This window comes from Diospyros lotus, chromosome 1 (genome assembly GCF_014633365.1).
Source record: "Diospyros lotus cultivar Yz01 chromosome 1, ASM1463336v1, whole genome shotgun sequence".
Taxonomy (NCBI): Eukaryota; Viridiplantae; Streptophyta; class Magnoliopsida; order Ericales; family Ebenaceae; genus Diospyros; species Diospyros lotus.
The window spans coordinates 50712680-50776544 of record NC_068338.1 but is presented as its reverse complement, the minus strand read 5'-3'; the positions used below and the strand labels follow the sequence as shown (position 1 = coordinate 50776544).

General features: G+C 37.6%; 4 protein-coding genes across 14 annotated transcripts; 2 read left to right on the top strand and 2 right to left on the bottom strand.

The window, feature by feature from the left end:
* The first annotated feature begins 4932 nt into the window (after nt 1-4932).
* Nucleotides 4933-6307, top strand: LOC127804401 (protein EXORDIUM-like 3). Its single transcript, XM_052341263.1, has one exon. The coding sequence runs from the start codon at nt 5059-5061 to the stop codon at nt 6088-6090; it is 1032 nt and encodes a 343-aa protein (XP_052197223.1). The 5' UTR covers nt 4933-5058; the 3' UTR covers nt 6091-6307.
* A 6181-nt stretch (nt 6308-12488) lies between these two features.
* Nucleotides 12489-27879, bottom strand: LOC127804407 (protein LPA2). 6 transcript variants are annotated; one of them, XR_008023682.1, is made up of 3 exons: nt 27299-27878; nt 25867-26341; nt 20977-21021 (listed from the first exon to the last, which is right to left on the bottom strand). XR_008023682.1 is itself a non-coding variant. In XM_052341284.1 (2 exons), exons 1-2 carry the CDS (start codon nt 27741-27743, stop codon nt 13251-13253), a joined length of 459 nt encoding a protein of 152 aa, XP_052197244.1. In that variant the 5' UTR covers nt 27744-27877; the 3' UTR covers nt 12489-13250. The 6 variants fall into 6 exon arrangements, 5 of the variants coding, with proteins under 5 accessions (XP_052197244.1, XP_052197229.1, XP_052197230.1 ...); XM_052341284.1 differs by lacking the exons at nt 20977-21021; nt 25867-26341 and adding an exon at nt 12489-13264 and having other exon boundaries at nt 27299-27877; XM_052341269.1 differs by lacking the exons at nt 20977-21021; nt 25867-26341 and adding an exon at nt 14288-14734 and having other exon boundaries at nt 27299-27875.
* Nucleotides 27880-28239: 360 nt separating this feature from the next.
* Nucleotides 28240-34955, top strand: LOC127804359 (uncharacterized). Its single transcript, XM_052341221.1, has 14 exons — nt 28240-28755; nt 30069-30202; nt 30307-30456; nt 30546-30657; nt 30793-31129; nt 32074-32287; nt 32416-32505; nt 32611-32866; nt 33030-33142; nt 33777-33875; nt 33958-34005; nt 34119-34229; nt 34332-34422; nt 34701-34955. The coding sequence occupies exons 1-14, from the start codon at nt 28425-28427 to the stop codon at nt 34799-34801; spliced, it is 2187 nt and encodes a 728-aa protein (XP_052197181.1). The 5' UTR covers nt 28240-28424; the 3' UTR covers nt 34802-34955.
* Nucleotides 34956-35394: 439 nt separating this feature from the next.
* Nucleotides 35395-56856, bottom strand: LOC127804367 (mitochondrial intermediate peptidase, mitochondrial). 6 transcript variants are annotated; one of them, XM_052341229.1, is made up of 17 exons: nt 56570-56856; nt 56373-56454; nt 56001-56053; nt 55869-55923; nt 53126-53264; nt 52992-53046; nt 51307-51529; nt 50865-50960; nt 46423-46566; nt 46219-46344; nt 45910-46065; nt 44921-45037; nt 43481-43606; nt 43309-43376; nt 41206-41341; nt 40923-41088; nt 35395-36108 (listed from the first exon to the last, which is right to left on the bottom strand). In XM_052341229.1, exons 1-17 carry the CDS (start codon nt 56743-56745, stop codon nt 35861-35863), a joined length of 2166 nt encoding a protein of 721 aa, XP_052197189.1. In that variant the 5' UTR covers nt 56746-56856; the 3' UTR covers nt 35395-35860. The 6 variants fall into 6 exon arrangements, with proteins under 6 accessions (XP_052197189.1, XP_052197196.1, XP_052197201.1 ...); XM_052341236.1 differs by having other exon boundaries at nt 46447-46566; XM_052341241.1 differs by having other exon boundaries at nt 51307-51424.
* Nucleotides 56857-63865: the final 7009 nt, after the last annotated feature.

The window sequence follows — 63865 nt, the reverse complement described above, 5'->3', positions numbered from 1 at the left end:
TGGCACAAATTTTGAAATTAACATAACTTGATTAAGCCAGACTATAATGGGTATATATTAGTTTGTTTTTTTTTGCGAGTGGATTTATTTTGGGTCCAAAATCTTATAATAAAAATGTTATTTGTACAGAGTTTGCACATTTTTATTTAATATATTGGCATCAATACATTGGACTTCTATTGAATAAAAAATGTACAATATATTAAAAAATAAAGACAGAATGTATGAATTCTGTGGATAAGTAGTATTTTTAAATCGAGAAAGTTATATTGTTAGTAATATAACGTTTATCTAATGCGAACAAAATGAGCAAATGTGAGCCTCAGCTCCTCTCTCTCTCTCTCTCTCTCTCTCTAAATACTCCCTTTTGATGCAAACTCAGCTTCTAAAGTGATTTAATAAATCACTGACAAATATCATGAAATTTCGGCTCTTTATTAACTATTAATATTATATTGAAAAATATAACAAATGTCAAATAGTTGTCGATGACAATCAACGAATCATTAGATTTAGAGTACACTAGTAATATATGATAGGTCCTTGTAGAGGTTGAAAGCTAAAAGCCCATACCCAACTTAGGAAATTGGTGAGGTCAGGGTCTGGGCTTGACCCATCAGCCCAATGCTTAACTAAATGCTGTGGGGGACGAAGTTGTTCTTGCAAATTTTTTATGGGAAAACATATTAACAAAATAAAATGGCAATTTTATATGATTTTTTGTTTTAATGGGGGGTAAAAACTGAGGGTCTTTTCATTGCGTAACGGTATATGAATAAAAATATAGAATTGTGTTATGTGGCTCACTAGTGACCATATATTGAGAAGAAAATACTACTAAACTCTATACTAGTTTAAAATTCAAAAACTACCAATATACCATCATTTTTAATATATTTTCTATATGTAAAGTTATAGATTTAAATTATGAAAATGGCTTCTTTATAAAATAAATGTAAGGCAGTTGATGGTGCCCTCTTGAACTCCTTCAAGAAATTAATAACCTAAACTTGTTTGAATATAGATTTAATTTAAGCTGAATGAATGATTAAGTGTTAAACAATGTTCAAAAACCATTCGTGGAAGTAAGGGGGGAGGGGGGGGGTTCAATTCAAAACCAATTATTAAGCAATAATTTTAGATTAAAATAAAATCAAATTTTTTAATAAAAATGTGATAAAATAATAATAAACAAATTCCTATAATTTCCCATTGACATGGCACGTATCCAGAGAGAGCCACCAAAATAATACTGGGGAAAGTTTGCAAGGCAATGTGGAATGAGCAGAGAAAGGGGAAGGGAAAACAAACCAAGCAACCAACCAAACAAAACCACAGGAGAGGGCAGCCAACAACAAGACTTCATGTAATAAAGCATAATTTTCCTAAAACGCATACTTCATTTGCTATTTTTGTTCCCATTTGGCCCAACAAATCAAATCCAATCAACCCAGAAACGAGAAGACAAGACGCCTCACCAAACAAGGTTAACGTTGGTACTCGCGAAATCAACGTTGTTTTTTGCCTCTCTTGTGCACAACTTTAGATACATTTTAAATCATTGCCTCTCTTGAGATATATATTTTAAACTATCTCAATACCTTAAAGTATATTATATTCATCTTTTCTTAATTATCGCACCTACTTCCCTTATTTATATACGGCACACCCATCCTTTTAAAAAAACTAAAAATATTAGTTAAGCATTAATGATAGTTATATATATTATGTGTCGTATTAAAAAACATTATAATAATAAATAAATGTACTAAAATTAAAAAGTTTAAAAGTGGAGGTCTTGGATATACAAAGAGTGGGGGCTGGGGGGGGGGGGGGGGGGGGTGTTTATGGGACCATGGGTGATTATTAGTTTGGTTAACTAAGCTTTTAGTGAAATCCGCGTAGCAATCAATGAAATAATTTAAGGCTCTTTCGGCCTCTTTATGTTCTTTTGGGCTTTGGGGAAAGAGGGTGATGGGCATGCCCATCCCTCTAAGCTTTTGATAAATCATCATCTCATAGAATCTTTTGTTAAATCTCAAACAGTTTTTGTTTGTATTAATTATTTGTTACTTAGATATGCAATTTAGTTCATTCGGTTATTTAGATTAGTCAGCTGAACAATATAGAATTCCAAAAAATTGATGAAATTCACAAGGGCTGCGATTGCCTAGTTACAGGGCTGACCCACTCCCACCTGCTGCCCCGCTTTGGCCCAAAGGGTAGGGTACCCTTCACGCGCCGCCGTGGTTGGCCTTCCACCGGCGACCCATTTTAAGAGGACACTTTTGATTGGTCTGATTTGTTAGGCTAAATCAGCAGAGACAACCGGTGTAAGGTTCAATCTAAGGGCTGTTTGGTCGATCACATTTTCTATACAAAATAATTATTTTTTATTTAAATTCTAAATTTTGTAGTGTTTGATTGCCTAATTTTTTAGATAAATTAAATTTTCACTTGAGGATCACGTGACCCTCTTTTCTCACTTTCACTGGAAAATGAATTCTTAGAGGAGGAAGAGAAATTATTTTTTAGGTAGAGAAACCATCGATCTGCAACGAGAGAAGGGGAGAGGGAGCGACAGGAGCTTGATGGGAAACTATCGATCTCTGATAAAAATAACTGAGAGGAAAGGCGAGCGAACTACGACCAGCAATAGAGTGAGCGAGAGAAGGACGAGCAAACAACTACCAGTGTTGGAGTGACGATGCGCGATTGAGAGGTGAACGACGATGGCGGCAGCGGTAGCGACAGCGACAACGGTGGCCATTGACAGCAACTGTGGCTGCAGCAGCCAATGATGGGGCGATGGCAATATTAGCTCTTCATCCTCTTTGTTGGGTGTGTATGTATATTTAATTTATTTTTAAAATATTTTATGTATGTATACTTGATTTATTTAATATATTAATTATTAATTTGTGTATTTATTAATTATCTGTATGTGTGTATATAATCATTTTTATGAAAAATAATAACAATCAAATACCAAAAGTTGAAAAAATATAACATTTTTTGAATAAAAAATTAAATCAATCAAACACCTTCAATTGATATTTTTTCTAAAATTTAATTATCTATAATTTATTTTTTTACCTAAATTCTACCATTATAATCAAACGCACCGTAAGTGAATCATAATAATGCAACAGTAGAATGCATTTTCCGTCCATCTTTCCTATTAATTCAGTCTAACAAATTGATCTAATAAATATATATTTTTTTGAACTAACTTATAGATAAACAAAATTAAATTAAAACGATATGATTCAATTTAAATTGACCATTACTTGGGATTGAATCTCCAATATTAGTTTAAAAAGTAATGCTATTCATTTTTAATAAGAATGAATAATATTAGTCTGACAATTTATGTGAAATATTTATCTAGAGAAGATAAAAAATATTTAACAAATTTTATTTTTATATTTTTAAAATAAATATATAATATCAATTAAACCCTTCGAGATGTCACCTTTGTTCACCTCGAAGATAAAAAGAAATCTTTTACTTGGGATTGAATATCGAATTTAGTCGAACCCGCCGTATCGTATGCATTGGCGATGCAATCCGCGAATGTTTCGATGACTGCCTTTCGGCGGTTTAAATTTTTATCACTTATTAGCCTAGCAATAGGCCGGGACCCACGTCCCCTTTAGGCCCATCCGGCAGTCGACCAGCGTGATCTCCACGCGCCGCCTCCATCGCCAACGGGTGCCGCAAGGCAGCGCGCCGGAAGAACCCGCCGATGATGGAAGGGAGCGTGGACCAGCACGCGCCGTGGGCAGAGAGGCGATGAAGAGGCCTGTAGCCAATTCGTGATGCAGCGCAGCAATGTTTGCGGAATACTGTCCGAAGCGCAGGCGGAGCACAACAGCAACACCACTCTGATAGGCGCGTGAAGGTGGCAGACAGGTGTCAGTCGCAGCGCGTGCTGATTTTTGATTCTGTTGCCGTGCGCGGTGCGCCCATAAAATAAAAACAACGCAAAAAGCTTTTTCCAGAGAGAGTGGGCGGAAAAGGACAAAGATGACTGGATCTCGTAGTTTCAGAGGAGTGCAATTTTGTTCAACCCTTTAAGGGGTTACATCACACTTACTATTTTTACTATTTTTGTGAAGATGAAACGTAACGAAATAATATGAGAATAAATAAAATTATCGTTTTATTATTTTTTATTTTCATAAAAACAGTAAGAATGATGATTATTTCTGTTAAAGAGAATGAACAGAATCGCACTCGTTTCAGAGGTCCATGTCTGAATACTAAAATAAGTAGGTGCTTTGTGGGTTTGAGTTTTTTGTTTTAAATTTATTTTTAGTTGAAATTGTATTTTGTTTTTGAGTTTTTTTTTTAATTTTTAAAAATATAAAAATAAACACATTTATATTATTTTAAAAAATTAAAAACAGTAAAGACAATGGCGCTAAGTTTCTCGGAAGCTTTTGTTGTGAATATTTTTTTGGTTACCGGGTCGGCCCCACCTGTCCTTTTTGCAAATCAGCCTCTCCCTCTCTCTGTACACTGTATCCCTGCTGTTTGATGGCTCCGTGATTGGCTCCCACAGTTTGTTTGCATTTGGGGCTAACTGGATTTCCCTTAATACTTTTGGGAGTTGGGAGTAATTTGCCCAAAATATGAGAATCCTAAAAACTCAGAGGCACAATTCGGAGTGCGGACCACGGACCGTACCCGCCCAAGATATCCGGACCGGACCCGACCACCAAAAAATAGGAAAATTACATCTACGAAATACCTAAAATGCCCTGAAACTTCCCGCTCTAAGCGTTTTACAAAAAGGAACGAACGATGGATAATAACGATCTATATTTTAGATGCATGATGATCAGATGTCGATCACCATGATGATTATGATGAAGTAGGCCCCACCTCTCAGCCATTCTTTAAGAATCTATCTGTCCTCCACTACCCGCAAATCAATGGCTCCATTTCACTTCTCTCACTAGACTCTCTTACCAGACTCTCTTACCGCTCTCTCTCCCTACATATATATATAGCTTCGCTTGCTCGGCATTTCGATACTCAGCTACTGCGAACATGAGGGGGGGCGGAGTTGCGGTGTCCCTTAACCTCGCCGGAGCGTTAATCTTTCTGGGGATCTTGATAGCTCCGGGGGAAGGATGGCGGCCATGGCCAAACCAGAAGCTCAACAATACGGCCACCAACCTCGAGTTCGGCGGGTTTAAGAAGTACGAGGGCTCGTCGGAGTTCGTCCACATGAAGTACCACATGGGGCCGGTGCTGACGGCGAACATCACCGTTCATATTATCTGGTATGGCACCTGGCAGAAATCCCAGAAACGGATCATCCGTGAGTTCATCAACTCAATCTCCGCCGTTGATGTTAAGCGGCCGTCGGTCGCCAGTTGGTGGCGGACGGTCCGGATGTACACAGACCAGACCGGCTCGAATATCTCCCGGACCGTCCGGCTCGGGGAGGAGAAGAGTGACCGGTTTTATTCGCACGGGAAGTCGCTCACGCGCCTCTCGATTCAGTCGGTGATCAAAAGTGCCGTCACGGCGTCGACCCGACCCATGCGGATCAACCCAAAGAGCGGGCTTTACATTGTTCTGACTTCCGATGACGTGTACGTCCAGGATTTCTGCCAGAACGTCTGTGGCTTCCACTACTTCACTTTTCCGGCAATCGTCGGCTACACTCTGCCCTACGCGTGGGTCGGGAACTCAGCGAAGCTCTGCCCCGGCGTTTGTGCCTACCCGTTCGCCGTGCCGGCGTACATTCCGGGGCTGAAGCCGCTGAAGTCGCCGAACGGCGACGTGGGCGTTGATGGGATGATCAGTGTGATCGGCCACGAGATCGCCGAGCTTGCGACCAACCCATTGGTGAACGCGTGGTACGCCGGCGGGGACCCGGTTTTCCCGGTGGAGATCGCCGACCTCTGCGAGGGCATCTACGGAACAGGGGGCGGTGGGTCGTACACCGGCCAGATGCTGAATGGTGGAGATGGCGCCACCTTTAACATGAACGGAATCCGGCGCCGGTTCTTGGTCCAGTGGGTTTGGAACCACGTGTTGAATTACTGCACCGGTCCCAATGCCCTTGATTAGCCCTAAATTTTGCTCTCTGTAATCCTTCTCTCTTGGGTTCTTGGGAGTTTTCGTTCTTTTTGGTTCTTTGGGTTTTCACTCTCTCTGCTGTGAGCTGTGAGCTTGTTGTGCATGGATGATTAGTTAAGTTAGTTGATGATCTTTGTTTGAAATTAAACTGTAATAACTATTTTCTTAAAACACTTCCAATATAAATATATATTTCTATATCTATACACACTATCTGGCAAGAGTTTAATCCCCTCGGGTCTGTCCTTTCCCGCCTTATTCTGGTTGGTGGGTTGTCTTCAAGAAGCTGCCCGCTTCCGTTGAGACATTTTCCTTTTTGCAGTCTTGATTTTTCCAATAATGCGAGGCTGTACGGGCGGGGCAATGCATTAAGAGAGAGAGAGGGGGAGGGTAATGACATCTACAGTCTTCAGCTAATCACTTGTTTGGCAAGTAAGAAAACTGTTTCTACAGGAAGGACCCAGCGTCAAGCATTCGGACTCCCAAATACTCGAAATAAAGTGTTTTTCTTTTTTGGGGGGGGGGGGGGGGGGGGGTTATAGAAGAGAGGAAAACGTCAAGTCAGAAGAAAATGCTGTCTCAAGGCCGCATTCATTCAAAAATTTTTGGCACTTCCCGAGGACTATTTTCTCTCTTTTACTTGGTTTTAGGGAATTGCCTTTGTTGGGATTCCCAACGCTCAAGGCTTGGGCCGTACTCTTCTCTCTTTTCCTTTCTTCTTCATATACGCACTGCCCTTTTTTTCTTTGGGGGTCCTAAACTTCAAAGAATCTTGAGATAATCTGATGAGTGATGGGCACATCCCAATTTGAATGCTTTTTCAAAAGGCAATCAAGAGGGTACGTGCCACCTGTTCCCACAACACTAGTCTGCTTCTGTATAGTCTAAAGATATTTTACAATTTCTTTTATCTATAATAATAATAATATTATTATCAATTAGAATAAAATAAATTACTCAATATATGGATTAGAAGTTACAAAAAGTCACTTTCAGACAAAAGTTAATTAGTAATTGAGACACGATAAGATAATAAGATAGGATTTATATTAATAAGTTATAAGTTTTAACTTTTTTATCTGAGATAAAAATTTTATTTAAAATTTATCTCTTTTATTAAAATTAAAAATAAAAACGACAATAAATCACGTAATGAATATAATGTTGAGAAATTACAAAAAGTCTGAGCACAGACATGACCTTCTAATTTTTTAATAATTTCAACAGTAAACACTCATGAGGTTAACAATTTAGCCCTTGAATTTACTTAAAATGCCCCTCTACTTACTTCCCTTTCCCTGTCTCCTCTATGATCAGTGCTTTTTCTTCCTTTCTATTCTTCTTTCACAGTGCACGGTGGCACTGGCAGCAGTTTCCCTTACCTTTCTCTCCCCCTTTCTTTTTCTTATTTCCCACTGGCTTCTAATCATTTCTCTTCTCCTAACTTTAGGTGTTTATTTTTAAATTTTCTATAATTAAATAAAGGAGAGAGAGCTTTATCATTACAATATGGATAAAATTATCATTTTATTATAATTTTTAACGGCACAGTTGTTGATTATGATTTCTAAAATCAGAATAATTCGTGTAATTAAGCCTTATTTTAAGGGTACTGAGTATAATTTACTCTCTTAATATAATATTAAACAAGAATAAACAACATGTAGGGTAAATTTTACTTAGATTTCATATGGGCTAACTTAGTAGAGAGCCCCAGTGATTTGTGTGTTTTTAAATAGTCCATTTTATTATTAGGTTAAACTACGAATAATATATTAAATTAAGAGTCGTTCTACAGGGCCCAACGAGTCTATTGAGCCCCTCGTAGAAAAGGAGTAAAAAGACGATTTTGCCCTACCCACTTTGTAAATTTGTAAAACGGGCCACTACCCCCACCCCTGTTTTCTCGTCTCTCCTGCCATGACTGACGCCTCGCCTCGTATTCGTCGCCTCTCTACCATCGCCGAGAATTGATACAGCGACTGTCGACGAGGTGAGGGGAGGCGACAATGGCAGAGAGGCGACGAAAATGAGATAAGACAACGGCGAGATGATGGTCATGGTAAAAGAGACGAGAAAGCAGGGGTGGGGCAATTCATGGGAGGGGAAAGGAAAGAGCAGGGCGTGAGGGTAAAATTATTTTTTTGTCCCCTTTTGATAACTCGGACAATAAGTCTGTTGGGCTTTTTAAAATTTTTCTTAAATTAAATATTGAATATATCTTTGCTAAGATTTTTTGATCCACGTGAAAGAAAAATACCCAATATGTCAACACACAAGATTTCAAAATAAAAAGGAGACAGGATCTGGATAATTGCTTGTTTGGTAGCGTTTGAATGAGAAAATTATTATTGCTGGGGGGGGGGGGGGAATTCACGGTACCTGGAAGATGGCATCATAAATCGAGATATACGAACACGGTACTAAAGTGGATTGAACAATTATGAGAGCCTTGGTAAAGATTACCTTTGGAATGACTTTTGCAATTCATTAAAGAAACTGTTACGATTTGATTACCAAAAGCAAAAGGTAATGTGGATTACGATCTTATGCCGTCTAATTATATTCTTCATGTTAGATGGGTTAGCTTTGTTCCATTTATTTAGAGTTCTTATCACAAAATTTGATTTTATCAATTAACCATCAAAACTTTAGAAATGGCTTCAATTGTGTCCTGCCATTATCATTCCATCAAAATATTTTCAAGAGATTTGCATTAAATCCAGTGCCATGCCGTGTCATGTCATCTCCTCTTACACACAATTTAACAGTCTCTAACTAAATATTGAGAGCATAATTATGTAACAAATGAAAATGGTCTTTAAAATTATAAGATTTTGTTATATTATTCATATTAAACAACATAATATTCAACGGACACAAACAAATTGGAGGGGAGTGTGAGCCCATAGGCAATGGTAGCTCTAGTCCTTGTCAGACAATATAATAGAGGTGTAAAGTTGAAATAGTTAATTACCAGAATTAAAAGTTGAAAATAAACCTGCAAAAGGGGACAAAACTTTGGGTCATTGTTACCCGATATTTAATAATTCTATTTTCACATATTATTCGTCACAAATTAAATGAAGCACTCTGCACCAACCCTTAGGAGTCATCAAACAAACAATATTGTGAACTCCAGAGGGCTACTTATATAGTCAACAGCGGCGGAAAAGCACCGCAATAGCGGCGCCTAAAGGGTGTGCGCCCTTTGACCAACATCCCTCTCTCTCTCTCTCATAAATATATCTACATTTAGATATATGTATATATATATATATAATATGTTTCTTCCCATCCCATGTATGCACAACACAAATTAAAACACACTTTTGTCTCAACGAAACCCTATTGCTGGAGGGAGTAGTTGTTTGGAAGTGGGTCCGTAGGGTGGGAATGTGCTTTTCACTCAATTGGCATCATGCTTCAAACTCTAGGGCCTGCTGGACCCGCTCTTCACTCATCAATTGCCCACATTATTATTTTATTTTAGTGTGAATTATTTACTTTATATATTATCATCGCCTGTAATTCGTTCTTGCTTGGCACTTGCTCCAACAAATCTTTAAGCACCGGAAAGGTTGAGAAGAAGAGATCAATGGAATCTTTAATTGTAGATGAAGATGGCCCAAGCAGGTGTCTACTAACATGGTTATCGAAATGGGTCATTTTTCACTTTCACATTTACGGATGCTTACCCCCCCCCCCCCCCAGGTGGTGAAAACGTCACCCATCTCCATTATTGAAGGGCAAAATTTTACATAGATTGATACGTTTATTAATTAATTTTGGAAAAATGACCCATCTCTATTTGTGATGGGTCATTCGACTGCATGAAATAAAAATTGCTTTGCTAAAGTACAAAAGAAAAGAAAGGTGTCAAGTGACTACACACCTAGTCAGTCCCACAACATATCATTACTCTCTTTTTCTTTTTTACTTTTTTACATTTTTTGTAATTTATTTTTATTATTTTAGACCCTTATATAATTTGCTTTTATTTTCTTACATCAAACAAAGGCACCAAGTCAAGAACGTGTTTATCTTACAAAATTATGGGAGTCCGAAATATTAAAAGAAATCACAAAAGGTATTTGTAAAAATAATGCAAAAGTTTCAAAGGGGAGCCAATTTGCTTGAAGAACGCAACTTATAAGTGTATGTAGAAAGTTAAGAAGAATGTTGTGTTGGGTGGGTGTTAAAAAAGGTCCTACGTAATTACATAGGAAAAGAGACCAAGAAACATGGAAATTGTTTCCCCAAATGTTAAAAGAGAGCTTACTCCCCCGGAAAACAGCCTCTCTCTCTACACTCTTCAGTAATAAAACTGCAAACAACTGACTCCCCGACATCTTACAACAGTTGAAGCCTTGTACTGTGCCGTCTGTTTCAGACTTCCATTTTGTAAACATTTAAGTAGCTGAACTTCAAAATCAAGCTCCTACACAAGAAAACAAATTAAGCCCGGAGAAAATCAGAAAAAGTGAGGAGGCTTGTGAAGAGTGGGTGGAAATTGATTGGGCTTTTTAAGGGGAGGGGGGGGAAATGGGGTTAAAGTAAAGGACAACAATTATAGGAGGGGGAGGGGGGGACCTCACGGTTGGGTCATTTTAACATGACTTGTGCTCTCATTGAATGGGGGATTGTGAATGAGGGGCCTACAAGAGTATACAGCCACCTGATAATTAGGCCGTGGTCCTCTTAAATAAAATGGCTATGATATATCTTCCATGCATTCAAAAGGATGAACAAGTACCTACTACTCGAGGTTTGAAATTAGTTCTCCTAATATGGGCCCCCATGTATTGGCAGTTTGTCAAGGAAACTGGACTTGCTCACCCTAATTTTAATTTTGGCTTTCTAGTTAAAAGGAGGACCACACACCCGCATACCCAATCCGAAGCTCAGTGAGTTTAGGATTTCTGACATATCCGGTCTCTGTAAATAATCTCTTTTGTTATGAAAAATATTATTTGTACATTAAGAGTTATATTTTATGTACATAAATAATTAAAATATCTTTCATCTAACGTGATAAAATAAAATAATAAAATACTAAAATGTATGATCAAAATACCCCCTCATCTAAGAGAACAAGACAAATAATAAAATGCTAAGGTACATAATCAAAATGCCTTCACCCAAAATATCAAATAATAAGACAGCACAAGGTGACAGGTACAACAAAGACGAGAGAAATCTTTTAATTATTTATACACCTATGTATTCTGAAATATAGCGCTCAATATATAAATAGTTATAGTGTGAAAATGAGGATGTGAGTAGGCTCCTTGGTGTTCACAAGTGATATCAGCACGAATTTGGATGGCTAGAGGCACATTGGTTTTTGAACCCTATCCTATAAAGCACGAACGGCGGGCCATTTCTAGCTGTTGTGACAAGCAAGCATTTGTCAGTAATATAAATTAGTCTTGGCCTAATCCAACTTCTGGCTTGCCATTGTGGTGCCTCCAAATGGATCAAAACAACTTGTTACTGTCAACTTATTGATCCTTGTCAGATATTACAAACCATCTTGCTTTAACTTCACACATCCCGAATTGAGAGCATTCAGTAAACAGAGTTTTAATGAATGCTAATTTTCTAACATCTAAGGTTCATAGAGAGCAAGCAGACAACACAACTGAACTATCATCAAAATCTGCAGCACTGCAAAGGAATAAAAACCAGAGCACAACGGCATAAGCAAAAAGTTCCTGAGTCTCAGTAAAACTGGTACCCACCATGGTTGGATCAGTAAAAGACCATCATAAACCAACGCAATTGTGAGGACCCAGAAATAGGTGAGGTAGTTACCTCAACCAGGCACTTTCATTGAGATAGCGTGACTAACACAGCATCATAACTTCTGCAAGTATCTGACACATCTATAACATCATAAATATAGTAGAAAATGAACAAAATTAAGGGAGGAAAGTACGTGAAATATTAGATAATTTTACTTATGCATAAGCCTGAGGAAGAGAGTATAGAATAAGCTTTATTTTCAGGCAATAAAATTCGTATAATCCTTCAGAGATAAGTTGTATCAAATCCCTAGCAGAATGCTTTCTTTGAAGGTTTAAATTTTTTGAATCACCAAGTCAAGGGTAGTTTCAATGCTAAATTACCAGAAAAAAAAAAAAAACATAGAGAATAGATATACAATGACAAAAACAAGGAAAGCCAATACAATTAATCCATAAGTGTGTACTAGCTTATTCTCTGTTGTTAGTCATACGTATACTGCACATGCAAGTTGCACTTCACCCTTCTCAAGACAGACCAGAATATTAAAGTTTTTTTTTTTTTTGTTGAGATTCTGAATATAAAGAACTTAAAACATCAGTTTTCTACTCTCATTTTGGACAGAACAAGAGCAACTAGGATTCAAGATGAAGCGATCATAAATACCCCACCAGGCCAACATGTTTGCCCAACATACACGTTTCTAAATTGAGTCTAAATCCGGACAGGGAAGTGGGGGTTACCAATTTGGTTTTGCTTGAGATTTACTGCAAATGGAAATGCCAGAGATCCACCACTTGGTGAGGGAAAAGAAGGTGAAGAAAAGGTTAACTAGAAGGACATAATCTTCTAGGGAAGTCCTAGCTTATTCTACTTTGTGAGGGAAGTCCTATACACTGATGCTTGCACTGTGCACGTCTTTAAATGCAAGGATTGACTATTGCAGCACAAAACCAGCTCACAGAAGAAATTCGTTCCCATTAGTCTCTCAAAATAATGTTGGGCCAAGTCCAAGGACCACAAGAATCAGGTAAGTCAAACTGTAAGAAGAAAGCAAAGAAAAAATTATATTTAATAAAAGTCAACATCCATAAGATTTGCAGGACTAGGAAAAATTAAGAATCAACAATCATATGACAGCAAGACTGATGCTGTCATATTACCTAAAGGAAAGAAGCAAGAGAAAAGCTTATCTGTGTTTGAGTAAAATGACAGCACACTGAAGGGGCATTTCATTTGATGACTGTGCCATGCATTGGCAAACCCGTTTTGATGATACCGCATGAGTCCTGTAGCATTCTCAAAACTCTGGCAAGCTTTTTATAAAACAACTTTGTTCGTCTACGTACGAATGAAATTTATCCCAGAAGCATACAGCAGTGATCAATGATGCAAGTGAGAGCTCAATTACAAGTTCCTGTAATAGATATAAGCAAAAAAGATGCTCAGACTAAGATGAATATCTGGCTCATTGCATATCAATGCATAAATATGGCTGCAATCATGGGATTCCTCAAATTATTACAATAACATGTCTATTACCATAGAGAAGAATCTAGGTTATCATGAGCATTGCTAGCAAATGTATACTTAAAATTACTCAATCAGAAGTACTATGGTAGGTAATTAAATAACATACAGAGTCTTGCCATGCTTTGCGCATGGTCTGGAAGCAGCCAATATGTCTTAGATAATTTATTTCACCACAAAGAAAACCAAGCCTCCAAAATTGACTTTCATATCACAAATCACTACTGAGAAATAAATGCGATAGTGATAAGTCATATAGGCAAAAGAATAAACCATTGGAAGACCTATCTTCTATATAGCACAAACGACGCACGGTAAAATATTAGCCCTATGCTACCAATGTCAAATGAAAGGCTTATTTTTCTAGTTCATCAAATTTCATGTATATACGTGCCTCACTGATTGGTTGGTGTAACACCACATTTTTGCTGCAAATCACATTTAAGAGGGACCATAGACATAAAACCAATCTATACTAATGATGGAAGGTCTTTGAGATGGATCTCCTTTCCCCACATAACAATGTAGCAGCATCAGGGATCTAAGATGGCAGCAATATTAACTTGTGAATCTCTTTCCTGAGAACTAAAACGAGTAACCTGACTCTGTAAACTGCTGCACATAATTATTTGGATATTAATATTCAATTTCAGAATCGAGGTAATTCCAAGTTTCTAATGGTGATCAGTCACAAGAACAGAATAATGGTAACCAGAATATAGGATAAGAAACTCCGTGATAAAGAGTGCCTGATAAATTGAATGGTAAACCATATTAATACAAGCATATATGTATTAAAATTCACAAAATTGGATAGAAAATTTTCTGTACCAGAAGTTTGAATGCATAAGATTAAGCATGAATCACATAGTATGAAAAAGCATATAAAACAGAAAAAGAGAACAAAAAATTGCTGGCACCATAATCTCTAATAAGCAGCTCTCACAGAGTCAGAAGCGGCAATGATTGGAACCAGTAACTACTTACAGTGACCCCCCTAATGGCAAGCTGTACAACCACTCATTATTACAAAAACAAGATTATTCTTCCCTTTTTCTCATTTAAGATTGCAACCAGTTATACTTGTACACCTTCAAGGCATTAAAAAGAGAAATTGTAAGGGTGCAGCTAACAAGAGCTAATTCAATTGCTCCTAATAACTAGTGAAATGTGCCTCCTCAAGCAACTGAATGTTGTTGATCTCCATAATGTCATTTTTGGCTTTTAAGTTTTTCATTTTCCAGGTACTTGTACACTCCATAAACAACTGTTCCAGCAACAAACAAGAAGACTGTTGGGGTAAATGATGGATATAGATACTTGACGAAGAAGTTATCCCACTCTTCTGGTAAAAAGCCTGTGAATTAAGAAAGTGAAACATTATAATCTGAAATTAAAATAAATGCTTATATAGAAAACAGAAATTGTTAGTACACTTTTTTATCCGTGACATTTATTACATCTATTAATTTCTTTGTTGTTTGAAGGAACCTAAATTTGCATGAGTACAGATATCTAAAAGGTGGAAATAAAGTGCCTGAATTGTTTAAATAAATTTTCTTCAACAAAGTTACCACCACCAATCATAAGATAAATTGCTGAAATTTAAACAGAGGATAAAATATTTCCAGAGTGTGCTTCCCAGGGACATATCTTGTGATCAAAGTTCAAACTGTACATTTTTGCAGAATCATAATGCCCTTTAAGAATAAGAAAAATATCCTTCTTTATCTTCTTAAATAACTATTTTACGAAGTCAAAAGTGGGTGTCCTTTTTGGTAAGCATTGCAAGCAAACTTCATGTTGTTTTTGGCATGAGTCTCTGCCATCTATACTACAGCAATGAAGGATGCATAAAATTGCCAATCAAAGGGGGAGACTGGTTTACAATGGGCATCCAGTAAATCATTGCATTGAAGAAAAGCTAAGGTGGTGTTTTCTTTGTGTTTCAATTTTTAGTTTTGAGTTTTGAATTCATTTTCAGTTTTGTGTTTTGAGTGTCTGTTTTGAAAATTTTAAAAACGCGTTCTTTTTATCATTCTGAAAATTATTTCTCAAAATAGAAAACTGAAAAACGCGTTTACTTTAAAATTTTGTAAAATGTTATTTTATGATATTTTATTTAAAAAAATTGATTCAAAGTAAATTATAAATATTTATTAATAAGTTATAAATTTAATTTAAAATATTTAAAATATAATATTAGAGATAACTAATAATTTAATCATATATAATGTATTAAAATTACAAAATACTTCCTAAAATTATTTTTAATTTGACTCAACTATTCATTTCATAATAAATTTCTTTTATCAACAAATTGAAATTATCTACAGATTTAGATTATCACAACATAAATATTAAAAAAAATTATAAATCATAAAAGTTAAGGAAGGAAGAATGGCAGAGGTCGTGTGAGGCGGTGAATGAAGGAAGAAATGGCTGAGGCGATGAGGGAAGGAAGAAATGGCAAAGGGCGGTGGCTGTGGCGGGCGTGGACGGCGGATCTGGGCGTGGATGATGGATCTGGATGAGGCGGTGAAGGAAGGAAGAAATGGCAGAGGCGGTTGCGGAAGGAAGAAAAGGCAGAGGTGGTGGCGGAATGAAGAAATGGCATAGGGCGATGGCGATGGCGATGGCGTGGACGACAGATTTGGGCGTGGCGGTGGTGATGGCGGGCATGGACGATGGATCTGGGCGTGGCGGTGGCGGGCGTGGATGGCAATGATGGCAGTGGCGACCGAGCTTGAAGAGAAAGCGAAGGGAGATGAGAGCTGGAAGAGAAGAGGCCGAGCTTGAAGAGAAGGAGAAGAGAGAAGAGAGCTGGAAGAGAAGAGGACCGAGAGGCGTTTTCCGTGTTTTGGAATTTTTCGCTGGTTTTCACTGAAAACGGCCAAAACGCGATTTTGCTGTTTTGAGTTTTGTGTGTAAATTTTTTTTGTGTTTTGAAAAATGCATTTTTGAGAATGGGTAAGTAAACGCGTTTTGGGTGTTTTGAAAAATCGAAAACAGAAAACGGCCCGAAAACAACAAAGAGAACAGGCCCTAAGATTCTGAATGGGTGAAAAGAGAGAATTAAGAAAACTCAGATGGAGAGAGAGGACAACATTTGAGAGATTCCAAATTTTCACGATAGTAGTTGGTCATGCATTAAAGCAGCAAGTATACTAATATGTTAGGTGAACCTTGGGGTTGTTTTTGCCCATCACTGCCTTAAAGACATGGCAACTCTTTATTGGCTCATTTGACATGCTGATGCTGCACAGGCTGAGGCAGCTCATCCAACTGAGTCAGGAGAGTTAGTTGCTCAATTGAGCATCTAGGTAATCCCTCTCTGATGTGGAGTGTTCAGTAGAAAAGGTTGAATTTCAAGCAAACCTGCCAAGGTTGTTTTAGTGATGCTCCTTTTTTTTTTTTATGCCTCATTGCAATGTTTTAGTTACAAGTCTTTGCCTCGTGCCTGATGTTAGACCTAGAGAGAGTTCAGAATGTTCCCTTTGCTGGAAATTTTTATTACTGGGAAAATTTTGACTGAGTTTCCTTTATAAGACTAATTTTCTCAAGCAGGTTAGGAGTGTGTACTCAGGATGAAATTTTCATGTCCCAAAATGTGGTATCAAACAAGTGAGACCAATTTTCATAGTTGACCAGATAAGGTTGCAGAAGTGAGCCCACTTCGTGAGATTAAGGCTTGTTATGTAAGTATAGCATGTTTAGCTTAATAATATACCTCCCATTGCAACCATGAGTCAAATTAGCGCTATAAAACCATAACTACCAAGTGGATTAGGTCATATAAATGATAACAAAGTAAGGATGTTCTCCCTCTTGAATGGTGGGTACACAAAATGCTTTTGCTGGGGCCACTGCTTGAAGCAATGTGCACAAGTCCAGTATGGGGAGGCACCTCCTGAAGCCCACATTGGCCAGGTATAACTGAAGGGGTTATAAAGGATAATATTCTGGTACTCAGTGTGTGCACCCTACAACAGTGAGTGGACCCGGATGAGAGTAACATTTACTCAGATATCATAGCATTCCACCTCTTATTATTAAAACTGCATATTTTGTGGGATCTTAAGCCATTTATGGTTAATCTTACCATTTGGGGTATTTCTAAAAAAATCTTTGGATGTTTTTGGGTTTTCTATATCATGTTACAAATTTAGAATAATTAAACGTTTTTCCTAGTAATAAAAGTGTGCAACTCTACTTTTTGACTTAAACTCTACTTTTCTATTTGCTAAGTTGTTCTTCATTCAGTTCTGTCAATGATACTTCAATCTTCAAATATAGAACCCAATCCCTTGAAAACCACTGTTTTACACCTCATTGTGCTATTTGTCTGGTTTCTCTACCTAGGCCTACCACTTCCGTGTGGTAATACAAATTTAGCTATACAGCATCACTGTATCTCTTGGAAGTTGGAGATGATAATCTCCACCCAACATTGGGGGTCACATGTTGAGGATCCTCAACCCCCTGCTATTGAGTCGAGCTTGGATGTAGAGGTATCCAATACAGAGGAAATTTGGGCTATGGAGGCGTAGATTCAGTAATGGAATGGTTGAAAAAAGAAAAACTTAGAGGTGACTCTACATTATCTTCGTGAGCAGCATTCATGCCTTAGATTCAAGGAGGACCTCAAATGTCACCTTCACAAGGCTTTCGTGTAGCACCTACAATCATAGTATGGAGGGGCCCAACTTTCTCCTTGATGATGCTAAATTGTGGCTTCCACTCAAGAGATCCTATTTGGCTACTAGAAAAAACAGTGGGTAGAGCTGAGTACTTTAACAACAAAATCCACCCCCCCAAATTCTAGAAGTTAAAACATCTTACTTGTTGAACAGGTCAAATAATGAACTATTCAGAAGTACCTCAAACCACTTGTTCATTGGCAGGTGTAATTCATCCAACCTGTTATACCGGTCAATAATTTCAACAGAACCTAGTCCCAACAGTTGTGGTTCAGTATCTAAAACCAAGTTTAATGACTATATACTTGTCCAGCATAACTGGCCAATGCAGCTCCTAACAGTATCAATTGGGAATAGGGTAAAGAAGGATTGGGCTCCATATGATGGCCAGCCATCATAAGAACATGCTTGCGTCATGGTTGTCAATATGGGAAATGAGGACAGGATATACAGGGAACACCAAGCAACATAAGACTAAATGTGCTATATGTAAAATCATATGAAAGATTCTGAAAATAGTAACACGAATCATTCGAATACTTTGATGATCTATTTTGTAAATAATGTGTGGATCTGGATACAGAACAGTAGCATTTTATTGTTGAAATTACGTTTAGGAGCATGAAATGTAATAGGAATCTTGAGAGATGTATTTCTAAAATGTTTTCTCAAGATTTTCACTGAATTTCTAACAGGTCATTTTACAACAGTAGACTTTTGCAATGTCTTGCAACATTCTTTTAGAAGTCCTTCTTAGAAGTTTCAGAGGGCCATATTCTGAAAATTTAACCATGAAATATGACTTGATGGTCAAAGAAAGTTTCCTAAGTATAACCGTCCCTTGTCTAACTAGTCATTTATGAAGATATCCTGTTTGTCAGGCATCAATAACAAAGTAATCACGTGATGGATGCACAAGCATCAATGTCTACCAGAAACATGTGATTATAGCTAGCAACTGGAAGTCCAGCTCAACTTTCCTACATGAAAATGCATCTCCCTGACCGGTCCAACTATGCCATCATCTGAATAAACTTATCTCCATAACAACAACATACTCTCCCACATCACACGCTGAAATTAAAACAAGCAGGGCAAAACAAAGAGGAGTAAAAATAAAAGAAGCAAGGATGGTGAAAGACAAAGCTTGCAAAACACAGTGACTGGACAGTAATAGTTCCCTCAAATTTCCAATGTACTATGATTTGGGCATCAAAATCAATTTGAAACAATAGATGTGTTTCTTAGAAGTCCAATACTGAACATTAGTAAAGTTAATGCGTTTGGCTTTGGCAGGTAACTTGGGCAACCCAATAGTACATCAACAATGACATCTGAAATGGTGATACTGGAGTATGAAGATGGGATAAGTATGGCATAGCTGCCCAATTTATGCCACTTATAGGGTGTTTGACTTACCGGTTTGACCACTTATAAGCTACTCTTTTAGCTTATAAGCTACATGGCTTATTTTATTACGCATTTGTTAAAAATTTAATAACTTAAACGCTACCGAACTTATAAACTATTTTAGCAGCTTAGGGGGTGTTTGGCTTACCCTTTTTTCTCATAGCTTTTAAGTTATTTAACTTTTAAGTTGTATAAAACTTAAAAGTTGAGTAGCGTTTAAGCTAATAATGTGTTTGGATAAATGTATTTTTAAATTATCTATTAATAGTTATGTGTTTGGTTTGAAAGAGCTAATAAGCTATCAAAACTTGACAAAAAAGACAAATACACATGGTGTAGAATGATGTAAAATTTTACCGATGCTGATAAATTATACATAATTATTAAAAATATATTAATACAATATTGTTATATGTATTATATATGTTATATATAACAACAATATATATTATTATGTGTGTATATATATATGTTTATTGTTGTTTTATATATGTACATATACATATATACACAGACAATGGCAGTGGGGAGGAGAAGAATAGACTGAGGAGATGAGGGTGGGGACGACGACGGGCAGTAGTCGATAGGGCGACGGACGGTCGACGACGAATGAGAAGTTGAAGCAAATGAGGGCAGCAAGCATGGGGGTGATGGGGGCAGTGGGCAATGGGGGCGATGGCCGACGGGAAGCGGCTAGTGGGGGCGACGACGATGGTCGAAGGTGGCGGCCAGAAGAGCTAGGGCGATAGGCAGCGGGAGGCAGAGGTTGAAGAAGAAGGGCATGGCTGAAAATTAGCAAAAAATATAAGGATAAAATGGTAAAATGATTAGTCAACGCAACTTATAAATTAGCAGTGTTTTGCAAAAGCTCCTCCCCCCCCCCCCAACCAGCTTCTGCAAAATGCTGTGGTAGTAGCTGGTGAGGTGCACCCAAACACCTCACTAGCTTTTTGCTGATAGCGCTTATAAGCTGTTGATATAGCTTATAAGTGGTTAAACCAGAAAGCCAAACACCCTCTTATTCAATAAGCTCCTCCTCCCAACTTTTCCAAACAGGCTCTTGGTAACTTATTTCGTTGACCAAACAAATTAAAAATTTATCCTCAAACATTCCAGATATTTACAACTTTGTTGGAATAATCCCCCAGCTTTGTAACTCTCAATCACACTCTCATTCACAGCAAAACACTCTCAAAATCACTCACCCGAAAACGCACACAAGATTGAAGGTAAAACAGTAAACAAAACACAAACCGAAAGAACAAGAACACCAAGAATTTTATCCTGGTTCGGTCTTTTAACAAGACCTACATCTAGACTGCCCTAGGCACTTTATCTTCACTATCTTGAATGAACCTTGAAAGGATTACATGCACTAATAACCTCTCCAGCCTTATACACAGAACTGCTGAGAGTTTCCCTACCCAAAATATAAAGATATACCCTCTAAGCACTCAAGTAGAACCTGCGCATGCTCCTCTCTTTCTCTCTTCCCAAGATAGAATAAAGCTGCCCCAAAAGACTAACATCCGACCTCTATTTATACAGCATAGAGGCGAAAAACAGAAAGCTATTAAAAAACTATCGGAAGTTATAACTAACTAACCGATTTAACAAATCTGCTAACTAACCATTCTAGAAACAAACCTTCTAGAATAAAACAAGTGATATACAAATGCTAACAGCTAAAGAAACAACTCTCTCAAGTTAAACAAGCTAATCTAATACAAGTGATTACAACAAATTCTCCACCCACTTGATTTGATTTGCTTCCTCAAGAGTTCTTCTCCTGCTACCTGAATCTTCACATGCTGTTTTGATTCTGCTGCCAATTTGACGGAATCAATTTCAAAATATCCAAGCAATGCTTTAACTTTGAAACTGGAACAGCCTTTGTAAAAATATCTGTTGCATTTTCCTCACCTGAAACTTTGGTTAGAATAACAGTTTTATTTTCAATAACTTGTCTGATAAAATGATATCTTATATCTATATGCTTTGTTCTTTCATGATGGGCTTGGTTTTTAGATAAGTGGATTGCACTTTGACTATCACACATCAATGTAGTCTTAACATCTACACCTAGAATGTCTCCTACTAATCCTTTTAGCCACAAAGCCTCTTTAAATGCATCCGAAAGGGCTATATATTCTGCTTCGGTAGTTGATAATGCTACCACATGTTGGAGACTTGATTTCCAACTGATAGTAGAGTTCCATAACCTAAACACATAGCTTGATGTGGACCTTCTTTTATCAATATCAGCAGCATAATCTGCATCAACATACCCTAGGATTATAGGATGATCTTCTAGACTTTCACCACTATAGGACAAAGCATAATTAATTGACCCTCTAAGATATCTACACATCCATTTAACAGCTAACCAGTGGAGCTTTCCTGGGTTAGCCATAAACCGACTTATAACGCTCATTCCATGAGCCAAGTCGGGTCTTGTGCAAACCATTCCATACATTAAGCTGCTTACTGCACTTGAGTATGGGATATTGGCCATCTCCTTCCTATTCTCCTCATCCTTTGGGGATTGTTCTGAAGACAATTTGAAATGAGATGCAAAAGGCACTTTAACAGCCTTTGCAGTTGACATTCCAAATCTTGATAACAGTTTTGCTAAGTATGCTCTTTGAGATAGATAAATTTTTCCATGATGCTTATCCCTAGAAATCTCCATCCCTAGGATTTTCTTTGCTTCACCTAATTCCTTCATCTCAAATTCAGCTTTCAGCCTTTGCTTGAGAAGCTGGATTTCTTTAGTGGATTGACTTGCAATAAGCCATGCCATCCACATATAGCAATAGGTAGATAGAAATACTAGGTGAGACATGTTTAAAATATATGCAACAATCATAGAAACTCCTTAGATACCCTTGATTTATCATAACCGAATCAAATTTTCGGTACCATTGTCTTGGGGACTGTTTAAGTCCATACAATGACTTTCTAAGGAGGCACACTTTCTCCACCTCTCCCTTAGCTTCAAACGCCTTAGGTTGGTCCATGAAAATTCTCTCTTCAAGGTCTCCATGAAGGAAGGCAGTTGTAACATCCAACTGCTCTAAATGAAGGTTCAATTTAGCTGTGATGGCCAGCAATACCCTTATAGAAGAGTGCCTTACTACAGGGGAAAAAACTTCATTAAAATCTATTCCTGGGACTTGGGTAAAACCTCTAGCAACTAGCCTAGCTTTGAACCTTGGCTTAGGATTATCTCCAGCCCCTTCCTTGATTTTAAACAGCCATTTGCAGCCAACTACTCGCTGCCCTTTAGGCGGCCTCTCCACCAGCTTCCAAGTCTGGTTTTTCTTAAGAGAATTTATCTCAAACTGCATAGCTTTTATCCACTTATCAGCATCCTTAGAAGACACTGCTTGCTCATATGACAAAAGTTCTTCACTTGCTATTTCAGATGCACTAATTAGGGCATAGGCTACTAAATTTGAGTAGCCATATCTTTGAGGTGGCCTACGGGCTCTAGGTTGTCGGTCCCTAGCCACACTATACCTATCTCGATTAGGTTGATCTGCTATGCTTGAGTCTACCTCACTGTCATCCTATCTCCTTCAAATTGGGATGATTCATGGTTATGGCTATCTTCAAGATTTGGATTAGGGCTAGGATTAGAGGAATCAAACTCAGCTTTAGAGAAATTTCGGGGCAAATCTGGGGAGTTTTCTAAGAACTCCACCGGAACTGATTCTCTATTTTGACTTTCATCTAGATGAGTTTTATCTTCATTTACATTCATAGCAAAATCCTCATCGAATGTTACATCCCTAGTTATTATAATCCTTTGTCCTTCAGATTCCAAATTCCATAGTTTATAACCTTTGACTCTAGATGGATATCCTATAAACAAGCATTTCTTGGCCCTAGGCTCTAGTTTTCCTTGTTTCACATGGGCATAGGCAAGGCATCCGAACACTCTAGGGTGGTCAAGGTTTGGCTTATGCCCTGTCCACCTTTCATATGGGGTTAAGAAATTTATAGCTGTAGATGGGGATCGATTTATAACATGGTCTGCTGTTGAGACAGCTTCCCCCCAGAATTCTTTAGACAAATTTGCATAGTTTAACATGCAGCCCTCTCTAAGAGGATTCTATTCATCCTTTCTGCAATACCATTTTGCCTAGGATTACCGAGTGCAGTTAGGTGTCTAATAATCCCCCCTTCCTTACACATTTGATTGAAATCCTTATTACAAAATTCTAACCCGTTATCTGTTCTTATAACTTTGATTTTTTTGCCTTTTTGGTTTTCCACCATAGCCTTCCATGCCCTAAATGTTTCAAATGTGTTATCTTTTGATTTTAGGACATATACCCATAGCATCCTAGAAAAATCATCTATTATTGATAGGAAAAATCTTGAGCCACCATGGAATTCAGTTTGAACTGGACCCCATAAATCTGAGTGGATATAGTCTAGGGGTTCTTTTGATGAATGTATAGCATTTTTACTAAATTTTACTTTTGCTGCCTTACCATATATACAAGACTCACACTTGCCTATACCTATGGTCTGACCTAAATCCAATATACCTTGCTTTGAAAGCTCTTTAAGGCCCTGCTCACTGATATGAGCCATCCATAAATGCCATAGAGTTTCCTTAGATTTGGCTTTAGGACTTATGGCTGCAGCTTCCCCACATAATGTGGTAGCCTGCAAAAAATAAATTCCATTTCTTAGCTCTGCCCTCATACATACTAAGGACCCTTTAGTTATTTTAACCACTCCTTCACCTTTAAACTTTAAGCCATTTCTATCCAGCTCCCCAAGAGAAACCAAGTTTCTCTTTAATTCTGGAATATACCTAACGGCTGTGAGAGTTTTAAGAGAACCATAATGTAGCTTTAGCCTAATGTCTCCTATCCCTTTTACCTCACATTCATGGTCATTACCTAGTAAGACCTTACCTCCATGAAAGCTCTTAAAGTTTTGCAGCCAGTGATGTTTAGGAGTCATGTGAAAAGAGCAGCCAGAATCTAAAACCCATTTTTGGCTTTCAGCACTTTCACTTACAACTAAAGCTTCAGAACTATCATAGCCATTATCACAAAAGTTTGCCCCTCCTCCTGAACTCTCCTTCTCGGCTAAATCCTCTTTCCTCTTAGGACACAGCCTCTTAATATGGCCTTCTTGCTGACAGTAGTAACACTTTATTGGTCATTTCCCATTCCTAGATTTAGACCTTGACTTTCCCTTATTTTTCTGATCCTTTTTAGAGCTTCTTGATCTTACTATTAAGGCCTCACCAGAGTTAGGTTTAGTGTCCATCCTGATCCTTAATTCTTTAGAATTTAGAGCCCCTATAACATCTTCAAAAGAAAGTTTGTCTCTACCGTGTTGGAGAATATCCACAAAGTTTTCATAGGACTTTGGTAATGAATATAGAAGAACTAGGGCCTTGTCTTCATCATCATATTTCACATCTATGTTTTCTAGATCTAAATATAGTTTGTTAAAGTCATCTAAATGCTCCTGCAATTTTTGATTGTCATGCATTTTAAGATTAAAGAACCTAGCTTTTAGGAATAACCGGCTGGATAGAGTCTTCTTAAGGTAGAGATCTTCCAGCCTTTTCCAAATTTTCGCCGCTGACTTTAACTTCGATACCTCCCTCAAAACTTTATCTCCAAGACTCAGAATCAGAAGATTGTATGCCTTTTTCTTGATCTCTGCCTGAGCCTCCTTCTGCGCAGGTAGTTAGAACTGGTGTCGCGCTTTCAGTTGATGTCTCGATTACCTCTGATTCCAGCACCCCTTCTAAGCCTTGACTGTAGAGGAAAGCTTCCATCTTGATCCTCCATAGGCCGAAGTCGTTGGTCCCATCGAATTTGTCGATGTCGTATCTTGATGCGGTTGGCGCCATCGCGATTTGAGTATCTGATTCTGCCTCCTAAGGTTTCTTGAAGAATCTTGAATGCCACTGAGATTGAAGGCTCTGATACCACATTGTTGGAATAATCCCCCAGCTTTGTAACTCTCAATCACAATCTCATTCACAACAAAACACTCTTAGAATCACTCACTCGAAGACGCACACAAGATTGAAGGTGAAATAGTAAACAAAACACAAACCGAAAGAACAAGAACACCAAGAATTTTATCCTGGTTCGGTCTTTTAACAAGACCTACATCCAGACTGCCCTAAGCACTTTATCTTCACTATCTTGAATGAACCTTGAAAGGATTACATGCACTAATAACCTCTCTAGCCTTATACACAGAACTGCTGAAAGTTTCCCTACCCAAAATACAAAGATATACCCTCTAAGTACTCAAGTAGAACTTGCGCATGCTCCTCTCTTTCTCTCTTCCCAAGACAGAATAAAGTTGCCCCAAAAGACTAACATCCAACCTCTATTTATACAGCATAGAGGCGGAAAACAGAAAGCTATTAAAAAACTATCGGAAGTTACAACTAACTAACCGATTTAACAAATCTGCTAACTAACCATTCTAGAAACAAACCTTCTAGAATAAAACAAGTGATGTACAAATGCTAACAGCTAAAGAAACAACTCTCTCAAGTTAAACAAGCTAATCTAATACAAGTGATTACAACAAACTCTATCCCTTCTCCTTCATCCCTTTGTCTTCTCTGTTGCTGCCTCCCTCCAACTTCTCCGTCGTCGTCGTTGCCTCCATCTCCTCCATGGCGGCCATTGGCCGTCATCCCCATTGGTCGTTGCCTCCAAACCCATCCCCAGTAGCCTCCGCCTCCAGCCTCCATCACTACCTCCTTTATGTCCATAGTTGTCATTCATCGCCCATGCCTCCATCGTCCGCCGCCACCTCCATTGTTGCCTCCATTGTCGGTGTCCTCCCCCCATCTATGTGTGTGTGTGTGTATTATATTAATATATTTTTAATAATTGTGTATAGTTTATCAACATGTAATTGTAAGTATTTTATCAGTTTGACGTCAATTTATAATTTATTTTTATTAAAAAATAGTATTTTTATGAATTTTACTTGTATTTTTTTGCAACATAACTATTTTCGTCTTTTTGTTAAGTTATGATAACTTATTAGTTTTTTCAAAACCAAACACATAACTATATAAATGACAACTTAAAACATATTTATCTAAACACATTATAACTTAAATGCTACCCAACTTTTAAGCTTTACCCAACTTATAAGTACAAAGGCTTGGCTTGAAAAAAAGGGTAAGCCAAACAGCCTCTTATAAGCACTAAAAGGACAAGAAATTAGTCTAAGAACTAAGTTGGAAAAGAAAACAATTTCCAACTTGCATGGAAAACAAAAACCACCCCCTTACATAGAATTTTTCATGGAAAATAAGTCAAAACATGCTTTAATTGTTGTAACATGGAATTTAATTCCATGAAAAATACAATGTGTCAAACATTAAAGATGACATTCAATTTATTGGATGTGACATTTTTCATGAAATTTTCATACTATTAAACACAATATTTAGTTGGAAAAGAAAATATTTTTTAACTTACACTGAAAAAAAAAACCATCTCTCCTAGATGGATTTTTTTATGAAAAAGAAGGCAAATGATGTTTTAATAATTGTACCATAAAATTCAATTCTATGAAAAATGTAGTGAGTCAAACAATAAAAATGGAATGCAATTCCTTAGATGGGACATTTCCCATAGAATTTTCATGCTCTCAAACACTAATTGAAACAGACAACCCAATACTTGAAGACAAGAATTGAATAGGCAATTAAGAATCCAATTTCAACTTTGTTTGTGCACTTAGCAGAAATTTCGATCCAAAGAAACTCAAGATGTGGCGAATCTTCTCATTACCTGATGCCGCCAGAGCAATGCCCTCGACAAGAATAAGCGCGCCGAGACCCAACCAAGTAAGAAGAAAAGCATTCTCATTCCGAACCTGATCCTTGGCCTGAGCCTCATCTTGCTGCGCCACAAACTCGGGTTTTTCCATCGGCGACCGGCGAGTTATCGATGCCCTCTCTCTCTTTCCCTTCTGTTTCTTCTTGGAACTGACAGGGTTGGGTTTTGATTTGGAAGAGGACGAAGACGCAGAGCCAAATCCAAGGCCTGGCGAGGTGGGTTTCTTGGGGATGGATGAAGAGCCATCGTCGGGCTGGGGAGCAGAAGAGTCCTGGGATTTGATGGAGAGGGAAGTGGGTTTGGAGGGGAAAGGAAGGAGAGAGGCGTGGAGAAGAAGAAGATGGGGTTTCTTGGCGATAAAACTGGAAGAGGAAATGGAATGGAGTAGAAGCGCCATTTTCAGTTTAGTCTTCTGACCATTTGCGGCTCCCCCCCGGCCCTAAAGCCCCAAAACAAAATTGCCTTTGCCCCTTTGAAGAAAGGATTTTTGTTTTCTACTTCTAGTTCTAGTTCTGCAAGAGCAAGACCTATTCATTCAATTCGTATCCTTCTTTTCTTTTATTTGTTCAAATTCATTAAATCCTCTTAAAATTATATAATATAATATTTGGTGGAGTAATAAGGTAAGTGTAATTAATTAAGGGGGATCCAAGTTAAATGAAGATTTAAAAGAGGGGGTATAACGAATAAAATAATTATCTTATAATAATGGGTATTATTATTTTAATAGTAAAAAATATTACTTTAAAATACTTTAAAGTGACATTTAATATTATTAAATAGGTTAGTACATTGTTTGTGTGTTTAATTAAATAATATATATAAAGCCAAAATGAAGGTAATGAGATGACATATGCGTTTATTTATAATATTGTGTATCAGTGCCTCAAGAAACAAACTGCCAATGGGAGTCCCCAATTCTTAACCCATTTTCATATCTTCCCTTCAAAGATGTCCTCTCAAAACTCAAGCTACTCTTCTCCTCCACAACTTCTCTCTCTCTCTCTCTCTCTCTCTCTCTCTCTGTTTCTGTGGTCAACAACTGCAATGTAATGTAGGAAAAGAAAAACCCTAATTAATGGACACTGAGCTTTCTTCCCAACCAAACACCTATTCCTTCTTCCTCTTCTTTCCTCACGTCACTTCCGGCGTTCGCTTCCTCCAATGGCGGTTGTTGTATTTCCGCTCTGTCTCTCCTCGCCGTCACCCTGCCCTTCGTGTCCTTCGCGAACCGGACTCCGCCGTCCACCGCGTGCTGTCGCGTCAATGTCGTCGTCGAACGCTGGTGGTGCCTGCAGTTCTTTGGTTCAAGCACGACCTTCGGGTCGACGATCACCCTGGACTTGCGGCTGCCGCCGCCTGTCGGACCGTCGTTCCTCTCTATGTCTTCGATCGCCGAATTCTCTCCCGTGAGTTCGGAATTCTCTTTCCCTCCGTGTTTCAAATTTTACATTTATGGGTCTGTGTGTGAATTCATTAGGCGATTTTTTCTTTTCCAACCGTTTTCTTTCCTGAACCGGTGATTTGTGTTGCGGAAAGGGTAACGAGAAGGTAGAAATGGAAAATGAAACAAAAGTACTATAGTTTGTCGAGAAGTTCATTGTTTTGGTTTGGTTAGGCATATATCTAATTCCGTTTTCCCTTTGTTTCCTCTTCACAAATCCTTGTTCCAAACATCGCATTAGCGTAGATTTTCCATTCAAAATAGAAAGCACACATTTTACCATCCGTGACGAGAAAACTTGAAGTGAAGGAACTGAATTGCCGTTACTTTGTAAAAAAAAAGAAAAGAACCGAACTGAATTGCCTACAGGAGAGCTAATGCACAGCTTACACCAGCTCTTTTCTACTCTGTCTCTCTCTCTCTCTCTCTCTCTCTCTCTCTCTCTCTCTGTATATATATATATATACGTGTGTGTGTGTGTGGAGCTTTGGTAATGCTTAGTTCTTTTATCTATTATTATTTACCTATTTTACCTTTTTTGTCTAAAACGAACATGAAAACTGGTAAAAATGAAAACACTAACAAGCTAGTAGAAAGATGGTCCAAGAAGAGATAATAATATGCATCATACAGACAAGCAATGAAAACAGATGAAATATAGGTTAAGTGTGCATATGTATATGTTTATATATTCATAGAAAGAGAGCCAAAGGAAACAGTTTCGTTAGGGATATGAAACTGCCATCCAGCTTTCAACTTCATGCTCTGGTGTTAGGTCCACTCTCTGTGTAATATTCCCTGGTATGAGGTCTCAAAGCAGAATTATTATATGAATGCCTCAAGATTGGTAATGGTCTTGACCATATAGCCTAGATCATTATGATTTGAGGCTATTGTTTTGGGATATCTTCTGCTTATTATGATTTCTATGTGATTTGCAAGATATTAAGGATTTCAAAATATCATGCAAACCTGTGAAATATTATCGATGCATGTAATTTGAAATCTACGTAAAATGCATTGGCCTAAACTAAGAGATTCTTGAGACAAATTCCTTATTTCAGTGAGAATCCAATTTAAGCATACTGGGTATTAGCTATAAATGGTATAAGTTCAGATGAGATCATTGCCATTGGGTCCAGGATGTTGTTTTTGTAGACATAGCAAGATCGTTAATTGATTGATATGTTGTGAGAAGTTGATTACGTAACTCTTGCTCTTGATGACCATGCCATTTCGATTTTTTAAGTATGTTGATTCTTCCCTTGTTTACTGCAGGCTTTTCTGATGAAATGCTAGAACTGCTTCTTTTTGCTGTGGTGGATTTAAGAAAGTCATTGAAGGATCTGGGGTCTGATCTGATGATCAGGTTTGGGATGGCAGAAAGCATCATACAAGATCTTGTCAAAGAGGTTGCTAAATATTACAATTGGTTATTGTGATATTTAGGTGCTAGAAATGAGGAGAACATCAACCACTATCCACTCATTTTGTTACATTTATCCATGAGGAACAGGTTCATGCTACACATGTATTTGCTGAAGAGGAGGTAGAGTATGAATTACGTAGAACGATTGATGTTGTGAGAGAGACCTTGGCAACAGTCTCCTTTTCAGAGGGGAATCCAAGATTTGTGCTTTGGAATGCTCCGCTTTATGACCTCAAGGTCAATATTATATTCCGTTCTTTTATTTAGTTATCTAAATTTGTCAGAATTCCTTGTTGTGTGACTTGTTTGTGTTTTTATGTACATAGAACTTGAAGGAACTGCCAGCATCATATGACGAGTTTAAGAAATTAAAGTTTCCTGTAATTTCACCTCTCTTTCCCTCAAAGCTGCCAAATTTAGAAGTAGACTTGATTTGGGGTGAGTTCTCTACCCATAAAACTTGTACAGGGCTCTATAATGTGTTGTTCCAAATTTGGTTTATACTTTCTTAAATGTTTCTGGTATATGATTGTGATTAGGGCAAGGGAAAACAGTGATTGCTTTTTGAATCAGGTTCCATGCCCACACTGGATGATTTGAATAAATTTATGAATGATTTTCGGGGTGAATCAAAAGATAGATGGATGTCAATCAAGGAAATCTCAGCTGAATCTGTATTGCAGAAGAATCAATTTGTACCACCAAATAATCAGAATGAAAAGTTGGGGACATCCGCATCTGGAGAAATCAATTGGAATAACTCTTATAAGCATTCCCAAAGTGAGAGACCGAAATCTGTTTTTGTAACACAAAGAGGCAATTCAGTGGGAGGTGGGACTACTACAGTTTTGAATGGGTTAGCTGCATATTTAAGATACTTGGAGGGTACTGTCAGAGATGACTGGCAAGAGTATGCCATGACTCGTTACTCTGGTTTATGTTTGTCTTCTTCCTTAAAGTATTGTTTACATGTAATTGGCTTTTCCTAGGATCCTGCTTATCTATTTTTCACTTGCTCTGTCTCTTAATTCTCTTCTGGTGTGAAACCATCTCTTCCCCGCTTTATTATAAGTTACTTTAAGGACATAACTTTTACGTGTATGAATTTAATGGGCAAGCATAAATATATACTTGCAAGACAACTGCTTTCATTATGGAAGAGTTATTATTTAATATTGGTTTTTTCATTGACTTACCCAAGGCACATGTTACTGCGTATTACATCCTTCTGTTTTATTGCTATCAGCCATTTTCTTCAGTGTTTCTCACATATGAAACTTAGGTCGCTACATCTATTTTCCCTTTTTACTTTTGAGGTAGGACTGTAGTATATTTTCACTTTAGTCATTGGATTCTACTCTCATAATAGATGTGAAGCAAGTTTGACCATCTCTATGCATCTTGCTTCATCCTTACAGAAGAAAAATGTCACAAATCTAGGTTCTTGGCTTGGAATAGTCTGATGTGAAGAAGATGCAATATGATCTTGGGTCAAATGGGAGCATCATTCAATACTCCTTTGATATTCAAGGGATTATTAGATAGGCATTGATCTTTAATGATGACATCCCAACAAGTTGTTGATGTATTTTTTGCTGGGCATCTGATTAGAGCCGCTACAGAATTAATGCAGAGCTTTATATATCTTGCTAGAGTATTGAAAGGTGTAAATAGAGCCTGTTTGTTTCTCTTGTATGGTATAATGTATGCACAAGTATCATTTTCTCTTTGTATTTTATTCTTTCGGGAAAAATCATGACCTGATAGATTAAAACCCTTCTTGAGCTAGTCAGTTTTTGTAATAATATACTTTTTCAATTGTGGTCACATGCTGGGAGTTTGATTCCTTCACAGGGTACATGAAAAATTGCGCAATGCTGAAAGTCGTGAAGGAGCTTCTTTTGGTACTCTCTTTGGCTCTGCCCTCTGCCTTGGTATCATATCTAGAAGGAGAGCATATTATGAAGCTATTAAATATGAGAAAGAAAGAAATGCTGGATTTCTATCTCCATTTGGATATTCAGCAGCTACAGTTGCTGCAGTAGCTGATACAGTCTGCTCTATGGAGGTACATATATTTCATTCCCTAGATCTTTATGTCAGTTCTATGCAAGTTCTTAATGTGATGTATTTTTGGTAACTTTTGACATGTTTGAACAAAGCATTTTTTGAAGATTTAGCTAAATTTTGTGACAGTGGTATTGGCTTACGGCTTCAAAAAGCCAGTTAATAGATAAAGGTACTTACACCATTCAAATATGGAGATGGAAAGGCTTTCTAATTCAGGTGGGTGGTTAAGAACACAACACAGCAGTTAATTTGGAGAAACTGTTTTGAAGTTTAACTTCTGCATTCTCTATAGCCCTTATATAAGTTATTTTGTCTTTCCAGTATACAGTTGTTGGCCATGAAGGTCCTGCTGTTCTTCTAGTGCATGGCTTTGCTGCTTTCTTGGAACATTACCGTGACAACATAACTGGTATAGCTGAAGGTGGTAACCGAGTTTGGGCCCTCACTCTTTTGGGATTTGGCAGATCAGAAAAACCTAACATTGTGTACACGGAAATCATTTGGGCTGAATTGCTGAGGGACTTCATCATTGAAGTTGTGGGGGAACCGGTGCATCTTGTTGGGAATTCATTAGGCGGTATGTTTAACCTACTACTGTATCTTCTGTAAATTAAATCAAACCCAACCACCTGCATGCTAGCTCCACATTGAATTGTTACTTTGGGTAATTTCTTTTTATCTCGTTATTCAGTTATTGCCTTGTATGCTATCTGATCTAATATATTGTTCCTTAACCACAGGATATTTTGTTGCAATTGTTGCTGGCCTCTGGCCTGCTGTGGCAAAGTCTGTTGTCCTTATTAACAGCGCTGGTGATGTTGTTCCTCAATATTCTCTGGTACCACTTTCTAAAGTAAGGAAATTCAAATGTTGGTGCAAATGGTTTGCTTATCCTGTTATTTGCTTGCAATTTGTCTTCAAATGTGTTTCTTAGCCTTATCAACACTGGCAATTTCTTTGACAATGATTTGAAACGATTGGATCTTCCTGTTTATGTATTTGTTTCATGCAAAGCTAGTAAGCTATTTAAAAAAAAAAAAATCAATGTTATACCATCTGTTAATTTTTTCAACATTATGAAATATACTAGCAATTACAACATCCTATTAGAGCTTAATTAATATCTTTATCCCCCACCTCTTGGATGAACCTACTTCATGGACCCTAGGCGTTGAGTAAAATGTGTAATGAGAGACATAGGCAGTTAATGGTTCGAGCATCTTTTCCTAAAATCTTTCTGCAACAGTTAGGAGGTTGGCTTATAATTGTTTTCCTAACCAGTGGCCTCATGCCCGAACTTTAATGTGAAATATGATGAACCATCCCGTGCATATTCTTCCATCAGAGTCATAAATGACTTAATACCCGCAATGTATCATTTCAAATAATCATCTTTTGCTTCCTAGAAACTTCTTTGTAATAGCTATTACTTTATATTCTATCATATCTGATTCCATCAGCTAAAACGTGTTTGATAAATATTTTAGGATAGGCAAAATTCGCCAGTTGCATGGCTGGGTGCTAGACTGCTTTTACTCTTCTTGCGGTTGAGACTCAAGGACTTATTGAAGAGCTACTATCCAACTGTATGCATTCTCTTAATGACTATAACCAACTTCTGATTCTGTTTGTACCTTGTTTGAATTTATTCACATTTATCCTTTGCAGCGAGAAGAACGAGTTGATGATTGGCTTATTAGTGAAATGACACGAGCTGTATCCTCTTTTATCAATTATTCCCCTGTCTGTATCGATCAATGTAAACCCTTTCTTTTCCTTGTTTGGAGACATGGTCAATCCTCGTAATGCCTCACCTTAACAGAAATTAGTCAGGTGATCCGGGTGCGGTAGTGGTTATCGAAAGCATATTCTCCTTCAATCTTTCTATCCCTCTTAACCGTCTCCTGGAAGGATTTGAGAACCGGGTTCTTGTTATACAGGTCTTTGCCTCTACATTCTGGAGAAATTTATAACTTCTGCCCATTTGCTCTCGTGAAGTTCTCTTTTTGCTGCTTTTTTTTTAATGTTTTTTGTGCTGTCAGGGAATGAAAGACCCAATCACTGATTCAAAGTCAAAACTAGCCTTGCTGAAGGAGCATTGTAAAGGAATCTTAATCAGGGAACTGGATGCTGGTAATTCTGATGCTGTCTTCCTTTTTTTTTTCTTATAAACTCAATAAACAACTGCAATAGCTCTCAAATCACGCACGTACCAAGCACTCGACACTCATGTATGAGTTTACAATGCATGGTCATAAAAGAGACTATTATAATCTCCTACCATCAGCTATTTTGATTATTTTCAATCTGGCAGTATATTGACCTCACCTATATTCATTATAGTTGGGATAATGCTCACTTTTCTCCGGGTATTTTCTTATAACTGATCCTATGGTGGTATTAACTGCCAGGCCATTGTCCTCATGACGAGCTGCCAGAAGAAGTGAATTCTATTATACAAGAATGGGTAGTTTCTGTGGGAGGTAAAATACTATCCGCTGACAGAAGATAAAAATTCTCTTTCAACCACCTTCCATTCCCTTTCTGCATTGTAAAGCGCATTTAAATTGTTTGGTCTATCCGAACATCTGATTCTTTAATTAAACCCTGTAATTATTCACTCAATTCATTTGTTAAAAGGGGGAATCTAAGTGATTAATTGATGAGATCCCCCCGCCTCATTTGCTTCCCATCTTATTCTGGTCTCTTCCAGCCTCACCACCACAGTCGGACTAAAAACTAGTCGGATCCATTCTCACAAATTTGCTGCTATGGGAGAAAAACTATAAAACTAAGGATGGTGATATTCATAGAACTGTCGTTATATAGTTGAGAATATTGAGCAGTTAAATGTTAACATATAGAAAATATCATCATAATTGATTAAAATGAAATTAAAATGACATCTACTCGAGATAAGATGCAGAAAACAATTCAAAGGATAATATGATTTGTTGGCCAACTAGATCGACTGAGTGGGGTGACTTGTATTCACCCAACTCTGGCCAACCGAATCAGCCCTATTATCTATGTCTTAACCAAAATGGTTTGAATATGCAAAGAAAATTAATTGAGAGATGTAAGGTAGGATGAATCAGATGAAGATTTAGTAAGGGGATGCAAAAAATCCTTTAAACATAAAATTAAGTTATAGTGATCGTTGTGGAGTGCATCACAGATACTAGTGGAAGTCTCAAATTCATTTGGCCGATTCTACCAAGCGAAATTAAGGCTTCCAATTGTTGTTGCTGATGTTTTGGTACAATTTAGCAAAGAAATACAGGAAATTCTTATTTGCTACATGAAATAAATGGCTATATTCTTTTTTCTTATGAATGATAACCTCATGGCCCTTGACCCGCAAAAGAGGGGTTTTGCATGCCCTCCCAAACAATTCGATAGTTTCAACAGGCACAAATTCACATCGGAGAGTATATCAAAGTTTCTCCGACACTGATGAGAGTGGTGCCAGGCTTCACATATGATATCTTCAGTTCTTCAGAAAGTCACCGAGTTCTCCTCCTTTCTCTGTATCCAATGCAATCACTTGAAAAGGGAAAATCGGATTTTCCTAACCATCCTCCAGACCCATTTCTTTACAGAGGCTTCTTGTCTCAGGAATGATACCTCCATCGCGGTACCTTATAATACCATCCCCCACAAGATCATTCAACAAATTGGCTGGGTCTTTGGCTCCACCGTGTTGCAAGAACCTTGCTCTGAGAGCAGATCCTGTGGCTAGTGATAGAGGATCATCGCGGCATAGCTTTTCCCATATGGTTGCAGCGAAGCACTTGGCGTACAAGTAGCTGTAGTAACCTGTATACATCATCAGCATGAGCATACCTCCTCACTATGTCCAGCACAAAAGGCAATTATGCACTTGAACATGATAAATAGAGAACAGCATATGAATGTTTTACCACGGGACGGTACGTGTAATACTAGATCAGGAATTCACTCTCAAAAAGGCCCCTTATTTCAGGTGGGTATGCTCCCACACTGGCCACGGATCAATCTCTTTGACGGAATAAACCCATCAACCTTTAGTTGGCTTATCAAGTTTAAGTATTTTGTGAGCTATTGCATGTACTGAGCATTTGGTACAGAAAAAAAATTTAAATTCTTAAAATTCATGATTTGTGTTAAAAATCTTTAATTTTTAAAATTTATGTAATTCTATATTTAATTAGCTTTAAACATTCTTAAGAATGTTAGTATTCTTTTTTTAAAAATCATACATTTTTATGTTTGATTTAAATGTAACATTCTTGAAAATTTATTTAATTTTTTTATTTAAAAATAATAAATTTCTTTAACATATAAAATATTGAGGGTAAGAGATATGGAGTTATAAAAGAGTAAGGAATTTGGCAAAGATAATTGTGAAAGAGTTATGAAGTTATAAGAGGACAAGGGATATTTTAATTCACGAGAATCCAAGATTCTCAACCCCTCTTCCATGAAAATTTTTTTGTAAAAAAATTGATTAAAAATAAATTCTCAAAATGTTATTTTTCAAAATTCTTTTTTAAAAAAATTGTATCAAACATAAAAATGAAAATTTTTAACCTAATATTCTAAAAAATCTAAAAACTTACTCCCCGGGTTTATCCAAAAGTGCACCATTAAGGATAGTGATTGGATTCCTTATCATCAAAAACAGGGAGTTAATATCGTGCATCCCACCTTGAATATGAAAAAATCGGATGCAAACTTCTGACGTGAGAACAAGTTAATCAGTGCGTGCTAACTCAGCGTAGGTCATGAGATTTGTTAAACTAGGTTTGACCTACTAAATTACATTGGTTGAGATCAAGGTTGAAATTATTATGAAATTAAAGGCATAAGTTTCCATTTTGCAGTTTGCACCGACGCAACAATCTCTTATTGAAGCTAGACAGGAGGAAAACAGGCCTCGATGTTTAGGACTGAAGTGTTTGGCTTCTGGGAACAGATTGCAGCCATTAAAGAAGAATATAGTGATTCCTTTTCTTTGGTGGGACGGGCCAAACGACTCTAGTAACTTATTCTCTGCCGTACAGAACTGGAACCCCAAAAAAAGTGAAAAGAGGGTGTAAATCTCCAACCTCACTTGAGAGTTTAGAAAGCCCAAAATTAGACTGAATGTTAATATCAATTAACTAGCTATCATGTCCTAAGGATAATTAGAAGGGCAATAATGTAATTAGTTATATTAGTTTGTTAAGAGATATTTGGGTGTTTGTTAGGAGCACATGAGTGCTATTAGAAATTAGTTAAGGAGCTAGCTAAGGCCTATAAAAAGGCCCATTGTAAGAGGAGAGGGTATGCTAAAAATTATTGAATTAAATATCTGATTCTTTCTCATTTTCTCTCTACTTCTCTCCCTCATTTCTCTCTACATCCTTCCTCCATTTCTGTCCAAATATCCCTCTAAACTTTCTATTCTTAGTTCTACTCAATCGGATTCTTCCAATTGCCAATCCAGCCCCATTATGAACCCTAGGTTCATGACAAATGGTATCTGAGCATCGTTCCTTGGCTGTTAATGTCCGATGGCTCCTTTGTGATTGATTTTCGACGATTTAGGCCGTGATCTTTAGCAACCCAAGCTGGTTCAACGAGCTACCATTTATCGGTGGTGCTCAGCCAGTCGTTAAGATTGTAGTGAGTGAGGAGTCGATTCTTCATGTTGATTGGAAATTATAGTCGAATTGAATTAGAAGATTTCCAGCCATAGAATCCGCTGCGACTGACTCTTCCAAACGTCGAAGCAGACTCAAGGCCAGGCGATTCGGGACTGGAAGTGTTGTCGATTTTTGGAGGCGAAGCCGACAGTGACACTCAGTTGTGAAACTCAAGCGTGTTGCCGACTTTAGTGGCAACTTTGAAGGACGGTAACGGAGCCGACCTCGGCCATCCAAGCAAGCTTAGGGAGCAACAGCAATGACGCGGGTTGGTCGAACGACTGGAGTGGGTGACTAGAGGGTGACGCGAACGGCCAGGAGATTGCAATTTGGACTTGGGAGTGTTGCGACCGTCCAAGGCGAGCGTAAGCCCATCGGAGGTGAAGCGGACGGCCCATACCATTACGACCCAGACCGGTAAGCTTCGTATAAGCGTGGTTGTGGCAGTTTTGATCAGGAAGTCCGTTCGAAATTCTGTGGGTGTGGCCGCTGGATCGAAAGGCACGGTGGTGCTGCAAATTTTTGGGTCGAGAAGCAATTCTGACCATTCGGGTGAGGCAAGCTGCCCACCTTGTTCGGAAGGGGATTCCGACCATTATAGAAGAATTAACCCAGGGAGAATCGAGCCCATAACCAACCACTGAAGCAACGAGCAAGTGATTTTCGTTGTTGATTTGGAGGCGACTTGGCTGGGCGGTGTTCCAGCGACTCTGGAGATCTGGAAGGTGGTTAGGTGTTGGAAGGTGCTAATCTCCAAGCCAGCGAGCCCCCTCAGTTCGAAATTGGAAGGCGCAGCAGAGCAGCAAAGTTGATTAGTTTAGTTAGGCGAAGGTATAGCAGCTATTTGGAGTCAATTGATTTTCTGGAGACTGTTTATCCATTGCGTTAGTCAGCTTGAATTGGCAACTCAGTTGCAAATCAGAGTGGCACAGCGGATTCGGTGGGTTTCATGTGGGAAATGGACTCCTCCAGTTTATCCAGCTCGTTGGTTGTTGGTGCTTGAGGCTGTGAGCAAAGAGAAACAAAGGCAGCCAAGGGGAGCAGTGCATACATGGAGCAAATGAACCCTAGATTGTAGCAAAAGAATGCTTCATTTTCAGCTAGAATGGAGCTTCAATGGCAGCCAAAGAATGCTACATTTTCAGTTGACCAGAAACATCAAATTTGGGAAAAGAAGTTTGAGAATGAGATTAGCCGAAGGGACAAAGGAACCAGCAGTGGGTTTGATGAAGAATGCAAGGAATTCGTTCGAATGTTTCGCGAAAAGTTGTAAGAGTTTGCAATGATACTATCTAAGGAGTATCATTACAATTTTCCAGCGAAATACTTCGATGATTATCATGGAAGTTTTAACAAGGAGGAATTTCTCAAAATGGACCAACTAAAGGAGAAGTCAAGATGGCAGGAAGGGGATTCAGTTGCAGTGATTGAGAAGTTAGAAGAAAAGATAATACCCCAAGATGCATCTACTGAAAGGCTGCAAGGAAACAATAGGGAAGCAATTGATGAAGTGATAGAGGAAGCCAAAGCCAACTCATTACCCCGGGTGGCTAGTGCATGGGCGGAAGGATTTGGTATTGCTCCAGATCAGAAGTTTGTGAAAATGGGACAGCATTGGATCAAACAAATCAGGCTAAAGGACCAGCCATCGGTGTGGATGATGGTGCTGAAGCCTTTCATCAAATTTTAGACTTATCGAAATTTGAGGAACAATCACATTCGGAACAAAATATGGATTTGACTTGGGTTAAAATAGGCAACAAGAAGGTGAAGACAGCACTAACTGGAGGAAAACTAAGGGATATAGCGGAAGGAATCGAAGGGATTGCTGAAGAAAACAAAACTATCGCTGCTGTGTTGGTTTTTTGCTCCTACTAGAAAATCCAAGTTGCTGTCTAACATATGGAAGGATGATTTGTTGGCTGAAATTGAAGTTACACCAGCTCCTAAGGCTAATGCTCACAAGCAGCCTTGGTATGAGTGTCCAAGGTAAATCTGGAATCTTCCGTTGCTGCATTTCGAGGATGCTGATGATATCTTTCAATGTGCAGCTGTGGTGCACCATGGAGGTGTAGGAACAACTGCTGCTGGTATTGAACTTGAACTCTATCAAATTGCTCCTATTGAAGTTCTAGGCCGAATTACGACGGGGATTGATCTTGGATACTTAAGAACGATGAAGAAGAAAAGGCCTAGAAGGACAAGAAAAGAAAGAAAGAAAAATCAGATAGAGAAGGCGGGCATTGGATAAAGAAGCAATGGCTAGGTGGTAATAAGTTTCTTGGGGACAAGAAACATTTCAAGAAGGAGAAATTGTCATGTCCTAAGGGTAATTAGAAGAGCAATAATGTAATTAGTTATATTAGTTTGTTAGGAGATATTTGGGTGTTTGTTAGGAGCACATGAGTGCTGTTAGAAATTAGTTAAGGAGCTAGCTAAGGCCTATAAAAAGGCCCATTGTAAGAGGAGAGGGTATGCTGAAAATTATTGAATTGAATATCTGATTCTCTCTCATTTTCTCTCTACTTCTCTCCCTCATTTCTCTCTACATCCTTCCTCCATTTCTGTCCAAATATCCCTCTAAACTTTCTGTTCTTAGTTCTACTCAATCGAATTCTTCCGATTGCCAATTCAGCCCCGTTATAAACCCTAGGTTCATGACACTAGCCTATGCAAAATCGTAGCCAGTACGTGAAAGCTATATACATAAACAATGTTTCCATCTAGAAACTCCTAGGTGTGGATCAATTTCATGGAAAACTATTTCCAAAACCACAACTATTACCGTCTCCAGTTGCTTGTATCAATATTGTGTTCAGTGGATTTTTTTTTTTTTTTTTTTTGCTATAGTTTCCATGTGGAGTCTGGGCAGGTATGTACAATGCCCAAAGTTGTATATATCACGTGATGCATAATACTTCTATGAAGAGGAAACTTAAAGAGAGTTTCTAATTGTGATGATACCTGCACCGTAATTTAGAAGATGACTAAAGCGAGTGTGCCAATGTGTACCCTCCACATGCTTCCAGCTAGTATGTCGTCTTTTTAAATCCGCAACAATAGAAATTGTATCTACTGGTAAAGGCAGCTGCTCTCCATGAAGTGTTTGGTCAATTAAGGCATAAAATATCTGATGAACACAAGCAAGCAAACTTTCATTATGTCTCCTGCTTTTTTGCCTTCTCTCTTCCCTACACAAAAATCTTAAGCACATCATGGATAACACATAATTCTTCAGAAAACAAACCTGGCGTTGCAACTCAGTTGCTGCAAACATCTTTCTGGCCCGTTGTATTGATTCTACTAGTTTCTCTGGTATTGTTTCCCCAGTGGAATAATGTCTCGCAAATTTCTTGAGGACACGATAATCCCAAGCATAGTACCTAGAAAAGTTGACCACAACCAACATTAGATGCCTAAAATCTTTGTTTTCACATTTAAGTTTATGAAAATGCAAGAATTCCTGCATATGCTGCATATAAGTAGAGGATGGAAATGTGTTGCAGAGCCTATCACAGACATTTAGCAGATTGGGACCTTTGAGCTAAAGCAATTAGAAATCTCAGAGAGAATTATGTGTCTTGTGTGGATGACCATCTCCAACCCAACCCCAAATTTGGGGTAAAATCCCAAATTTGGGGTAAAACCCTCTCCAACCCACCCCCAAATCCTACCCCAAATTTGGGGTTGTGAATAGTATTACCCCAAATTTGGGGTTGCACTATTTCTTGACCCCAAATTTGGGATAATATGTTTATTCCTATTTTGTCCCTCCCATTTTAACTATAACAAAATTTAATTCTTTTTGTATCCCACCTTTATATATTTTTACATTTTTATTTACTTATTATTAGTATTAATAATATTTAAATAATATTAATAAATTATAATCAATTAATGAATAATAATTAATAAATGCACTAAATTAGAAATTAGTAAATAATAATTGATTAATAATATTTTTACGTTATATGTAATAATATTTTTTTAATTTTATTGTGTTCAATATAATGTTTTGTTAATTGAGATAGTAAATGTAATGCTTTTACTTTTTAATATTATTGATAATTAAATTTTTTTTGTTAATTATGTAATTTTTAGGTAATAATTTAAATTAATATATAATAAATAAGTAAATAATTTACATTATAAAAAAATGTTTAGAATCAAAAAATAAAGAAAAAAAGAATAAACTATCCCTTTACCCCAGTTGGAGAGGAATTGGGTCTTACCCCAAATTTGGGGTAAAGGGTCGGAGATGCCCTTAAAGCCAAAAGAATCATCAAACTGTCACTGTCTGATAGAAGACCAGTAAAAGATTCAGTTAGATGCAATCAGATAGCATTATTTCCAATTAGGATTTATGGGTTTTTCTTAAGATGAAAGTGTATCTCCAGTCTTGTTGTGAAGCAAGATAAAGAGGGATGCTATCAGATGCTGCCAAAAATAAGAATGTGAGAAATGTCTATTAAGAGGGGTCAGATATGCTTGTACCTACACATAATTATATAACTAATAGAGACATGTCCTCTATGTCTTTGTCTGATGCGAACATGTGCCATTTGTCTATGTGATGGTCAGATTTGAAAATTTCCCCAAACCCATTAAGCTCCTCTCACTAGCAGTAAATATTAAAGCCTTAGTTCCCCCCAACAGATAAATGATGTTTGTGTACAGTAACCAATAAAATCTTACCAACCCAGCAGCCAATGATGAGGAGTTGAGGACACTCTCTGGTCACATCTAGTCCCTTAGGAAATACCAAGTTGCTTAGGTTGCATTATCAACACAGACACTAGTTAGAATCTGATTAAGTTCCCTATCAGAGGCACCCCATCTAGTATCAAATTATCAATCCTGGGAAATCAATTTGATCTCCAAAGAGGCACTAATGTGATCCAGATAGCATTCTCCTGTATAGAATCAAATTCACTTGTTGAACATGATCGATTAATTGAAGCTATCCAGTGGTTGACTTTGCAAATCCCCGCCCAGGTCATCCCCTCAATTGCTATTTGTGATAATCAGATTTTTTTGGTTGCTGAACCAAGTACCATAATCACTAACCATGCAACAGATCTTATGAAGATGATTGCATCACCTGAACAAGAGACGCCCCTCATCTGCCATCATTTTGCAATGAAGATGATTGCATCACCTGAACAATCGATGATTTACCATTCTCTCACTATTGACAATGTTTCTAACCCACTCAATTTTATGTTGAGAAAAAGTTGATCATGTCCAAATTGGCAACTAAAAGTTACTGCACCATAATCTATTTCAATCATATATACAGATCTCAAACAACTGAAAGGTAGAATAGAAGCTGTGTCAGCAATCTACTCACTCAAAAAGGTTTGAAGGTGTTTCAGCCAAATCAAGAACCACCCTAGTACCTGAAAAATGCTGGTAATCCTACAAGCACAATTAAAAGAAAAAATGTATTAATATAACAAAGACGAGGAAAACAAGACAAGGAAAACAAATGCCAACTTACTGGCAAGTCATGAGCTAAATACCGTTCGAGAAAGCAATGAGTGAAGAGCATGTCCAAACTCATGAAAAAGAGTTTCCACTTCCCAATGGTTCAGCCTCACACTTGCTGGAGTACATGAACCCGAAAAATTGCAAACAAGGGCCACAACCTGCACCATGAGAGAGAAACCTAAATTTGAAACAGCTCAATGCATGCAAACAAAAAAGCCCCAATAACTGTCAATCTAACACATTCATCAACAATTTCAAAATATAAGGTTCAGCAACGGATTTCTTTACAAAGATTAAGATCAGTATCTGATACACACTGCTTCAAGAAGAGTGGCACTACTTTGAAATTTAGCTCTTCCTATCACACCTCCAAACTAATGGGCAAACTGAGGTGGTGTATATGACTTTGGAAATGTATCTTAAGACCTTTGTTTCTGAAGATAACCAGAAATTACTGCTAACTGTTACCATGGGCAGAATTATGGTACAATACCTCATTTCACTCATATCAATTATGTTCCTTTTCAAACACTATATGGCAGAACTACCACTAGTTTGCTTGATTATGTAGCAAAAGGATAACCTGTGGAGGCAGTGGACCAGAATCTACTGCAGAGGACTCAACTTATTAGGCAACTCAAGCTACATCTTAACAAGGAAAAAATCAGAGTGAAGATCCAACCGGACAAACATAGGAGGGAGGTTCAACTCCAAGAAGAATTGGGTGAAACTCCAGTCATATAAGCAACATTCTTAGACTCATAGGACTCTTTATAAGCTAAGTCCAAACTACTCTGGCCCTATCAGGTGCTACGGGCATTTAAAATAAATGGCCCAGCACAAAAATGTGTATTGAGGAACATCTAGTACAAAGGAGATTTAAGGGGAAATGCTATGTCCAAAAAAAAAAAAACGAAAAGTGAGAAGTTATGGCAGACACCCTGCTGATAAAATTATCAAAGCAGATAGTAAACCACTACACTTCACCCAAGAGATTTAAAGAAGACACCCAAGATTATCTGATCACTGAAAGATGGTGCTAATCATAATGTTCATCTTGACCACCTATTTTTCATGCTTTAACTTTGTTTCTTTGAAGTAATAATACAGACTAAGAGGAGGGGATTTAGTGAGCTTCTGATCTCATCTATTGTCCATATATACCACTATTGTAGAAAAGAAGCTATTGGTTAGATGCACTTCTTGGGCATTACCCCCATCACCCAGTGCTCTAAGCAGTTGTCAACTTCTGTTTTTGTCTTAAGACAAGGTTCAAGTAACTTGAGTATATTATATCAAAGAGGATAATCAACAAAAGGCCAGGGAAAGTGAAAGTGAATAAAGTTGTGAATAACTATAAGATGTACAGTTGCTAGAAAAGAAACAAAAACAGAACGTAAGCAGCACTTTATGTCATACAATCCTGGAAATCAGAAATCAAAATACAAGCGAAAGTGGATAGATTTACATACAGGAAGTTGGTATTCTGTTTCAGAGATGCGCCGGCCACCTTTAATGGCAAAATGAGCAGAACCAGGATACTTGCCTGTTCTTGAATTCAAATCAAGGAACAAGTACCCCAAGTCACCCTGAGAAGGAAGTATAATGCCTTGATACAGAGATAATAAAGATGTTAACAGCAATCTAACTAGAGCTTTTCAAAAATGAATAAATAAAACAAGAATGAAACATGTAAAACCATCAAGAATGTTTGTTATTGAACTGCCGAGGATGCATGCACTTTGTACCACTAAGGCAGTGTGGATTGGAGAAAGTACGAAGAGTGCATTATGTACCACTAAAGCCGTAAAACATCAGATAAGTCACAATAAAGCTAATGAACATGATTTATTTAACAAATCCATTCCCAAAACTAAAAACTGACGAGCATAGATAGCCTCCTCCATTTAAGAAACAGGCTGGTGAGACTAATGAAAGAACCAATTTAGGAAACTTCCAGGAGATCAAAATCATTGGTAAAATTGGCATGGACCCATTGTCAACCCCCCCACCCCCCCCCCCCCCCCCCCCCAAAAAAAAAAAAAACACACATGTGCCTACGCACTGGGGAAAGAAAAAGGAAAGACCAACAAGAAAAAATTGTTTATATGAATGCCATTATTAAACAACATTTTCAAGTAAGAAACAAAAAGATAATGATCACAAGCGAAATACAGAATTTTTGTATTAGAGCTACATTGTTAATATACAATCAAAATGGATCAATATCATTGGTTTCTACATGATTAAATAATTAAAAGGGCATCCCTAGTGCATGAGGCACCCCACTTTGCAATTGTTGGGTTCATTTTTGTATGTGACCCCTTACCCTTACCTTGCAAAGAGGCTATTTTTACAAATCCAGACCCATGACCTTCCAGTCACAAAGAAGCAGTCTCACCATTGTTATCAAGGCCCACCCTCACATGATCAAAGCACTATTAACTTCTAAAATGCATACCTCTTCAGGATGATGAAGTAACATCTTAAGCACATCTGGATGCCAAGACTCCCCAGGTGCTAGAGGGATATTACACAATGTCACACCAAACAATAACTGAACCAGGACCTTCAAGCCCTCTATACATTGCAGCAAAGGAAAATATGATGCTACAACCTGCATGGAGCACAAGATAAATGATTCGACAGAGAATGAGAAATCATCTAGAATATAGGAAAACTCAGGATAATCTAAATTCACCAACTTTTGAGCACAGAAACAACTAGAAGAATTATGTGGACTGCAAAGAAAAGGAAACCATGCACATACTGAGGAGTCCAAGCTGTAAGCTGATGTTTTCATCAATCCTGTGAAGTATGCTTCGTCCCAGGCCTCTAGTTCAGCATTTATCTGGCCACTCCGCTCTCTTTTAAAATCCCAAATTTTTTTGAACTCCTACATAGACAGTATCTGCTGGTCTAAGTATGTAATTGCAACAGTCTTGACATAAAGTACCATGACATGATGCCTTACAAGTATATGTACTGAACATAATACCTCATCAGCCTTTGGCCTAACAATTTCACTCATCTCAAGCAAAAAAGACATTACAACCTCTGGTGATGCAGCCATATTTGGATGTACTGCAAATTCAGCATAAGATTTGTAGCCCAACATCTGCATGCATCTATAAGGAAACAAATTAACTGCTAAATATGTTATAGCATAAAAAGCACCTCCAATTATGTCTTTTTTTCTTCTTCTCACAAGTACTCCCAGTCACATGTCACTTTCATGAAGAATGATGCCTCTTGATAAAAACTAGTAATGACATGAAAATTAATTGTTTTTATGAATTTATCTTTCTGCTTCACGCTTGCCCTAATGCTTAGCATCAAGTTCTCTGAGTCTGAAAGCAACAGGAATCTAAATGGTGGAACTAGAGCACTATGCATAACCTTGGAGGTGGAAAGTAGCGAGTGGATGCATGTGAAATTCACATTCATTGCCAGCATCTACAAAAACTGGGTACAACCATACAAGAGAAATGATGTGGAACATGGTTAGGACTAAGGAGGAGAAAACAGAAGAGCAAGGAAGAAAAGAGACGCAGCAGAGAAAGAGAAGAAAAGAGAGAAGGATAAGAGAAGAAAGCATAGAGAAGAAGGTAAGTCCAGCGAGAGAAGAAAAATGTAAGGCCCGACTTTTGGACCTTATTTTTGAGAAGGCCCAGGGAGAGCCAAGCCCTGTGACAAAGTTGGTATCAGAACTTAAACTTTAGGACTTAAACAAAATGAAAATGATATGACACATAGGTACACAAATAAGGGGTTAAACACTTTCACATGCATTGTATTGCTTACACTATACTCCCGAAGCAAGTTTTTGGCAGAATAGGTATAAATATGGACCGTGGCATATTCACAACCTTGCCCTGCCAAGGACTCTTGGTCCCTTTTGTTTTGTCTGATAAGACAACATAAATGTTGTACACAGGAAAATCATGCCTCCTAAGACTCAAGGTGGTGCTAGCCAAATGCGTGATTAGTGGTTTAAACATGTTGAATTTTATCATATTTTCACCTTATTCCCATTAAATAAATGTGCTAAATTGTCATTTATCCATGTTTTGTAGGAATTATCCGGATTTGAGGTGAGATATTCGGATATAAGGCTGAAGCTCACTCATATTCGGATACCTAAGGAAGCATATTTGTATATGGGGCAGAAAGGAAGCATATTCAAATACACAAGGAAGCTTATTTGGAGATATGCAAAAGTATCTGAATACAAGAGAGAAGCCCAAGCACAACATCTGGATATCAAAGTCCATACATTTGGATACCTTCTAAAGGCCATTTCAGAGAATTTGTGAGAAAAACGCGGTGGCACCCGATCGTAAATTAACACCAAATGATGGGCCATTTGCAAAAGAAGATGATCCTATAAATTCACATCGTCGTCTACGATTTGGGGATTGAGAAGAATTTTCTAGAGATTCAAGTTGAGGGTTTACAGTAATACAGAGATAGGAGTGGACGAGAGTTTGTATTTTGTTTTCTGTTTTGTTATTTCATTGCTTTGTTATTTTTTGTCGTGTTTATATCTTTCCTTTCTAGTTGTTTAGAGGTCGTGTTTACAATACATTGCTCTATGATTTCTGTTTGTATTGATGTTGTTATTTCTCCGTTAACTAGAGTTGGTGTTTACGATTTGTTGCAATCTATATACTGCATCAATTACTGCGTCTTTTCATTTTCAATTAAACGGCATGATGTTATCTTCTGCATTTACAATTCGTGTTTGATTTCATTGCCTATTTGATTAATCATTTGAGTAACATTTGAAGATGTGTGCCTAAATACATACTTGGGCCAAGACAAAAACAGTGTCCAATGCCATTGATTTCCCAAAGAAGTCGAACTTTAAATGCATAAACAGAAGTCTGATTTAAGTTGAGTAGCATTCGTATATTGGATCTTTGAGTTTGGATTGGAGCATAAGCCTAACTTAGAGTATCCATATCATGTATAGAGGTTACTAGAACTGGAAACGCTATCATACCCAAACTCAAATGAGCAAATTGTATTCACTTGTTTTGTGTGTTAATCATAGTTCAATTTAGAATCTCTCATATCATGTATGGAGATTGCTAGACCAAGAATTATCATTATCTTAAAATGTATTTAATGGCAAAACCTCAAGCTTAGTTCAGATCGACGTTACCATTTATCTGTCTATTTGGAAAATAGTTGGATTGGCACTGAAATTGTCTTGACCCAAGATTACTTATATTCAACGTCAATTTAGTTCATTTCTATATTTAGCATCAGTTTAGTTTAATTCAAATTCAGCTTATTCCAACATATTCTACTCAACCCAAATGTTCTAGTACATTCATTTTTTTCCATAAATAATCTCCCAATAAATCGACCTGGACTCATCAAGAAAATTAAATTGTGCTGCACGTACACTCGTACATTGGCGAGTATAAATGCCTCACCCATGTTTTGATAAATGAGTTCCTATTTTGATAAATTAAGTTTTGCAAGGTGAGTGGTGCAGCAATGCGTGGACGTGGCAGTCGTCGTGGGGGTGGTCATGGCTGTGGAAGAGGATAGGCTATTTCTGGGGGCCAACTTCCCTAGGGTGCCCATGGCAAGTGACCACGTAGGAACAGTGACGAACAAAACCAAGGGGATGGGAATACACTTGTCCACCAAGACACCAGAGGAGCAGGCAAATCCTCTAGCTTACCACAGTCCATCGAGGACTAAAGGCAGCAGTAAGCGAGATGCTAAAGAGTTGGAAGAAGCCAAGGGATGGATCAGGGTTGCAAAGCGGAGGACAAACTATACTTGACAAGCCGGATCATGGGGTGGATGTTCACTTGACAGAATTCATGTGATACAACCCGCCTTGGTTTGATGAGATTAGTGACAATGTGGAGCCAGAGCAGTTCATGAGTAAGTGCAAGAAGATCTGCAAGGCACTAGGGTGCAGCCAACAGAGGATGGTGGAGTGTACTGCCTTTCAATTGGAAAGCCCAGCTTATACATGGTAAGTTGGTACGAGCATATGAAGGCGGGTAGACCGCCAGGTGCACCACCACTAAGGTGGGAGAAATTCAGTAGCAAGTTTAGGGAGTGATTCATCCCTGATGCTGTGAAGAAGGCAAGGGCTCGAGAGTTCGAAGAATTGAAGCAGACCCCCGACATGACAGTGGAGCAGTACAATCGCAGGTTCACTTACTTGGCGGAATTCGCTCCTAAACTAGTAGCCTCCGAGCAAGCAAGAGTAGAGCATTTTGTGAATGGATTGTGGAGCCCCTCTATAAGGCTATGGTTCTTTCTAACCTTCCCGCACATGCCAAAGTAGTGAGTGGAGCAATAATGATAGAGAAAAGGGTTATGGACGAGCGAGCCCAAAGCGAACAACGCAAAAGGGCAAGGAGCGATTATCCCAACTCTTTAGTACCTCATTTATTGTTGCCTTTACCCCAATTTGAATTCTATCCTCAATGGATTGTGGTAAGGTAGAGGATCCGCCCACTCCTTTGGTGTCTTGGTTGACAAGTGCATTTCTATCCCCTTGGTGTTGTTCGTCACTATCTCTACGTGGTCGCCTGCCATGGGGCACCCTAGGCAAGTACGGGCAAGCCACAGTCAACTTCCCCATAAATAGCCTTTCCTCTTCCACGGCCACAGCCACACCCACAACGATCGCCACGTCCACGCGTCTAGCTAGCACCACCTTGAGTCTTAAGAGAGATGATTTTCCTGTGTACAACATTTAAGCTATCTTATCATACGTAACAAAATAATAAACCAAATAACATAGAACTCCACATACACAATCATGATATGCATAAGGGACCTAGAGTCCTTGGTAGGGCAAGGTTGTGAATATGCCACGATTCATATTCATAACTATTCTATCAAAAACTTGCTTCGAGAGTACAATGTATGCAATACAATGCATGTGAAAGTATTTAACCCCTTATTCGTGTACCTACATGTTATATCATTTTCATTTTTATGTCCCAAAGTTCTAAAGCCTAAACTATGATACCAACTTTGTCACATGAACTTGGCTCCCCTTGGGCCTTCTCAAAAATAAGGCCAAAAAGTTGGGCCTTACAAAAAACATAGGAAAGAGAGGAAGGAAGGGAGAAGGGGGGGAGGGAGGGGGGGACGATTTGCAAGTGCAATAGGACAATTGGCATCTTCCTAGAAAATATCGATAAGGAAAAATACATATTATGGCATATCCCAGGAACTCATCCTGGGTATAGATTGAATTACAAGGTCATACTCAAAAAGTTCCAACATCCGGAGCACAGAAACACATTCAACAAATATAAATTAAGGAGGTATTATGCAGAAGTATATCATTTAATGTGAAGGTTTTTTTTTTTTTTAGATTAATCATTTAGCATGAAGTTTGGAAATTACTATAAACATGATGAAGTTAACCTGAGCAATTTCATGACGAGCAGCAATAAGCTTATCAAGGACACCAAGGTTGGCAAATGGGACAGAATTTCCTTTGACATATGCCACCTGCCTAACCTACATGAGATCCAAAAGCTAGATAGGTGAGTAAACTTTGTTTAGCTGAACTTAAAGACAAATGAAAGTCAAACAACGTAAACACTAAACAACTGAAACTTTGAAATGTTGAATGACGACAAGGTGGCTCAAATAAATCAACACATCTAAAACAACTCAGCGAATTTCAACCACAGGAAATAACAGGTCAGTGCCAATTGAAATTTAAATAGTTCTTAAAAGAATCCAATACGTTAACCCACCAATAGCTCCAGCTTCTACAAGCAACTCCAGAGTCTAGGCTTTGTGAACATAAATAATGAATACTTTCACAAATATATGTACTAAACAAAGCTAATAAAGCTACCTCAGAATCTGATGCCCACTGCAGAACAGAGGACAGAGTACTTGGCTCTGTTGCTATCCGAAATCCTTTTTCTCTTGTATTATATCTTGTCTTTAAAAACTCTGTAGATGTACTTGATCTGGAACGATAAATGGGCTTAGCAAGATGGTGCAACGGTTTTGGTATACGTGATGTGGGAAATATATCCACATAACCCGGGTCAATAATAATATTTTCATTGAACCTGAACAAAATAGATGCATACAGGAAAATTATTTTACTGATCCTTAAATCAAAAAGGATACCTGATAACTAGAGAAATAGCACTCCAGTGCCCATTTATATGAATAAAAAGATGTTCAAAGTTGGGAAAATGACAAAGAGATAATGCTTTGGGAAAGGGTGATTAAGAAATGGTTAACAAGAGAAGCCAAGGTCTTTGAAAATCAATTTGGTTTTTTGCTCGGGGGTCAATAACAGAAATTATCTACTTACTAAAGCATCTAATGGGAAGGTCCAGAGATAAACAGAAGGATTTGCATGTGGTATTTATTAACTTGGAAAATCTTATGGCAAAGTCCACAAAGAAATCATATGGAAGGTACTAGAGACAAAAAGAATTTGGATTGCCTGTATACACATCATCACGAACATGTATCATCAAGAAAAAACGTGTGTTAGGACTTTAAGGAGAAAATACTAAGACTTTTCCAATTACATTTAAATTACATCAAGCATCTGCACTGAGCCCCTACCTCTTTGCTCTTGTGATGAATGATCATGATGGATGAGGCAAAAAAGGGTATGAATATCAAGCGTGAATTATGGGAAAACACCTTCAAATCTTTCAGGTTGAGAAAGTCAAAAACTGAATATAAGGATTGTAAGTTCAGGAAAAACAAAGTGTGAATGATATTTTGGCAAGATTTGAAGATCATACCATTCCTAGAAAAGATCAATCTAGAAATTTCACATTGATTGTTCAAAAAGAAAGGAATATCATTGAGAATGTTACTCATGGAATCAAGGCAAAATAGTTAAAGTGGAAAGATTTTGTCTAGCATTTTATGTGGTTGTGAAATCCCTTAAAGCAAAAAATGAAAGTTTTATCAAACAAATATAAAATTATCTTCGTTGACTGTTAGGTAGTTAAGTTCTACGGTATTCAAAATACAAGCATAAATGAGATGAAAATGTTAAGATGGATGTGTGGCCATACAAAAAGAGGTAGAATTAAAAACGATATTATATGTAATAAGTTTGAAGTGATGCTTGTTGAAGATAAGATACATGAGATGCAATTAAGATGGTTTAGACATGTGAGAAGAAGATCAATTGACACTTATGAGGTAAGGTGATTAAACAAAAGAATTTTGTTACGAAAGAGATAAAGGAAGACCAAAAAAGGTGGAAAACCCATAAACATTGTATGGGGTATAATAGCCTTATTATAGAAGATATAGGCAAGGATAGAGATAGTTAGGAAGCTAGGGTTCACACAGCCACCCCACCGAGTGGGACTGAGACTTGGGATTTTAATTATCATTGTTGTTGATGATGATGAATTATTATTGATGATGATGATGATCAATAAATAATTCTAGCCTCCTACAGCAGAATGATAATCATAAGGAAGAATAATAATAAGTTAAGAGGGCAACTGATCAGAATAATATATTAAGTCAGTTAAAGAGAACAATACTTACACTCTGCACAATTGACAAATTTCTATATTTAGCTGATTAACACGGTCCAGCTTATCTATAAGGAAGAAAACAATTATTAATAATTGACAAAGAAACATGTCAGAGCAAAAATCTACAGGATGAAATGTGAATACCAGCGCTAAGATGAATTCCACCCTTTTCAAAATCAACGCGAAGCGAATGTGCTGTCCTTTGAGCTTCAGTACCACATAAAAGATTATCTTTCTCTGCTTTTATCACCGCACTATATAGTGTGTGATTTGTATTGAGATACTGTACACCGTTAATTAAAGTAAAAGGCCTTTTCAACAGTAAAAGCATTTAAAACATATTATATTCTTGACAAAAATATTGATTTTATCAATCATGCATAAAGAAATGCTAAAATATCTTCAGTAGTATAAAACTTGCAAGGCATTTTAATCCTTGAGCCTTAAAGTACAACAACAACAACATACCAAGCCTTAAAGTAATGCTAAAACATCCTTAAGGAGTGTTAAATTGCCAGCAGTTCCTGTATTGCAAAGGAATTTTAATATATCGGTGGATGTTCAAATATTTTGATTTTGAAATGTGCCTCTAATTCTATTACTTGGCAGACAAATGGGGGAGGGGGAAGCAAAATGAACAAGAACAACAAAAAAACATAAAAGTTGAGCATTGATTCAAAAGCGCTAAATTTTCTCAATGATGCCATTGGATGCTCATTGCAAATGTCATGTAATTTAAGATGTGTTGTTCATTTGATAATCCAGAAGTTAATATAGAAATACACAAGTTATCAATAATTTGATCGTATAATGTTTGCCACGTTAGCAAAATAATGTCCCTCAATGATAATGCAGAAAGCACGATCTCATATGTTGACACATGAATGTGTTTCTCACCTGAGAATCCTAATGCTGATTATTTAGTCTTCCTGGCAGCCAAATGATGATCCCTTTTATACTACTTATTTTCAGATTTAATAAATAGTAACAAATAAGGAGAACAAGTTCAGCGGAAGTGCAGAAGAAAGAGAGATAAAGAGCAACCACAGGAAAGGAAAGAGGATGTGGGAATTAATAACAATCCCTGTATTCAATAATTAATAATCAAAATTTGATTAACCCGATCTAAATATAAAATTTGATTAACCCCTACTGGTTACAGATTTTTTTGTCATGTTCTTGAGTTTTCATTCAAAAAATTTTGTATAGAAACATGCTGAGTTTTCATTTATATACTTTTTTATAAACACATGCGTGTTGGAATAAAATTTAAATTTGACTAGTATAATATGCACATTAATAATAAAACGGAAACACAACTATTCAATAAAAGGAGATTTAGAAAAAGAACGTAGAACCAGATTGAAGTGAGGTATGCCGAAGCAAATCATCTTAAGGCAGATTTTTTATCGTGTACTTGTTATTTCAGTATTATGGCTAGTTCAAGTGTGCCACCTAGTGGGGGGAATGAATAAGTTTCTGGTTTCAATCCATTTGTTATGCCTCCGGCATCCCAGCATGAGAAACCTGAGAAATTCAATGGCACGGATTTCAAGCGTTGGCAGCACAAAATGCTGTTTTATCTTACTATGCTGAATCTTGCCAAATTTCTCAAGGAAGAATGTCCTGCACATTCTAAGGAGAATGCTGGTGACAAGGAAGTCGAGTTAGTAACTGATGCATGGAAGCATGCTGATTTCCTATGTCGAAATTGCATTCTGAATGCGTTGGATAATTCATTATACAACGTATACAGTTCAATCGAGACGGCTAAGGAATTGTGGAAATCTCTTGACAAAAAGTACAAGACAGAAAATGCTGGGACAAAGAAATTTGTTGTCGGCAAATTTCTGGACTACAAGATGGTTGATAGCAAGACCGTTATCAGCCAGGTGCAAGAGATGCAGATCATCCTACATGATATTGCAGCCGAGGGCATGATATTGAGCGAGTTTTTCCAAATAGCTGTTATAATTGAAAAGCTACCTATCTCGATGTACTGTCTTTCAGACAGTACTCTTCTTCATCTTCCTAGTTCTATGTCGACTTCTTCCATTCATGTGGGGGATTGTTGGAATTAATGGGTTTTAAATATGTGAATTGGAAAAGTCTCCAAGATTGGGCGTGACTGTTCATATAGGGCGCGGGTGAGCGGACATGTTTGTTCGGGTGAGTGGACATGTCTATTTGGATGTGAAAAATGCAAGGGAAGAGATATGTGCCTTCGTCAAAGGGTGTAATTTGGACCTTCAAGTCACATCTAAATATGAAATGATGCGATCTGAAGATCTAGTTTAAACTAAATCAAAGAACATAACCTTTCACAATTGGACACTTGAAAATAGATAGGACCCCCATATTCCATTCTCTCAATCAATCAAAAATCTATTCAAATTATTAATTTCATACTTTCCTTCTCCAACATAATTTCATAATTTTCTATTATTTCCAAATACAAGAGATTTTAATCTCTTTCCGTCAAGTAAAGAAGAAGAGTACTATTTTGTTTGGTTTCGCCCATCGAGGTTAGTATTGTGCTGTACTAATTCTATGAATAAGTGTTGTATCTTGGAAGACAGACGTCCATTGATCCTTTAGTACCATTGAGGGGGCGACATCTGTCTTAAAGAGATTTGCTTCGGCATACCTCACTTCAATCTGGTTCTGTGTTCTTTTTCCAAATCTCCTTTCATTGAACAGTTGTGTTTCCATTTTATTATTAATGTGCATATTATACTAGTCAAATTTAGATTTTATTCCAACAATGCACATAGTAAATAAAATCAACATTGTGTTCCTAACACAAGCATGCATGAATTCTATAATTGAATACAGTATTACTAGTTTAAAAAATTCAAAATAAAAAATAAACGCTCAGACAACTCACATGTAGATATTCATTGATTCTCATTGAAGCCTTATTCGCCTCCTCAACAAATTCCCTGCAATGCAAAAACATCTCTTTATGCACCAGCAATAACCGCGAGCAAAAGCACGCACGAACGGAACAATATACGACCTGTCAGGATGAGTGTGTCTACATAGTTCTGCAGAGTCCACAACTGAACAGACCTATGAAATCAATATTGCAATTACCCACAGACTCCAAAATCACATTTACATAAATATGCGCACATTGACGCAAAGGGTATGTAAATTGATTGATATAGAGAATTAGGTTTTCTCATGGGAAAGCAAAATATAAGTAACCTAAAACAAAAAAAATAAATTTCTTCGACATCCATCTACAGTTACTACTAAAAACTACAACCAAAATAGTAAATAAATCTATCTTTAATTCCTTCAATTTTTTGTCCTGTGATTTTCTTTTTTACTTTCCTTCTCACTCCACAAATCAGAGATCAGAGTTCTAAACCTAACGTAAACATACAGTGTCTGATATTTCGTCCATGGATCGGATAATCTCTTCGGATGATGGCATTCCAGAAATGTAAGTAACGAGTTCACCTGACCTGTCAAAAACAAAGCTTAGATGTTAGCGTTCAGTGAAAGGAACAGCAAACCGCCGAATGCTTGCTTAGGAGACAAAAGCAGTTTTTCCTTGCACTTCCTAGTATTTCATTTTACCGCTCAATAGCTTCGTCGACGAAACGGCGAAAGCCTTCGGGAGACTTCAAGATGTCGAAGCCATAGAGACCGGTGTCCTTAAATTCTGGAGCTGTTGAGGTGTGTATGCTGGCGCCAAGACGAAGGAGATTCGTGGTTGATCGCCGGATTATCGCCGACATGGTCCGCCGCAGCATGATCGGCCGGTGGTGGCGACGGTTCAAAGCGCACTGTATGAGCTTCGACGGCGGCGTGGGGTCGAGGGTCGAAGAAGGGGGACGATTCAACTAATGGATTGGGCAGACAGAGGCACGAATCGGGTCAGTTATAAAATTAAGGTAATATTATCCCGGTTCCCATGAGAAAAAATATAAAAAAATAAAAAAAAATCGGGTTTGATATAAAATGAGAGATTTGTAATTAGGGTCGTAAATAAAAGTCATTCAGATTTGATAATGGCTCAGTGATATTTAACTCGAAAAAAAAATTATTTAAGTTTATTTGTTAAGATAAATTAACCAAGATTAACTTTAAATTTGAAACTCGATTTGTAAATAATATAAAATTGAGCTGAATAAAATGTAATTCGTTAATTAGTGAATTGACTCGACTAGAGACTCGTGAACATAACTTATTAGAAGTTCGCTATTAAATTAAATATATTAATATATATATAATATATTAATGTATATTTTATATAAATATTATTTAAAGGTGAAGACATTAATGTACCCTTGTACTTTATTAAAAAGGTACCATGATACCATGAAATTTTAAAACATCCCATTAAATATTTATATTTAAAAATTGTGAAACTATCAAACATTTCAACAAAATAAGTGAAAACAAGCACTAGTGAGCGAAACATGGCTATTGAATTTAATGGAAATGTAAATGCACCCCTATATTTTATCAAAAAGTCTCGTAACAATTGAATTTTCAAAACGTTTTATCGCACACATATACTTTAGAAAATAAAAACTATTAAATATTTTTTAATTTGTTATTAAATTAAATGCACTTGTATACAATTAGACACTAGTATTTTAAAAAAGTAAAATTATTATACAATTTGTTTATTTATTATTAAATTATATACACAGATGTACTTTACCAAAAAAAAATCTTATAACACTCTAAATTTTCACAACATCCTATTACACATCTCTAATCCAAAAAAGTAGAACCATTAAGCACCTTTTAATTTGTTATTAAATAATTAAGTTGTAATTAAAAAATAAAAAACTAATGTTACATTTAGTCTTATAATTTTTTTCAATACTAATTTTATAATTAAAGATGTACTAACATTTTATGTTTTAAAAAGTAATAGCATTTACTTTCATAAAAATTAAAAAAATTATAATTTACTAGACTGTATGGATGTCATATTTTTTGCACTTTCGAACTATTCTTAACTTGTGCATAAAGAGTGTTTAATAGCTCAATTTTTTTAGAATATAGGTGTCTAATGAGTATATTAATAACAAGTCAAATTGTTCATTACATTCAAATTTATCGTTCTCAACAAAATTGATTAATGAAACCTCTTAGAAGAGGATAATTAAAAATAAAAAATAAAGCTCGTAGAGTTGTATTTAATAGTCCAAGAGCATGCTAGGAAATTGTACAAGAAAAAACAATACATATTGCTGCTAGTTAACTCTTTGAATTTGAGATATTCAGTGCGTCAAATTGATGTTGTCATGTGATGTTCGAACAGTGGAACTAGTTTGATTGTGTTGTGCAGTGGTGGTTTGCTTTCTGCTTCTTTGTATCTCATTTATTTGTCTTTGCAGTTGTCTAAATGTAAAAGTATATTTACTTTTTGTATATATATATATATATATATATATAAACTTGAAACATGGTTTGCAACGGATAGAGATTGCAACATAGATTGTTGCGAGAATCTATATTTTTGTGAAATTGTCAAGTAATTTAAGCAAGTTTAGAATATTAAAAGATTGACTTGATAGTAATTATATAAGTATCGAATTGATTGCGGAGAATATCTCGAAATGTAATTGCCTAAGAAAAATAATATAATCTCGATGATTGTTCCAAGGTATGATTTATGGTATTAAAAGAAATTAGAATCGATACTGTTGTTGCCAAAATATAACAATTAAAATTTGTGATGTGTGGGGTCCACTCGAGCTTGATGTCGGGTAAAGTTGGGTTGCCGTTAGAGATGCCGTCACGAGGGAGTTTGCTGTTAGGATGCTCGCCACAAGGATTCGTCTGAAGTTTTCGCCGCTACTAGCCTTTGCCACAAGCTCTTGCCACTAGCCCTTTGCCACAAGCCCTTGCCACAAGCTCTTGCCACTAGCCTTTGCTACAAGCTTTTGCCACTAGCCATTGCCACAAGCTCTTGCCACTAGCCTTTGCCACAAGCTTTGCCGCAAGCTCTTGCCACTAGCCTTTGCCACAAGCCCTTGCCACAAGCTCTTGTCACTAGCTTTTACCACAAGCTCTTGCCACTAGCTTCGCCGCAAGACTTTGTTGTCGCCGCTAGGTTCGCCGCAAGGCTTTACCCTCGCCATTAGGTTCGCCGCAAGACTTTACCTTCGCCGCTAGGTCGCCGCAAGACTATACTTTCGCCGCTAGGTCCGCTGCAAGGATTTGACCCCTGTTGATGCTCAAAAAATGTGTTAGAAGGCTCGCGAGAATCTTCCCCGCGAAGACCCTCCGATGCCAAAGTCAGTCTCGGATCCCAATGATTATTCACGAAAATAATAAAAGTGTATTCAAAGTGACAAGTTTTACCGAAGTTGGAAGTCCCCATTAATGTCCTGTAGCTGGGTATTTATAGGGCACGGATCTCAAGGGTGTCTGGTGCCGACATGTGGCGTTTTCTCAATGAGGACAACTTTAAGGAAGCAAGGGGGATTACTACAAACCTGCTGCAAGGAAACTTGCGGCAAGGTGCCGCAAGGCTGGCCCTCGCGGTCAGCCAACAAATGGCCGCAAGGCTGAGCCTTGCGGCCAGCCATCAAGCGCCGCAAGGCTGGCAGCCTTGCGGCCAACTTTTGGGCCGCAAGGCTAGCAGCCTTGCGGCTATCCAGTAAGCTACCGCAAGGCTCAGCCTTGCAGCCTGCCATTAAGCGGCTGCAAGGTTGATGCCTTGCAGCTAGCCCTCCTGTGGGGCCGCGAGGCGTTTGTTGGGTTACATAGATCTTATCATATGCGCAGCGGAAATTAAAATTTAATTTGGAGGTATCCCGTTTTTCAGAAATTATGGTTTAATAAAACGAAGGCATAAACGAAAAATACCTCTTTGATGAAATCTTATTTCACCATTAGATTTCCCGCCGTATAATCCTCCAAGTGTAGGATGCCGAGTCGGTCCACCCGAAATCACTTCTATTCAAGAATATCAAAGAGAGAAGATAAGTAGAAGAAATTTTTCACAAAATTTTCTAACTTACCTCTTGGATTCAAGAACACTTCTCCAAAATTCTCTCTACATTCAAGTGAATCAAGAAGACACTTATGAGAGAAAATAAGAGTTTGGAGCTATTTATAGTTCCAATTGAAAACTATTCTTCATTAAATGGGTTGGGCTTCTCAAGCCCATTCCATTTAATGCAATTGGACCAAGCCCAATCCAATGGAATTTATTTGAATCCAATAGTGCCATTGGGCCAAGCCTAATGTACTAGCAAAAGGCCCAACCCAATCTATGATTAAATAATTACATTCATAATATAATTATTTAATTATTCTTATTTATCCAATAAATAAATGCACTACAATTAGTAATTATAAAATTACTAATTTATTTATTTTCTCTTTGAAAGTAATTTCTTTTTGGGTGGGACTTTCTAGGTCCACAAATAAATTGGCAACAAGAATAATCAACAATTAATTCTCGTAAATCATGAGTGACATCTAGCAATATATCATGATTACCCAATTTATTGTGAAGCGGGTATTGTGAACCTTTTACTACGTTACCATACAATACGGTCATTCTATCATCCTATATCCCGACAAGATATGAGATCATAGTCAGTAGGTCGAATCTCTTAATCTTGTCATATGACCAAATCCAAAATCAATCTTGACAAATTATGACACAACCCGTATGGAACAAATTCCATCGTCATATTACCTCGGCCAAGGATTTATCGTCAAGTGATTACTGGATCGCATAGGATATCTTCCTCATAAATCTCGAGGTGATAGATTCCATGTCTAATGCACACATACCTCATGTATCACTGAATCAGGCGCATAGATACGTATGATTATCCTTGATTAGAACAACCACATGATATCGTTGATATCCTAATCCACCAATACACAGATATCCATGTCATCTCAGGTCTAAGGACTAGTTGTAAAATCGCAGCTAACATTAAATCATTGACCCGTGAGAAATAACCCATGTGATTTAATGTTAACAGTCCCGTTCAGTGAACTCATTCTTGTAACGAGCACCCACTTATCTTCCTTCTATAGCTCATACAGAATGGCACGAGACTCACCAACCTTATCTTTCAGTATCTCATACTGAAACAAGGAGGAAGACAATGTGCTGGCCTTTACGAGTTGCTATCATCCATGATAGGAATTCTATGGCCAGGAACATGTTTATAGTATAACAAATTGTGGATTATCCGTAACTCGTATTCTTAACACTTAAGAATGGTATCCACTTCTTATTATACTAATGGATATATGTTTTATAATTTAAACCATATTGCAATTTAAATAAAAACATAAACTTGCCATTTAAATAATATTTAAAGAATTACAAGATCGAGTCCCTTTGTGTCACTGGAACTGGTCTTTAGGGCTCATATCTAACAATCTCCCACTAGCACTAAGACCATTCAGTGTGGTATCTCATACCCCACCTATCTAGATGAAAATCTAGTTGCTTCTGGTTCATGGCCTTAGTCAGTGGATCTGCTGCATTCTCTGATGTATTTATTCTCTGCACATTGACATCTCCTCTACCAATGATCTCTCTAATGAGATGGAAGCGTCTTTCAATATGTTTGGACTTCTGGTGAGACCTCGGTTCCTTAGCTTGCGCTATGGCTCCATTGTTGTCGCAAAACAAGGGGACGGCAGACTTTATAGAAGGAACCACTCCAAGTTCTGTCACAAACTTTTTGACCCAGACTGCTTCCTTTGCAGCATCCGATGCTGCAATATACTCAGCTTCTGTTGTAGAATCGGCAGTCGTATCCTGTTTGGAACTCTTCCAACTGAATACTCCTCCGTTGCAGGTAAACACATATCCAGAGATAGACTTTCTATCATCAACATCTGATTGAAAATCAGAATCTGTGTAACCCTCCACTTTCAGTTCTCCTTCACCATAAGTAAGGATCAAATCCTTAGTTCTTTTCAAATATTTAAGGATATTCTTAACGGCAATCCAGTGTTGCTCACCTGGATTAGACTGATATCTGCTTGTAACACTTACAGCATGAGCAATATCAGGCCTAGTACATAGCATTGCATACATTAGGCTTCCTATTGCTGAAGCATAAGGAATCCTAGACATGCGTTCTCTCTCTTCTTGTGTCTTGGGGCACATATCACGAGAGAGGTGGATTCCATGTCTAAAGGGCAACAGTCCTCTTTTGGAATCTTCCATGTTGAACCTCTTCAACACTCTTTCTATGTACTTATTTTGGGAGAGTCCTATCAATCTCTTGGTTCTATCTCTATAGATCGTATACCGAGAATATAGGCTGCTTCTCCCAAATCTTTCATGGAGAACTTACTTGACAACCAGACCTTTATTTTTGACAACAACCCTACATCATTCCCAATGAGTAAGATATCATCTACATATAAGACCAAAAATGCTACTGCACTCCCACTAGCCTTTTTATAAACACAGGGTTCATCAACGTTTTGTATGAAACCAAACGATTTGACTTCATCATCAAAACGAATGTTCCAACTTCTGGATGCTTGCTTAAGACCATAAATGGATCTCTTAAGCTTACATACCTTCCCTGCGTTAACTTTAGGTGTGAAGCCTTCAGGTTGTTCCATATAGATTTCCTGATCTATGTAACCATTTAAGAAGGCTGTTTTCACATCCATTTGCCAAATCTCATAGTCATAATGAGCAGCAATGGCTAGTAAAATTCTAATGGATTTAAGCATGATGACTGGAGAAAAGGTTTCTTCATAGTCAATCCCTTGTCTTTGTCGATAACCTTTTGCCACAAGTCTTGCTTTATAGGTCTCTACCTTTCCATCTGAACCTATCTTCTTCTTGAAGACCCATTTACATCCAATAGGTACTATACCTTCTGGTGGATCTACAAGAGTCCAGACTTGGTTCTCATACATGGAATCCATTTCAGATTTCATGACTTCTAGCCATCTTTTCGAGTCGATATCTGATATTGCCTCTTGGTAAGTGGTAGGATCATCTGAGTGATCATTGTCTCCTACAAGGAACAACTCTTGTTCATTTAGAAAACCATATCTCTCAGGTTGATGGGGTATCCTCTCACTTCTTCTAATGGGACGTGCAACACTCGACCCTGGCTCCTCAATTGGTACTTGGACATCTCGTGGCATAGTTTCAGGCTCGGTGAACCCTTCACCAAGTTCTATTTTCCTTTCATTGCCTCTTTCTTGAATAAACTCTTTTTCAAGAAAAATGGCATTCCTGCTTACAACTACTTATTGCAGTTCAGGAATATAGAACTCATATCCTAAGGTATCTTTAGGATAACCCACGAAACTACCCTTTAAAGATCGTGTCTCAAGTTTCTCTGATTTAAGCTTTTTCACAAAAGTTGTACATCCCTAAATCTTAACATGCTTAAGACTGGGCTTCCTATCAAACCATATCTCATGTGGTGTTGTAGGAACTGACTTGGAAGAAACTCTGTTTAAGATATATATTGCAGTAAGAAGGGCGTGTCCCCATAGAAACAAAGGTAAGTCTGTACAACTTAACATACTTCGGACCATATCTAATAAAGTCCGATTCCTCCTTTCTGAAACTCCATTCAGTTGAGGCGTTCCTGGTGGGGTCCGTTGTGAAATAATACCTGAGACTTTAAGAAAATCTTCAAACTCGTTACTAAGATACTCGCCTCCACGATCTGATCGTAAGGCCTTTATCTTTTTACCAGTTTGATTTTCTACTTCAGCTTTAAAATCTTTGAACATTTCAAAAGATTCAGATTTATGTCTCATGAGATAAACATATCCATATCTAGACATATCATCTGTAAAAGTTATAAAGTATTGATAACCTCCTCGGGCTATTACATTAATAAGCCCACACACATCCGAATGTATAAATCCTAACAATTCTGTGACTCT

What these genes read in the sequence shown, in the direction of transcription:
- LOC127804359 (XM_052341221.1), top strand. Translation starts at nt 28,425, where the DNA reads ATGGACACTGAGCTTTCTTCCCAACCAAACACCTATTCCTTCTTCCTC. An exon ending in GGAAAGGCTTTCTAATTCAG is followed by an intron (nt 32,506 to 32,610) that starts GTGGGTGGTTAA and finishes TTGTCTTTCCAG; the next exon opens with TATACAGTTGTTGGCCATGA. An exon ending in TGTTGGGAATTCATTAGGCG is followed by an intron (nt 32,867 to 33,029) that starts GTATGTTTAACC and finishes CCTTAACCACAG; the next exon opens with GATATTTTGTTGCAATTGTT.
- LOC127804407 (XM_052341269.1), bottom strand. Translation starts at nt 27,743, where the DNA reads ATGGCGCTTCTACTCCATTCCATTTCCTCTTCCAGTTTTATCGCCAAG. An exon ending in CATTGCTCTGGCGGCATCAG is followed by an intron (nt 14,735 to 27,298) that starts GTAATGAGAAGA and finishes CTTAATTCACAG; the next exon opens with GCTTTTTACCAGAAGAGTGG.
- LOC127804401 (XM_052341263.1), top strand. Translation starts at nt 5,059, where the DNA reads ATGAGGGGGGGCGGAGTTGCGGTGTCCCTTAACCTCGCCGGAGCGTTA.
- LOC127804367 (XM_052341229.1), bottom strand. Translation starts at nt 56,745, where the DNA reads ATGCTGCGGCGGACCATGTCGGCGATAATCCGGCGATCAACCACGAAT. An exon ending in AGTGGGCATCAGATTCTGAG is followed by an intron (nt 50,961 to 51,306) that starts GTAGCTTTATTA and finishes GATCTCATGTAG; the next exon opens with GTTAGGCAGGTGGCATATGT. An exon ending in ACTCATTGCTTTCTCGAACG is followed by an intron (nt 43,377 to 43,480) that starts GTATTTAGCTCA and finishes TTGTGCTTGTAG; the next exon opens with GATTACCAGCATTTTTCAGG.